This window comes from Eutrigla gurnardus (genome assembly GCF_963514095.1).
Source record: "Eutrigla gurnardus genome assembly, chromosome: 2".
Taxonomy (NCBI): Eukaryota; Metazoa; Chordata; class Actinopteri; order Perciformes; family Triglidae; genus Eutrigla; species Eutrigla gurnardus.
Window position 1 is genome coordinate 18,716,893 of NC_139916.1, and position 68,620 is coordinate 18,785,512.

The 68,620-nt window shown below is 42.0% G+C and overlaps 5 protein-coding genes and 1 pseudogene across 6 annotated transcripts; 4 read left to right on the top strand and 2 right to left on the bottom strand.

Annotated features, from left to right (window-relative positions):
- The first annotated feature begins 213 nt into the window (after nucleotides 1–213).
- On the top strand, nucleotides 214–13,129 carry smarcc2 (SWI/SNF related BAF chromatin remodeling complex subunit C2). The gene is made up of 26 exons (XM_084024265.1): nucleotides 214–352; nucleotides 1,016–1,135; nucleotides 1,215–1,300; nucleotides 1,414–1,495; nucleotides 2,010–2,102; nucleotides 2,184–2,253; nucleotides 2,347–2,416; nucleotides 3,568–3,643; nucleotides 4,462–4,706; nucleotides 4,841–4,965; nucleotides 5,096–5,149; nucleotides 5,437–5,474; nucleotides 5,555–5,685; nucleotides 5,815–5,886; nucleotides 6,232–6,345; nucleotides 6,439–6,592; nucleotides 6,688–6,804; nucleotides 6,894–6,956; nucleotides 7,072–7,330; nucleotides 7,471–7,632; nucleotides 7,736–7,797; nucleotides 7,888–8,008; nucleotides 8,093–8,256; nucleotides 10,121–10,255; nucleotides 10,345–10,747; nucleotides 11,006–13,129. Exons 1-26 carry the CDS (start codon nucleotides 242–244, stop codon nucleotides 11,068–11,070), a joined length of 3,192 nt encoding a protein of 1,063 aa, XP_083880391.1. The 5' UTR covers nucleotides 214–241; the 3' UTR covers nucleotides 11,071–13,129.
- Nucleotides 13,130–14,243: 1,114 nt separating this feature from the next.
- Nucleotides 14,244–18,382, bottom strand: myl6 (myosin, light chain 6, alkali, smooth muscle and non-muscle). The gene is made up of 6 exons (XM_084040301.1): nucleotides 18,267–18,382; nucleotides 17,936–17,963; nucleotides 17,103–17,246; nucleotides 16,804–16,977; nucleotides 16,547–16,624; nucleotides 14,244–14,665 (listed from the first exon to the last, which is right to left on the bottom strand). Exons 1-6 carry the CDS (start codon nucleotides 18,267–18,269, stop codon nucleotides 14,637–14,639), a joined length of 456 nt encoding a protein of 151 aa, XP_083896427.1. The 5' UTR covers nucleotides 18,270–18,382; the 3' UTR covers nucleotides 14,244–14,636.
- A 359-nt stretch (nucleotides 18,383–18,741) lies between these two features.
- On the bottom strand, nucleotides 18,742–20,926 carry tsfm (Ts translation elongation factor, mitochondrial). The gene is made up of 6 exons (XM_084027139.1): nucleotides 20,802–20,926; nucleotides 20,446–20,598; nucleotides 20,221–20,349; nucleotides 20,020–20,142; nucleotides 19,534–19,615; nucleotides 18,742–19,406 (listed from the first exon to the last, which is right to left on the bottom strand). Exons 1-6 carry the CDS (start codon nucleotides 20,847–20,849, stop codon nucleotides 19,012–19,014), a joined length of 930 nt encoding a protein of 309 aa, XP_083883265.1. The 5' UTR covers nucleotides 20,850–20,926; the 3' UTR covers nucleotides 18,742–19,011.
- A 974-nt stretch (nucleotides 20,927–21,900) lies between these two features.
- On the top strand, nucleotides 21,901–25,047 carry endou (endonuclease, polyU-specific; the record flags this gene model as incomplete). Its single annotated transcript, XM_084031036.1, has 9 exons — nucleotides 21,901–21,958; nucleotides 22,075–22,197; nucleotides 22,286–22,408; nucleotides 23,312–23,483; nucleotides 23,588–23,793; nucleotides 24,314–24,427; nucleotides 24,507–24,613; nucleotides 24,704–24,846; nucleotides 24,927–25,047. The coding sequence occupies 9 exons, from the start codon at nucleotides 21,901–21,903 to the stop codon at nucleotides 25,045–25,047; spliced, it is 1,167 nt and encodes a 388-aa protein (XP_083887162.1).
- Nucleotides 25,048–30,005: 4,958 nt separating this feature from the next.
- LOC311022223 (neurogenic differentiation factor 4 pseudogene) lies at nucleotides 30,006–32,791 on the top strand (annotated as a pseudogene). The gene is made up of 2 exons (XR_014599418.1): nucleotides 30,006–30,163; nucleotides 31,136–32,791. The product of XR_014599418.1 is annotated as a neurogenic differentiation factor 4 pseudogene (transcript).
- A 7,518-nt stretch (nucleotides 32,792–40,309) lies between these two features.
- LOC311033105 (zinc finger protein 385A-like) lies at nucleotides 40,310–68,378 on the top strand. The gene is made up of 8 exons (XM_084040294.1): nucleotides 40,310–40,448; nucleotides 54,011–54,156; nucleotides 58,473–58,583; nucleotides 64,555–64,729; nucleotides 65,103–65,420; nucleotides 66,181–66,368; nucleotides 66,467–66,553; nucleotides 66,687–68,378. Exons 1-8 carry the CDS (start codon nucleotides 40,436–40,438, stop codon nucleotides 66,906–66,908), a joined length of 1,260 nt encoding a protein of 419 aa, XP_083896420.1. The 5' UTR covers nucleotides 40,310–40,435; the 3' UTR covers nucleotides 66,909–68,378.
- Nucleotides 68,379–68,620: the final 242 nt, after the last annotated feature.

The following is a 68,620-nucleotide window of genomic DNA, read 5'->3' on the forward strand; positions in this document are numbered from 1 at the left end:
TTTTGTTGTTGTTTTTTTACAGTGACCCTTTATTATTTTCGCGTCAAGTAAATTACTTCTTCCACCACTGGTACATTCCGCTGATTACCACATCTCTCATAAGAAGAAGTATTAAAAATCATCCCCTACCCGTGTGCACCACCTGCTGGGCATAGATTGTTATTACATCCAACAGCACTTGTAGTACCAGACTTTGGCCGTTGGGCGGCAGGCGACGTCGACTAGTTGTCTGCAGTCAAAGATGGCGGTGCGGAAGAAAGACGGCGGCCCGAATGTAAAATATTTCGAAGCGTCTGATACCGTTTCTCAGTTTGATAATGTCCGCGTCTGGCTGGGAAAGAATTACAAAAAGGTACTGACCGCATGTTTTGTGACCATACACACCGAGCTCACATGTTTCACCCTGAAACGCGGGCACTTACCTATTGGGCAGAGGCAGTGACAAAGAGAGGAGGGAGGGTGCTGCTGAACGTCCAGCTGTTTGAGTCACTCGAGCCGGGATACAAAAGGATGCTGAGCCAACATCTGCAACAGATGCGGCCGCAAACCGCGGCACCCCTACACGTTATTGTAGCCGAACCGATGCAAAAGCAGCACTCAATCAGTCCCGCGGAGATGATATTTTTGAAAAAAGGGGTGACTTTAGCCGGCCATCCAGCTAGCTAGCTAGTTAGCAAATGGGCTAACGGCAATGCAGCTCGGATCCAGATGTTGGCTCTGTGGCGCGCCGCGCCGACTGAAGCCATGGCCCGCGTAGAATAACAGTGAGCGGCGTGCTGGTGTTGAGACACATCGATTTAACTAAATAACCACGCCAATTCATTAAGAACGCGATAACAACAGTGATTCAATTAATGATTTTCATCAGTTAAATCCCCATAATAGGTATTTCAAAGCGTAACGGTGATAGCTGTGCTCCCTCCATTTTTTTTCAAAAAATAACTGACCATACACGCTGTAGTTTACTTTTACGTGGCTCTGCTCTGACCGCCTCTCTGTGTTGGTGTTCTTTCAGTACATCCAGGCCGAGCCCCCCACCAACAAGTCCCTGTCCAGCCTCGTGGTCCAGCTGCTCCAGTTCCAGGAGGAGGTGTTCGGTCGACATGTCAGCAACCCTCCACTCACCAAGCTACCAGTATGTTCCTCTCACACACGTCCACGTGACTTTATGAGGCATTTTTTGGAAACTGTTTTTTTGTTTTGTGTCTCTCCAGATGAAGTGTTTCCTGGACTTCAAGTCAGGAGGGGCTCTCTGCCACATCCTGGCTGCTGCCTACAAGTTCAAGAGTGACCAAGGATGGTAAGACTTTGCTTCCAGCGGGCATAAATGTTTACCAGACACACAAACTGTGCTCAGTTGCATTCAGGCTGTGTTGCTGCTTCATGTGTAACTCCAGTCTAATTTGCTGGTAGGCGCAGGTTTGACTTCCAGAATCCGTCAAGGATGGACCGAAACGTGGAGATGTTCATGACTATCGAGAAGTCCTTGGTGCAGGTAAGTTTGCCTGAGACCTTTTTCCTTATGTTTGTATTGTAAGACACATTACATGGACAGCCAAGTTGTAAATCTTTTAATTTTCAAATATTTCAATGTTTATTTTTTTTTAAGGAAAGAAAGATTTCCTTACGCTCCCACAATATGCCACGATTACAATTGTTGTTGGCACATTTCAGTTTTTTGTTTTCTGCTACAGGCACCAGAGGTAAATGTCCTCTGGGAGGTTGCATGTCTCTCATGGTTACATCATATTTGTGAAGTGTCTGAGAATCAGGCTGCCTGACCTTTACAGATAGAAATAATGAAGTGCTCCCAGTCATGTGACTTGACCAGTAAGTTACACTATAAGACAATTCAGCTCCCCTAAACTGGAGAACATGACAACACAGTCATTAGTGTTTTAATTGAGATTATATGGTATTGAATATATAGATTTTTATATACATTTTCCTGCCTATTTGAATTTATTAGTTTCACACATTACTACATCTGCTGTATTTCTTCATTTCAGAACAACTGCCTGAGTAGGCCGGTCATTTACCTGAGCTCCGACATTGAGCCAAAATTGCTTGGGAAACTGAAAGACATCATCAAGAGACATCAGGTGTGTTTTTTGTACGGCCTTTAATCAGATTGTAAAAAGTACTTTTAGGTTGTGAACTTTCTTGTGACTGGTCTGCTGCAGGGCTCGGTAACTGAGGACAAGGCCTCAAGCTCCCATGTTGTCGTTCCTATTCCCACCAGCCTGGAGGATGGTGAGACTTCAGATGTTGTTGTGTTTAAGCCCGATGTGAATCCTGCTGCTCTGACTGGCTTTGTGCTCACATCCTTTTCTCTTTTTGGTCCAGAGGAGTGGGTCCGTCCTGTGATGAAGAGAGACAAGCAAGTGCTGCTGCACTGGGGGTATTTTCCCGACAGGTTGGTGCTGAATTTATGTGTGAACACCGTTCAACATTTTACACTCAACTGAAAACTGTTGCTTCACCTTTAGTACATCAGAATGTATGAACATTGAATGTGGGGTCCCACAAGGTTCGGTTTTGGGGCCTAAACTATTTATTTTATATATTAATGGTATCTGTGAAGTTTCAAAATTATTGAAGTTTGTTTTGTTCGCAGATGATACAAATTGTTTTTGTTCAGGAGGTAATTTTAAAAACTTTATCTGAAAATATTGAAAATTAAATGGTTAAACTTAAATCTTGGTTTGATAAAAAAATAAGTTATTGTTAAACTTGAAAAAAACTAAGTTTATGTTTTTTGCTAATAAAGAAAAGGATAACGTCTCATTATCTTTTGATGGAATTAACATTGAGAAAGTATCTGAGTTTAGGTTTTTGGGAGAATTTCCAGAGAATGTGCAAAAACTGTTTGTGTTTTCCGCAGAGGATGAAAATCACAGGAGATTGGAGTTTAAACATCAAGTTGCTAGGACCACTTTAAAACAAATGTGTGTTTCTGTTAGCGGCGTCAAACTTTGGAATTCTCAACACAAGGATTTAAAGCGTTGTACAGATATTTTTCAGTTTAAAGAAATGTATAAAGAAAAACAAATTACACCATATGCATATGAAATCTAACTAAGTGTTTTGCACTTGAAAATGTCTATTTTGCAGGTTATTTTGTTTTTTGTTGTTGTTGTTGTTGTTGTTAGGATTAAGGGTGGAGGTGAGGGTGTTGGTTGATGGAAATGGCAGATCATCTCAGAATGTTTTGTTCAAGTAAGGGGCAGAAAAAAATAAGAATTATATTCTTCTTTCTGCTCCTTTCCAATCATGAAATGCATTAATTTGACATATGTGATGTGGACTTGTCTGTCAACTTTATATTGTAATGTGTATTTTCATAAAAGGAACAAATCAAAATCAAATCAAATCAATCTTATTGTAGAAATACAGTCGCTACACTGTGGAGGGAATTTTCTAATTTTGTTTCTTGAAGCTTCTTTCTGCTCTTAACTCTACTAAAAGCTTAAGTTACACCTTGGTCTACCTGAGATTTTTTTACAAGCCCAATCTTGTAATCTTTCCCCTACCATGACCTTTGACCCCACTCCTCTTACCATTTAGTTATGATACCTGGATCCCAGCCAGTGAGATTGAGGCTGCTGTGGAGGATCCTCCCAGCCCGGAGAAGCCCAGGAAGGTATTTTCATTCAAGACACATTTTAGTTGTTGTTTTTTGTTTCTTGATAAAATCAAATATACTGTATTTTATGGGTTCATGATCATTGCATCAGTCTTGAGTCTGTACTGATGGAAGTTCTCAGCCTTTCCTTTACTATACAAACCTGTCAGGTGAATGTACTGTGTACATCGTGGAGATAGCTCCCTAGTTTTGCAACTGTACTCTTTTAATTATTTTTCATGTTAAACATCCAGGAAGTGCTGTGGCAAATTGGCACTTGAAGCAACAGAGCTTTACTCCAGCACTTGGCTGAACCATGAATTGAAAAGCAGCGTCAGAAGCTCTAATTGTGTATTCAGAGCATTCCTTGCTCAAGGCATTCGACATTCACTAGGACATGATAGTAAGAGCAGTGATCTGTAGTCAGACAGAAATCAGCACACTGGGTTAGTTTGCTAACAAAAAACGTATCACTCTGTTTACTCACAGTGGAAACGTCTCCTTCAGACCACAACTTCAACGTGACTAAATTCAGATTAACTGCATTTTCATTCAGTGAAACAGCTCCTTTAGTGTGGCCGTACACTGTATTTAAGTGTTAAGTATTCTCTGTAAAATTGTTTTATCTCAAACACAAGTCATTAAAAACATTATTATCCAAATCCAAAAAAGTTCAGCCACAAAACAAAAACTTTTTTTTTTTATTTGAATCCATGTGAACAAGGTTAAATGATGTGTTGGTGATGTGTTTAACCTGGTTAAACTGTGCAATGAGTTGGTGGCATTTCACTCAGGCGGCCGACAAGCTCACTGAATGCAATGTTCTCTGTTCACAGGTCCATGCCAAGTGGATTTTAGACCTGGACCAGTACAACGAGTGGATGAATGAGGAGGACTATGAAGTGGGTGAGAGCTGCCCTAAGAGGAAGAGGATCTCAGCCAAGACCCTGACAGATGAGGTGACCACGCCTGACGAACGGCGGGACAAGAAGCCCGGCAGTGCCAAGAAGAGGAAAAGGTCGCCGTCGCCCTCCCCCACCCCTCCGCCTCAGGAGAGCAAGAAGAAGAATACGAAAAAAGGGTCGGTGACCAGATGTGTTTCAATGCAATGATGTGACATCAGCTGTTCATTAATGATGTGTTTTAGAACCAGTAGCATTGTAAAGTAATATCCTTTGTGTGTGTGTGTGTGTGTGTGTGTGTGTGTACTGACAGACCAACAACACCATACACCAAGTCTAAACGGGGCCAAAGGGAGGAGGAACAGGAGGATCTCATCAAAGACTTGGATGAAGCGTCACCTGTTCCAGCATCTGAAGAGGGAAACCCACCCAAGACGAGTACACATATTTTCAAAATCTCCATGAATATAACCATATATGACCAAGAGTGTGAACCTCTGCTGTCAGGTTCAAGACTTTAAAGTAGTTGTTGCCTTTTATTGGCTGACATTATACGTTCTTTTTGCAGATAGCACCAAGAAGGACTGTGATTCAACTCCAGTCAAGGGAGGAACGGATATGGGTGAGCAGAAAGGTTTATGTTTCTCCTCCCATCGTGGCCACCTGTAACTACTTTTTCAAGAATACACCACCTTTCTGTGCAGTGCTGCTAATGTGTGTAATGGAAACGCAAGAGATGCACTTTTTATGCATGATATCAGGTTATACGTCATGACTTTATTGTGGATCTGGGTTTTTCCCAGATTAGAATAAGCCCTCTATTCATTTTGAGTGAGAGATAAGTCAATGAATGTTATGCCTCTCTACGCTTTATGTATTCATTCACCGTTCTTTTTGTGGTTGGAACAGACGAGCAAGAGGATGAGTCCATGGAAACAACAGGCAAGGTAAAGTATTTGTAAAAGAAAATGTGGGAACGGCGAGGACAGGAAAAGCCATATATAATCAGGAGTTTGTTTTTCAACAGGAGGAGGAGGAAGGTTCTCCGAGCGTGAAGGGTGAACCGGTGAAAGGCTCGGACCTTCACGAGGATAATGTGACCGAGCAAACTCATCACATAATTATACCGAGCTACGCTGCCTGGTTTGACTACAACAGGTAAGCGACATTTTTACATTTTCAGCACTAGAGAGCATATGACATAAGATGTGATTCTAGTGTCAATGTGAGTCATTCATACGTTTGCAGCTGTGATTCCTCTTGATGTCATCATTGTTTCCTCCCCAGTGTTCATGCCATTGAGCGCAGAGCCCTGCCAGAGTTTTTCAATGGCAAGAACAAATCCAAAACCCCAGAGATGTAAGTATTTGATTGATGGTTTTATTACGGGTGTTTATCTGAAATGCTTATCTCAGTGTTTCACAAACGTTTTTTTTTTCAGGGTACCCTATGATAACATATAACACACATCTGCATCACCTTATTTTATGTTGAAATGGTAAACCAGCCAGTTTAATCGCATGTACTTGACTAAATGACTATGGAAGAAATTCTGCATGTTTATTCGGAGACCCGTATAAAATCTCCCAACCTTCACCCTGTCTTTAGGAATGACTGGTGTACCTGAAACACGTACAAAAGAAATCACAGATGGTGCAACAGTAAATGAAATAACTCAGTTTTCTGTGCACCTCCTTCCTTCAGTTACCTGGCCTACAGGAACTTCATGATTGACACCTACCGGCTGAATCCTCAGGAGTACCTGACGTCCACCGCCTGCCGCAGGAATCTGGCAGGAGACGTCTGTGCAATCATGAGGTATTTGGAGGCTGAATGTGAATATTTCTACTCCATCCAGAGTTAGAAGTGGCTGTGTCTACACAGTCACACACTGTACTTCTTCTGCTGCAGAGTCCACGCCTTTCTGGAGCAGTGGGGCCTGATCAACTACCAGGTGGACTCCGAGAGCCGGCCCACACCTATGGGTCCCCCACCCACCTCTCACTTTCACGTCCTGGCAGACACTCCATCCAGTCTGGTGCCCCTGCAGCCCAAGACGTCCCAGGTTCATATCAGCTCTCACACACAAACACCGATAGACACATGCCTCATTATTCTGGGTTATTTACCACGTGTCCCCCTGTCATTGTGTACCTGTAGACCCCTGCTACCCAGCAGATGATGTCCTTCCCAGATAAAGTGAAGGAGAAACCAGCAGATCTGCAAAACTTTGGGCTGCGGACTGACATGTACAGCAAGAAGACTGGCTCTGTAAAGGTACAAGTACAAGACAGAATAATATATTTTTTTCTCTGATTTACAATGACCTATCATATTAACAAAGTGGTGGTGATATTTGTGCACAGAGCAAGAGTACAGCGAGCTCTATGAGGGAGTGGACGGAACAAGAAACACTACTTCTCCTTGAGGTACTAATTATCCTTCAAATCAATTGGTTGATGATGCAGATCATTCCGTTTGTAAAGATGAGAAAATAAAAAAAGGTAGAAACGCTGGGCCTAATGTAGTCCTCACTTCCCTCAGGGGTTAGAGATGTACAAGGACGACTGGAACAAGGTTTCAGAACACGTGGGCAGTCGTACGCAGGATGAGTGCATCCTTCACTTCCTGCGACTGCCCATCGAAGACCCATACTTGGAGGAGAACACCTCGTCCCTGGGACCACTGGCCTTCCAGCCGGTACCGTTCAGCCAGGCAGGAAATCCTGTCATGAGCACAGTGGCCTTCCTCGCCTCTGTCGTCGACCCACGTGTGGCCTCGGCTGCAGCCAAATCTGCTCTGGGTGAGAAGGAGCTTATTTTGAATTGAGTTAATTGAATGTTGAGATTTTTCATGAAATACGTCTTTAATACTCTTTAAGCTATCCCCAAATCTTAATGTAGCTTTACAGCGATAACCGTGGCCTGTCTCTCTCGCTCTCAGAGGAGTTTTCTCGTATGAAGGAGGAGGTCCCTGCAGCACTGGTGGAGGCTCATGTGCGGCGGGTGGAGGAAGCAGCGAGGGTCAGCGGCCGACAGGACCCGCTGTATGGTCTGGAGGGCAGTGGCATCGCCGGCACTGGTCTGGAGGAAGGGGACAGACCTGGTAGGATGCGCACACAGACACATGCAGCTTACAACGTTGCAGGAAAGAAAACAGCTTTGCACTTTGAAACTGAAAAAGAAAAAGTGACTTGTCTTCTCTCTAGATGAAAGCAGCGATGAAAGTAAGAGTGACAGCCAACCAGGTGAAGAGAAGAGGGAGGCCAAGGTATGATGCATCATTAAAGTTTCTGAATTGTGAGTTCTGCTGATGAACTGCCGGGAAGCTCATCGTGTTGTTATTTGCTTCACCATACAGGATAGCAAAGATGGAGCAACTGAGGAAGAAGAGAAGCAGACGGAGAATGGGAAAAAGGAAGAAGAAAGAGGAAGAGAACAAGAAGGAGAGAGAGAGGCGGACAAAACAGAGTCAGAGATGGGTACGAAAATGAGTCTCGTCATATACAGGAAAGATGGGTGGATCTTGTCAAAATTGAAAAAAAAAACATTTTTTTTTCTCATAGGCGACGGGGAGAAGGAGAAGGATGGAAAAGAGGGCACAGAGGAAGCACAAAGAGAAGCAGAGAGTGAAGGAGAGAGGAAGGCTAAGGTGGAGCGTGATGTGGGAGAGGGGAACCTGGCCACTGCTGCTGCGTCTGCTCTCGCTGCTGCTGCTGTCAAAGCCAAGGTAAGCTTGTCACTGCCTCAGCGCCATCAATGGCCGAGAATGTCCGTCCATCCCATTCTTGTGAATGCAATGTCTCAGGAATTCTGTTAAGACATTTTTTATGACATAACTGTTTATGAGGCATTCCTAAAGACAGGGTTGGGAACCACAGGACATTTTAGTGAGGTTTTCTCTGATATTGTTTGATAGATGCAGAACACCTTTGAGCCACACAAGAAGCCTGAATGTTTGTTTTGTGGTGATAATTGTAGACTACTCATAACATTGAATCTAATATGAAAATTCTATTTGTTGGGCTGACGAAGGGGAAAAACTGAGTCCTGTTCACTAAACTTCACTTAACAATAGTACATGTTTTCACAAAATATGAGGTGATGCTGGAATGGTGGTAAAAACAGCCAGGAACATTTATTTCAACACAAATCTGCTCTTTAACTTGATTTATACTCAAGACTTATTGTGAATTGCGTTACAGTGGTTTGCCACTTTTCAAAGAACATTGGGAAACACTGTGCTGTACTATTACAACATAAAGCATTTTACAACATTTTTATCCTATACTATACATATTTTTTGTTTGACTTGTCATATGACTTTTTGTCACACAAATGTAATGACGTATGCTATGACTTTATGCATTTTTTATTGCACGCTCTTCTAATAATTTTTGTGTTTAATGACAAACCATAGCCTTGATGGTGATTGATGATGAATGATATTTTTTATGACCTGCTCTGCTTTTTTAATATCTTTTTTTATTGCATGTTATTTTTTATTATTTATTTTATTATATATATATATATTAGAACGATATTATACAATTATTATTTTTGACATTTTATCAGATACTACTACTATGACTATGGCATCACATACTATACAATTTCTTTTTGCATTTGACATCATATATTATACATTATTTGGCTTTTTTATGATTTTTTGACATAATATACTGACTTTTAATTGTTTTACATTTTGTGTGACTTTATGGCATTTTAATTACTACTTTATTACTATTTTATTACTTTTTTATTACCTTTTTATCACATATAATACTATGACCTTTTTATAAAACATTTTATGATGACCGTACTATGATTTTTTTTTATGACTTTTTATGACTACATTTGCATAACTTTTATCAAAAATAAAATTCCGACTTTTTTAACATACTATACTATGGCGTTCTTATGCCACAATATACTATGACTTTTTTTTATGACAAACGTTATAATTTTTTTATTACCTTCTTCATGGCATGTTATATCGTGATTTGCCTTTTCCTATGACATTTCTATCACATACTATACTAAGAATGTTTTACTCTTTGTGCCAACATACTTTATTGAGACATTTTATGACTTACTACACTATAACCTTTATACTACATATTATACTATGACTTTCTTATGACACACTTAATTAATTAGTTTTTTTATAATGTTGTTTGTGGAATTTTATAGTATTAGTTTTTTTGCATACATTTTAAATTACACACTATACTATGATATTTTTTAATAACATTTTTCATGATATACTTTACAATTAACTTTTTATTACTTTTTTTGTGGCTCCAAGCCGGCAATAGCCACGGCTGGAAGCTTTATGTTTTCGGGTCGCCTGTTTGTCCCATTTTCATGAACGTGATATCTCAGGAACACCTTTAGGATACTTCTTCAGATTTGGTGCAAACATCCACTTGGAGTCAAGGTTGACGGTGGTGGTCAAAGGTCACTGTGACTTCCTGTCCATCCCATTGTTGTGAAGGCGATATCTCAGGAATGCCTGGAGGGAATGTCATTACACATTACAAACATTACACTTTTTTTCTCTAACTTAAGTTTCTCCCGCACTTTATTGGTAGCACCTAGCTGCAGTTGAAGAGAGGAAGATCAAATCTCTTGTGGCTCTGCTGGTGGAGACCCAAATGAAGAAGCTGGAGATTAAGCTGCGACACTTTGAAGAACTGGAAACCATCATGGACAGAGAGAGGGAGGCTGTGAGTATGAGATTCTGGGATATGTAGTATCTCAGAGTAAAAGTAATTATGTTAAAAATCCTTTAACTTTATACTTTTTGTGTATGTAGCTGGAGTACCAGCGTCAGCAGCTGCTGGCTGACCGTCAGTCCTTCCATATGGAGCAGCTGAAATATGCAGAGATGAGGGCTCGCCAGCAGCACTTCCAACAGATTCAGCACCAGCAGCACAGCCAGGCCGGGGGCCCTCATGCCAACCAGGCCGCCCCAGCCCCGGCTCCAGCTCCAGTCCCGACCCCAGCCCCGGCTCCACCACCCCCAACCGCCAGTCAACCGGCTCCCAACACACCAGCGCCGCAGCCGGCCCCCAGCCCCGCGCCTCCAGCTTCAGCTCCTGCCACAGCCCCTGAGTCCCAACCTCCTCCAGTTGCTCACACCTCACCGCCCGCCCCCCCAGGCGCGACCCCGGCTTCCCACTCAAGCTCCAGCTCCAGCACTACTCCTGTACTCCATGGTGAGTTCACTATTTCAGTCAATCACGAGGTCATCTAATTATTTTAGTATATTCGTCTGCTTATTTTTCACCTCTCCGGTCTGAATAGCCGTTATCAAATATTTAAATCAATATAGTTTTAATTAATCCAATGCAAGATAGTCTACAAAATTCCATACACTTTTATAAGCTTCATTTGTATTATTTTTCAAGTTAAATTTAAGAAATGTGTCGAAGTTATTCAAATGTTTCTGCTCATCACCTGTTTTCCCCTCACAGAGCCCAGCACCACTCTTCCCGGGGAAACACTCCACCCTACAGCTCCAGTCCCACCTCCACAGTGAGAGAAAAACCCATTGCCCAAGAATCCGAATGACTCTGACCACTTTGAATCCTGCCGGTGTCATCTGAAATGAAGAAGTCATAAACCGAAGGAAGTGAACACATTTTACATGTTCAGCTCCTGTTTTTTTCCTTTTTTTTCAACGGGACAATTGAAAGAAACAAAAATGATTCCGTCCAAATCAAACCAGCTCTACTCTGACTCCGTTAAAAAAGAAGTCCTTTTTAAATCTGCCTATGAAGAAAATGTACTTTCAAACAGCTGTGTGGTCGATTGAACAGCAACATCTCACTGCATAATGTTCAGCTTAACACCAGAGATCTGGTGAACTAAGAAGGTCTCACCAACATGCTGCCACTCGAGGAGAAGAAGTGAAAAGACTCATCCTGGGTTTTCAGCCTTTTGGAAATTGTTGCATTTATTTTCTGCAACAATTCGTCCCAGCTTCTGAAATCTCGTGCTTCACCATCTCTCCAGAGTTCCCCCCCTCGTACTGTAGGTACTAATTAAAATATATGTAAGACAAAATGCACTTTTAACATGTTTCCCAAGGTCTAATTGAAAGACTTGAAGCATTCATGAAATTGAACTTTAGCACTTATATCATCGTTTTGTTGTCTTAAATACTTTTTCATGCTCAAGGTTTTGGAAACTTGATTGGGAATGTTACTTTTTCCTCTCCGATTTTAATTTTTTTTTACATGGATAGTCAGTCTACAGGGTCTGGCCTGGAGGTCACATATCTAAAACCAACGTTTCTTTCCAGGAAAAATATCTGTAACGAATGAAAGCAAATCAGAAGTCAGTGGGAAAAAGTTGGTTTAGATGCAGATGAGACAATGTACTGTAAACCTTTCTGTTACAAACCCTGTTATGATAATATTTGAAAGTACTGACAGCTTGAGATCATCATCCTGAAAAGGCCTCTCTTTAAATATACTGTATCTTAATAATGTCCCTCTTTTCAACAGCACTTAGAGAAAAACATGTCGGCGAGGAGCTTCGTGTTTTTCACATCCGGATTAACTCAAAGCATCCAGGTTGTAGTTTTGTGAGGAATGTAGTTTTGTTCAAAAGGAAAGTCTGGGAATAATAATTCTGTCAGTGGCCGTAAAAGTGTTTTATTCATAATTTGACTTTGTGTTAATTGCTCAACCAAAATGTTTTTTTTATAATCATGCTTATCTGACATTTATTCAGTGAATTTTATTGTGGTTGCTCGGGAAATTAAGAGGATGATTTTTAGCAGCTTGTTTTTCGCTGGTGCATTTCAAGTGACACATGCAAGAAATGTGAATGCTGTCAAAAAACAAGGGAGCGCGCACCTTAAACAGCTGACAATGGAGAATTGTGTCTTTATTATCTGCAACAATATCCTCACTTTTTATCCTATCAATTTTTATATTTTTTACTTTGTTTTTTTCCATTTCCTTTTTTTGATATGTCAACATTGTAACTGTATGTTATTACCTTTGTAGCCTATATTTACCCTCCATTGTTGTGTATGAATCAGGCAGGTGTTGGATCTGCCCTGAGATGTGACTGTGAGCATGTGTGTATGTGAATGCATGCCATTAAGATCTGTAAACCACATTACCATTCAGTTTTATTTCCAGTGCCATTTGTCGGGTGTCACAAAGTTTGAAGAATTAAAAAAAAAAAAAAAAAAAACAGGCTTTGTTGTGCACACGACACGTCAGTGTCATGAAATATAATCCAGTCAGAAGGTGAAACTTTACAGTTTAATGTCCGTCAAGCCAGTATTGCAGAGCTCACCACGGTTGTGAGCATAATGGACTTCTTTTATCTGTGTTATTACTACATTGTGTGGATTTTGTGATATGAAATAAGTGTATGTTCAGTTTCTGTATGTTTTCACTGTGCTGAAGGTAGCAGCGATTGCATTGATTATTATACAGTAGAAATCAATTTTTCCTCAGTAAATCATCACATTCGTGCTGAAAGTTATTCTGGCAGTTTGTATTAAAAAAAGAAGAAGTAAAAACTAAAGAGGTTCAGGTTTTAATTACAAAATGTTGGGGGGGAAAAATAAAGATGTGAAGAGGAAGTCATCGTTTGGAAAGGTGTGTCTTTTTTTTGTCGGACGATCCCAAAATAAAAAAAAGGTAAGTTGAAATGTCACACTATGAAAATAGCTTTTTGTTGAGCTGTCCTTCCCACAACAACATTGCTTCTGTTCTCTCCACTCGTATAGTGGCTTGCTGCACACCTCCTAGAATTGTTACAGGTTTAAACTGAGCTTTTTTAATTGACGCTGACAAAACAATCTGAACACAAGGGCCATGTGCTAGCTTTTCACTGAATCAGGGTGCTATGGGCGCTCAGATTCATGCAAACTTTGAACATCTATAACTGCATGCTTGTACCTTGTGGAAAGCTCCAGGACAAGCAAGTTAGTGGACCTTGATTTCAGGTTGGCATAGAATAATATGCCATAAGAATAAAAATACCATAAAAAGTATTTCATAAAAATGTCCCAAAAAGTACAGTATATTATGAAAATATCATAAAAAGGCATAGTACATAAGAATATTGTTTAAAGTGACTCAGTATTAAAATGCAATCTATATGTACACATCACACATCAATCAATGTTTGTCAATATTTGTCATTGTCATAGCATAGTATGTCAAAAACAATAATGATATAGTCCTAATATATTATGTAATAAAATGTTATAATAAGTCATAGTACAGTATGCCATAAAAGGTCATAAAAATACATAGTATAGTACATTATACAATTATGTATTAGTATGTATAGTAGTAGTATGGTACAGGTTGTCTTAAAAGATATAGTATGCCATAAAATATGTAAATGATTAAAATGTCACACAAATGTCTGGCAGTATAGTATGCCATGAAAATTTCAGTCATAAAAAGCCAAAGAATACTGTCAAATGTTCCAAAAATGTTATTGTATATGATATTAAAAAATATGAATATGTGATACAATTATCATAAAAGGTCATAGTATAGTCACAAAAATATTGCATGTCATGAAAATGTTATGTAGTACACACACACACACACACACACACACACACACACACACACACACACACACACACTACATAACATTTTCATCTAAAGTAATATTTTGTAAAGTGATCACAAATGTGTATCTTTAACCTGAAATAATTGAAGACTCAGATGCAGAAAGACACAAACTATGATTTTTATTCAATACTGTACTCTAATATGATTTAACATGTCACATTATCATATCCATCCAAAAAATGAAAAAAGCTATTGACACTGACAACAAGACTGACGTGTTGATTGACAAAGATGGAACAGGTGAAATCACCGAGGGAACCTCGCTGCTGATTGTACCCGCAGGGCTGATTCATGTTTGGGAAATGAGATGAAGGGCTTCTTCACATTAGACAGAAAAGGCACTTTCGAAATTAAATAAAAGTGTCAAAAAAAGAGGAAGAAAAGACAGACTTGTTGGAGGTAGGATGACATGGATGGAAGGGCGAGACAAACAATACAAAAACCTTCAGGAATAAAATTAAAGCTGGGAAGTGCGTTTCTGACATCCTCAACCACTCATCACCATCCGGACGAGTTCTGTCACGAGAGAAAGAAGGAGAAACACAACATCAGCATCAAATCTAGAGAAATGACGATTAAAGCAGGAACAAGCTTCACATATATCATCTGTCAGCGGGGATACAAGCTGGTTCCTCGACCATTTATTACAATATCAAAACATGTAAAACACCTGAGAAAAGGGGGGAAAGAACAGGTCAGACATTCGGAACTATAAATATTAAATATTCACTTTTAATACATCCACTCCAGTATTCTTTTTAAGCCAGAGTGGTTGTGGACGACAGGAGCCAAATAAAAACATGCTGCAGGAGAGAAAGGTTAAAGGTCATCAGAAAACATCAGAAAACTCCGCCACTGCACAGAGGCCATAGAATAAAGCCACGATGAAGCTTTTGAAGTATTCTTATTGCAGGGGCGACAATTTTGAAAATAACGTGGGAAGCCGTGTTTAACTACTGTTCTTGTTATGGTATCATCGTTTCTTTCATTTGTCTGAATGTCACTTTTAGCTCGACACCATGAAAGAATGGCTCTAGCCAACGTACACAGTTGTTGTAACAAGGTTCTATAATTGCTTTGCGTGTTGAGACATGGCTGTGAAATGGGAACGCCGGGGTCAGTGAGCATGTGACACAAAGACAACAATGAATGTTGTTCAATGGTAGCGTTGCATTTTTTTCATGAGGCCCAGTCCACAGCGTAGGACTTGATATTCACTGCATTCCAAAATGCATACTTTTTATGTACTACATACTGCAGCTGCCCTTACAAAGTGTGTACTAATGCAGCATGCATTCAACTGGGACACCTTCCTCAACTGCGAGGAACCTGGGTGTAATCCTCGATGACCAACTATCCTGCACCCCCAACATCACTGCTGTGGCCCGATCCTGCAGATTTGCCCTCTACAATATCCGCAGGATTCTGACTTTCCTCACAAAGGATGCAACGCAACTCTTGGTCCAAGCACTGGTCATCTCCCGCCTTGACTACTGCAACTCTCTCCTGGCCGGACTCCCGGCCTCTGCGATTAAACCATTGCAGCGTATCCAGAACGCTGCAGCACGTCTCGTCTTCAATCTACCCAAATTCTCCCATGTGACCCCCCTCCTCCGTGACCTCCACTGGCTCCCTGTTGCAGCACGCATCCAATTCAAGACGATGACACTGGCCTTCAGGGCCATCAATGGAACAGCACCCATCTACCTTCAAACACTGGTCAAACCTCACGCCCCGAAGCAAGCACTTCGCTCCTCTACTTCAGCTGGCTGGCTGGTACCACCATCGCTGAAATCAAACAAATGTCGCTCAGCAAAGTCCCGACTCTTCTCTGTTCTGGTCCTCAGTGGTGCAACGAACTCCCGACTAATGTCAGGACAGCAGAGTCATTTGCCATCTTCTGAAAAAGGCTCAAGACTCACCTGTTCAGACTTCACCTCGACAAAAAAAAACCCCAAAAACAAAACCCTTACCTATAGCACTTTAATCATTGCACTGTTGTTCTTAAGGTATGTTTGCTGAACAGCTACTACTTTACTCAGATGAGGACCTAACACTTGTTCTATTTTTAGCTCTTACATTATCGGCAATGATAAGTTGTGGTTTCTTTGTTTCCTTCTTTTGACAAATGTACTTATTGTAAGTCGCTTCGGACAAAAGTGTCTGCTAAATGACCTAAATGTAAATGTAAATGTAAACATACTGCCTTGTCTTAACATTGCAGCTTGAACTCTGACTTTCTTGTGGGTCAGAATAGCCAGTGCTAGTGCTGGCTTGCACAATGCAAAATGTGACCGAATTCCTGGTGTTTCTGGCATGGTAATTTGTATGGTAGTCTGGGTATTTGGATGCACCACCTGAGTACTGTACATCTTCCCACATACTTTCCACTTTTACCTTCATAGTTAATGCAGCCATTGGCGTCTTCGTGTCCCGCTAAAAGAGTCTCCACCTCCTCCTCTGTCATTTTTTCACCTGGAGCAAAAACAGAAGAATCATTATGTATTTTTAAAACACTATAAAGAAATTAAGGATTCTGACGGATGAGGCAGCACGCTTGTTTCCATTTTCTTGGCAGAGACGTTTGCATGACAGGCCATACATCGGTCAAGTAAGGATTAATGATTATTTGCATTTTGCAAGTGTTGACTTACCTAATGTAGTGAGAACATGACGCAGCTCTGCTCCCATCACTGTACCGTTTCCCTCCTTGTCAAAGACACGCAGACCCTCAACGATGTCTTCAAAGGAGCCCTGGTCCTTGTTCTTAGCAATGGCTTGAAGCATAGGCAGGAACTGTTCAAAATCCAACATCTTGTAGTTCATCTCTGCAGGCCGTTCAGTAAAAAACATGAGGAGTGCACACAAAACCCAATGTTACTGTTAGCCTAGGCAGCGATATTGTATGTTGTATGAGTCTCTTTTAGTCGTGGCTGGTGAAGCAAAGGCTTGCCTTCTAACTTGGGATTTCCCAGGACCTTCAGCACCTCAGCATTGACGGGGTTCTGTCCGAGGGCCCGCATGACATCACCGCACTGGCTGAAGGTGATCTTCCCCTCACCCGTCCGGTCAAACAAAAGGAAGGCCTCCTTGAACTCTGATATAAAGTCAGAGAGGTAGAACTCATTCAGATGGACAGCACATCAATTAACATTACTCATATGCATAACTGCAAAGGTATTTCACCTCTATGTGTGTGTGTGTAATTATATTTCATCGAGTTGTACCACTGCACAATTTGTATTGACAGACACATGCAAGAAGCTCCCTGCATTTTAACATTTGCATGGAAGGAGAGATTCAAACAACATTTCTTTGGTGTTAAACAACACCACAAATAGGGGGTGTCCCTCATTTTTCTGATATTGAGTGGCACAAAATAATAGAGGCCAATAGTTTAAGGACACCAGCAAAGAGTTGTTGACAAGTCAGAAATATGTAAAAAGGTATATTTCGACATCAACATGCAAAAATACAAAGCTGTTAGTTAGGAGGGCTTGTTTTTGTAGGTTAGCACAGGATTGTGTGGCCTTTCTCGTGATGACCTCAATGAGTATGTCAAGTGTAAGTGACACACACATTGAACCTCACACAGTTAGAACATGTTTAGTGTATTATTATTGTTTAACTCAGTCTATCAGAGTTACCTGAAGGGCTCCAGCGGAGACAGAGGTCGAGCTACAGGGTCAGAGTGACGAATTCATAAATCTAACGTCATACAGACGCTTTCTAAACCGTTAAAAACATAAATCCCTTTTGTTAAATCAGACGCCAGCGTTGACTCACCAATGATCTGGTCCTCTGTGAAGTCAGACTGGAGGCAGGGTCGCAGTGACACAGGAGAATAAAGAGACTGGCGTTAGTTAGTGTGATGTGTGAAAGCGTCACGTTAATCCTCCATTCAAACGCAGGGTTGGAAGAGGACCGAGGCTGAAGGCTTAACGTTGATGAATGAGGGCCAGAAGAGATACGCAGCTAGCTTAACGTCAACCGGGTTTACGTTCACGTTAAACGGTTTCAATGATGAAAAATGAATGGAGAACAACGCGTTGTCATGTCCTACGAATCCGTTCTTTAAAAAACGACTTCTATATTACGTGACGATACGTTTACTCACCATGTCGGCTTGTGGTCGTTGGATGACAGACGGGCGCGGGTCTCGTATCTTCCCTAGGCTAATGAGGACACCGGCTACTAGCGCCTCTGCTATCAGTGCATCCCTGATGATGTCACCGCAACGGCTATACCAACAACCAATCACATGCTCCGCTTTCGCAGTTGCATTGCTGGCATTTTTGCATGGGTACAGCACACACATCCAACCTCTATTTGTCAGATTAAATGATAAGTAATCAGATATTTTACTAATTAAACAGCGTCTTCTACATTGGTGACGCTCATTTGTGTGGGTCATTTCAGTTCGTGGGCCCTGGAACCATCACAAGAAATGAAGCTGTCATTTCCCCCTGTATTATGTAGTTTCTTGGAAGAATACACATCAGGTTGGAAAAAAAGATTCCACGTAGACATGAATATTTCCTTCCATTCAACCTCATGTAAACTACATGCTATGATGAAAGAAACAAAGAAAGCATGAAAGAATAGGTTTATTACGACGGCAGGTTTACACATGGAAGTGGATTACCTGATTAACAGAATGTTAATGTGGATCTCAAATTCAACATACTTAGAAGCAGTCACAAATTACTATGAATTAGGATTAGGAGCAAAAGTAAAAAGACATCCATATCCTGCTTTCAAATTCATGAGGACTATATGTGACTGGCTGAATTTTCAAGAATACATGAGTAGTTGCATTTCATCTTAATTTTTAAATTAATAAACATATGATTTCTCTTTCTTCATTTTGCTTCTTCACTGGCCGTCTCGCCACACTGAAATCGGACAAAGTCCAGCACTCGAGCCTGTTGACCCCTGAGGAACTGTGCCACAGTTCTGCTGGGGTCTCCCAAGAAGGTCTGAGGCAGCAGGCGCGTCTCGCTTTCACCACAAGGCAGGTCATCCATGTTGCCCAGAGACACAGGGGCCTCTCCCACGACATGCTGTCCCAGCTTACGTCCTAGAACTTCTCGTTCTCCTTCCTTTCCACCTTGAAAGATGACCAGGGCGCCGTACCGACCCATGGCCACTTCAGTCTGGTTGCTCACACCACCGTGAATATATGAGCCGATGTGCCACTCGGCAGGGACACCCACCGTCACCGCCCGCTTCACTGACATGTTCTCACCAAGGCGACCTGAGAGGAAAGAGGGAAACGCATTTGATCAATGAATGGTGCAGCTCATTTCAGCAAAACATGCTTCATTTCAAATAATTCATTTGGAGGTCTGAATGATGAATGAGAGAAGCATTTTCTCACTGACCTATTGTGAGAGCAACCCGATCAGAAAGTGAAGCTCCTTCATCCACACTGAGTTTGTTTAACTCATCACCTGTCAGAGCACTCTGAAAACAGGATGTACAGGGAGTATGCATATATTAGTATGTACTGTAAACTAATTGAGTGTAACAATAAATATAGTTGTAAGCAGATAAACATAGTATTTGTTCATTATAACTTCTCCTATGAAGACATATTTTATAGCACTTTTATAGATTTTTGGAACCACTGGCTTGGATCTCTATTCACACAACCTGAAGGATATGTGCAGATGAGAGAAAAGCCAGAAGCTGACTGATAAAAACAGTGAAGTTGCAGTTCTGTTTAGACAATAATGACACATTTATGTGTGCACATCACATGCTTTAAAAGCAGGTTGAATAGAAACATGACATGCCTATTATATTATTAACATCAGATGGCCTTTATGTGGCTATTTACAGGATAAAAGAGCTCTGTGTGATTTTACCTTCACAAACCCTGCTTGACTTTGGGTTTTATTCTGGTGGTGAGCCATGGTGGCAAACGCCACATCCTTAACCAGCTGCTGGAACTTCTCATTACGGGCAACAAAGTCTGTCTCGCAGTTAACCTGCATGAAGAACAAATGTGCTGAATGTGTGATCAACTTAACAGTGCTGGTAACGGACTCCTGTATCGCTGGTCTTACCTCCACCATAACTGCAGCTTTATCTCCTATAAAGAGGCCAACCAGACCCTCCTTAGCTTTGCGACCCTCCAGCTTGTTTGCTTTGCTCCAGCCCTCCTTCTGGGCCTGCTCGTGTAGCCAGGTCTCAGCCTGAAGGGATGGCACATTACAACGCAGTTAGTTTCACCATGGAGTTGTGTTGTCGTACCACACTTGCAGTTTGAGTGCAGAGAGACGTCATGTTACCTGTGCTATGTCATTATCAAACTTATCCAGTGCTTTCTTGCAGTTAATGAACGTGTAGCCGGTGGTTTTCCGCAGTTTCATCAGGAGGGCTTTCTCTGCTGCCAGAAGCGGACAGCCTCTGTGTAACGACTGCACATGCTGACGAATACTGACCTGAGGATGACAGACGAGAGAAGGTGTAAGATAACAGAGACAATGACATCTAAACAAACATGACATTTTACTGAATTAGCAAAGAGGAACTGGGGTAACGTTGAGGTAGTGATTCAGAAGAACACCACCAAATAACAGCTCGAGTTTGCGGTAAAAAATATAATTTTAAAATCACAACAAAGTGTGAAACTTAATGTGCTCACCTTTGCAACGTCTCTTGTAATTGTTCTGAATAAAAAGGTTAACGACATCTTCACAACGCAGCAGTGAACTGACTTATAAAAGCCCAAATGTCATTGAAATCGTCCACGCTGTGTACGGAAGCCGCAGAGGGACCAAAAGGACTATACGAGTGTCTGTATTACTGCGCAGCGCCCTCTGCTGTGCGGGAGTGGCCTACAATGAGTTTTCTTTTACTCAAATCACAATAAACGGAGATCTGCTAACAGTGATATGAACTTAATTAAATAATTAAAAACCTAATTGATTTCTTGTTACCGTTAAGTTCTCTCTTACTGTTTAGAAACAGTTGAGCAGTTGTCAAGTTCTTTGCCTGTTTGAAAGTGACCGAAATCCTCAGAATATAAATAGGCCGATGCCTTTTATCTTATAACTTGAAGGACCTACATGCTTCTTTAATGGTTGGTATTTGTAGTGGGAGCAGATGACCTCAACATGACCAGGAATACAGCAGGTGAGCACATTTTGAGCTTTCAGAAATCCTGTGAAATTCAGCATCTGGTCACTGGCAGGAGAAAGAAGAATGCGTAAGAAGAATGTGTAAATATATTGTTTGTTCATACATTTAATTTTGTATTGTACAATATGGCCTTACAGCGCAATAGGTTAAAAGAGGAATTTAGCTACATAATTTCAATGTAACACAATAAATAAATGTGTGAAATATAAGATATAAGGCAGTTATTATCACAGCTCAGACCTTGATATTGATTTATTTTTGATACAACACCACCTGTGTGCTCAGCAGGTGTGCAGTTTCACAGAGGTGAGATAGCAGCGAGACGATTTATTTCCACCTTTTTTTTTTAAATTACTACAATCAATCATTGATCCTTTAAAAATACTCATTAGGATTATGAACAGAAGCCTACAATCAAGAAGTTAAAATGTCACATTTGACTTCACATTTTTTCCACGATACGCGCTCAATCTGAAGTGACTGACATCCAGACTTCTGGGTTGGGTTAACATGAGTGTTGAGTTTGGATTGGTCACGTGAAACTTGCTATAAAAGGGGGACCGAGTCAGTTCACATGGTTTTAAGTTTGCAGCTGAGCCACGATGAAGGTCATTGCTGTCCTTGTGCTTTGGGTGAGCCTGTTTCAACAGGGATATAGCAGTAAGTTTTTTTCTGCTTTATTAACATATTATTCCTGGTTTATATATAAGCATGTTATACATAACCAGTAACAAAAAGGATTGACATTAATACCAATCTGTCCTGTTGATTCTCAGACACCCTGGACTCATGTCAGGGTCGCTGTGGTTACGGCACAGACAGTGGTTTCTCCTGCCAGTGTAACCCATCCTGTGAGCGCTTCAGTGACTGCTGTTCTGATTATGCTCAACTATGTAAAGGTGAGAGACACAAGCTTATTTTATAACTAATAACACATTGTAGACTTCTGAAGAAAGCATTTCACAAATGTGTTTCTGTTCTTTATAGCTGGAGCCCAATCTTGTAAAGGCAGATGTGGTGAGAAATACAACTCTCAGAACGAGTGCCACTGCAACTCCAAGTGTCCCCAGCACCAAAACTGCTGCAGCGACTACGCAGACCTCTGTGACAGTAAGACCAACCACGTGTAGCCGTCTCACACACAGTACAGCTGATAGTCAGCTAGTTTCTACCTGTTTCCTGAGCAGCTGTACTCTACTTAGGACACCTGGTCACTTTCCCATGGTGCACGCTGAATCGAAGCAGATATCTAAGTTGTTACTTTTACTTGAGTGGGATTTTAAATGAATAACTTTTACTTTTACTGAAGTATTTTTTTCATTGCATTTTTTACTAACATTACACTCGAATAAAGGATTTGAATTCTTCACTGCTGTTGGTTTGCATGACCAAACTCTCATGGTCAAATCTTCTTTCAGTATTTGAACAGCAGGGGTCGCTGTTGTGCTATAAAACAATTGAAAGCAAAGTTCAAGTTTGCTCTAGTAATAATTAAAAAAAATGTTACTCAAGCAAAAGTACAGAATTTTAACCATGTCATGTTTAATAATACACATGTGATAATCTGTAATATATTTCTATGATATTTCAAGTAATATGTATATACTGATTATCAGATAATCAATCTGTTTGTAATTTATGTGAACTCTTAAACTCTTATCTGAAAATAAACGTATATCTAAAAAGTATATGTAGTAGAAAAATAAGTGAAGCATTTTCCTCTGAAATATGTGGAGTATAAGTATAAAGTAGCATAAAATGGAAGTAATAAAGCAAAGTACCTCAAATCCACACTTAAGTATTTAAATGTGCTTAGTAACTTTCCACCACACTACTACAGAAAAACATATTCCAGGTTGAAAACACCACCATCCCTCTCTCTCTCTCTCTCTCTCTCTCTCTCTCTCTCTCTCTCTCTCTCTCTCTCTCTCTCTCTCTCTCTCCAGTCCATCTAAAACAACAACAACAACCGTAATATGAAAATGAGGTGTTTGTGTTTTTGATGTTCTGTAGGTGGTGCAGGTGGTGGAGGTGGTGTGATCACCGATGCCGAGATCAAGGCTCTGTCTGAGGCGCTCTTTGCTCTGGATTCAAACAAGGCCTCGGCCTCAGAGTTGATCCTTGACCCTCAGGCTCTGGTGCCCAACTCTCAGACCAGCTCCAGGGACGATCTATCCTCTCGACCGTGAGAAGATTATTTTATTAGCCCGGCACTCTCTTCGCCTTGATCTTGATTTACAGTATCACCCCTTTTTCTGTGTCATTTTCTCTTTGTCTTTGTGGTCCCAGCTTGTTCCGATACCTGAACGAGGAGGCTCTGTTCTCCAGACCCACCTATGCCGCCCTGCTGGCTGTGCTGGACAACTACAGCAGGATGACTGGACAGACAGAGGACTTCAGTGCTCAGCAGCTTGCTGAGCAGGAGGCCTTCCTCAAAGAGACCATGTCCAACACTGAGCTGGGCAGAGAGCTGTTTGCTTTCCTCTACACCAAGGGTAACTAGGTCCACATGTAATAATGGGTTTTGACACTCGGTGTTCTTTGTCTCACTTCTACTTGAAAGACAATCCTCTTAGTTTTGGAACTACAGATCCCATAATGCTTTCACAAATGTAAACAAGATGAGGCTATAATGATGCCATGGAGGCAGTGATAGCTGCGTGCTACAATTTATTTAAAATTCTACATCAGTTTAAATGTTAGTGGCTTTATTGGCTCAACTGCCTCCAATACAATTCTGCCATTGACTTACATATTTTCTAATATACCACCATTAAAACGCCGAATTATCTATTAGCACTTCCTGTTTGCTGCGTACACATGGATGTGCAGACAACTATCACTGGATTATGTTGATACTGAAGAAAACTGAGGATTCATAGGAAAGTTCTACAGTTAATAAGTGTCTTTTTTCCTATGAGTTATAGTGATGTTAGATATGAAATAAGATGTTTTATATCCTTGTCACACTGAATATAAAATATACGTATCCTGGACATTCTTCTGTATTCTAAGGCATCTATGCATCAGAGGCAGATTTCATTCAGGACTTGAAGATGATGTGGTTTGGTCTGTACTCCCGCAACAACAACAAGATGGACTCCAGTGGCTTTGAACACATCTTTGCAGGTTTGGACAGAGCAGATATATTTCAAACACCACAGATGTTTTCCCCTTCGTGATTATAAAGACACACATTCTGTAACAGGAGAAATCAAGGGAGGAAAGGTTTCCGGTTTCCACAACTGGATCCAGTTTTATCTTCTCGAGAAAAGAGGAAAGCTGGACTACTACAGCCACAGCTTCAATGGGCCTGTAAGCATCCACAGACCGCAGTACGTTTATCTAAACTGTGTGTGTAGCACTCATTCATTTCCCCTCTTTCTTCCTTTCACCTGCTCTCAGTGGACCAGCTACCCTGACGTCATGGGGATGCAGTTCATGTGGGAGGGATACTACAAGCAGGTCGGGTCTGCAGTCATTGGCTGCAGCCCTGAATTTGATTTGGCCTTATACAGCCTCTGCTACATCACTCGCCCTGGAAAACAGTGAGCACATCTACATGTCTTGCGATGTTTTCATGCGTGTCATTTTCCGATTCACATTGTTTTTAATTGTCCATCTGCAGGTGTCGTCTGAGCCTGGGAGGGAAAGAGCTCTTCATCCAAACGTACACCTGGGAGAACTCTTTCTACGGTGATGGGAAGAAGTACATTGGCTCTGCCTTTCCTGCAACCCCCAGGAACTGAAGCTGCCATCTAATAAAAAATAAGCAACTCACGGAGGAGTCTGCTTGTGTTTCATGACACTCATAATGAATGAATAATAATACACCCAACAGAAACACTTTTCACAGAGAGATAAATAACATATTTATTTGAACTTTCCTGTTTAAAAGTTTATATTTGCATTCCCAAAATGTTTCTATAAAGCAGGAATAAAATGAAAAGACGTACACCTTCTGTTGCTTCCTTTTATAAGTGGCCCACCCTGACACATGCATATCCACTTGCCTAAATTAAACAGTAACCCAGACAGTGGATTAAACTGCAGTGTAACCTCTCGTGAACAGTCTAACAGACCAAGAGAATGTGGTGATCTCCCATGGGCACGATCAAACTGTGCCTAATGGGGCAAGAAATGGGCGTTTACACACCCTGAACAGGCACAATACTGACACCAACCCTTCGGTAGTAAGAGCATGTGTTCATCTGGCACAATTGCTTATTGTCTTATAAAACAGCAAAACAAAAAAATGCCAGCGGTGGCAGTATAAACTATAGAAACAAAAAGACATTAACAGATCCTGTTCTGCTTGACCTGCTTCAAACAGTAGCCACCAGCTAGACCTGTTCTTATCAGCTGTCCATAAAGCTGTGTATATAACTCCCCAGTGTGGGGTTAAGTGTGTGTGTGTGTGTGTGTGTGTGTGTGTGTGTGTGTGTGTGTGTGTGTGTGTGTGTGTGTGTGTGTGTGTGTGTGTGTGTGTGTGTGTGTGTCTGTCCAGCTGGGATGGGGGTTGATTTTACTCTTTCACTCATCTAGGGTGACTAACAGGATAAATCCTGGTCTGCCGACAGAACAGGGGGGACACACTTGCAGCCCTGTTTGAAGAAAGTATTACAGGAGATGGATCTGCCACTGATCCCATTGTCCACCAGTCTGTGTGCATTCATGCAAGACAGGAGCACAAGACCAGTCAGTTCACAGGAAAGCTATAGTCTTCAGCGTTTCATGGGATTTGGGCCTCACATGCAGGCAGAGTGTTGCAGCAACAATAAACTTAGCCCAGGGAAGAATTCCTCTCGCTGTTTTGTCAGAGCATATTACATTTTCTGAGCTGGTGACTCTAGAAATTAGAAGAGTAAATCTTCTCTCTTTTCACACCGCCTTTTCTTTTTAAAGCCCCGGCAGAATCAAATTAAACCACAGTGGGGCAAATAAAAAGGAAAAAAAGATTCAATTGTTTCTTTTGTAGCTCACACAACTTCATAATCGAATTATAGCTGGCCACCCGCCAGCGTGTCCTCGCATCTCCCCCGAATGGGCTCCTCCTGGCAGATCTCGTGAGCCACCTGACTTTTGTTTTGTAATTATATTATCCCGCACTCCCTTTAGCGTGTTGTGGCTAATGGCTGCGCGGGCTAGCCCAGCTGCACATGCAAAAACAAAGCTGCTTATGGGGCCAGACAATGGACCCATGGAAAAGGGACGCCTGAAGGCGGTCAGCCAATGAGCATGCACGACGGGGGGCCGACAGAGGGTTTAAGGAAGGGTTAAGGGGGTTTAGGGGTTCAGGCAGAGGGGGGGTGTCTATTTTACCCAGTAGTGGGGTCCATCAATGAGATGGTTAGAAGGAGGACACATGGTCAACATCACCCTTGTCTCCCCAGGATCGGTGGGCTGGAGGGAGGTTCAAGTTTCGGTTTAGATGCCGGCCATTTCTAAAGTTGATTGGGGACCATGAAATACGGAGCAACATTCATTCTCTGGAGGGTTTTTGTGTGCTTTACGAACAATTTGATGACCGTATTGTCATTTGAAGTGGATGCAGACATGCAAACAGAGCAATACAATCTTGGTCCATTCAACTGACCCTGCCGTAGCACTGCTGCATTTTAAATATACCCAAGGCCGCCAATATTGCAGGAGGAAAAATATTTTGATTACACACACGCACACACACACACGCATCCACACGCACACACACACACACTCCTCCTCATGCGTTGGCATCCCTCAGAGGACTTCCAGTTTAACAGATGGACAAAGCCCACTTTCCCCCACTGTCATAAAAAGATGCACTGGGGAATCATGGGAAGGTCATGTCTGTGTGTGTACCGGAGTGAAGCTTTATCTGTATTTCATTTTTTAATTATAAAAAACTCAATTCCCAGTCTCACGAACATACCTAGAAAAGGTGAAGTATCTGAGCAATGTGAACATGCTGGGTGAGCTGAGCAGCCAGTGGAGAATAGATGAGCATCTGAGCCACAGACTGTTCAAATAAGAGATATGTTTAAGAGCAGGCCATCTGCAGCAGGACATCATCGTGTGCAGTCAGCTCTGGGGGTCCTAGGGGGCATTATTGCATATATACAGTATTACACTTGACTAAGTGGTTCAAACTGAAAAGCCAAAAAAGCAGTTTTGTCATGACAGATACATTTAGCAAGTTGGAATTCGACTCATAGCAGCAAAAACAAAATAGAATCCTTTTAATTATTTTATTTTAGTATCACAAACGGGGACACAAGGCCTCATCTATCATATTCCCCTGCTAGTCCCACTCTGGGGATCCTAGAGGCCCGGCTCTACTATTCCCATCCCAGGCTGCAGGTGTGGAATAGGAAAGGCAGAGACCCATGGGGAGGAGCGGTATAGGGAAGCCGGTCGGCCTGGGAATGAACGGGGAATGAGGTGTGCAGATAACCTCCCAACCTTCCTCAAGCCTCTCCGTTAAGAGCATGTGGTGCTCTTTTTCTAAATGGTGCAAATCCTCTGCCTCTCCATTCCACGGTCAGTGATGATGAGTGTCCACAGCATATCCTGTTGTTGCTCACGTCTTTGTCACAAAGGTAGTAAATTAGATTAATCATTTTATATAGCAGAAAGGGGTAATGGATCACAGTTAAATTCTCCAGCCACTGATACATGTATTTTGGTTGTGGCTCAACAGATAACTAAGAAAACCTAGTATTATTTTACTAAGAAGAAAAATTAGGCCTGTTAATCCACAATTATTTGTGGTTCAATACACAGCATGTCCCCTTTGAGTCACTTTGTAAGCGTTGGTTTCTCAAATGAGGGCAATGTCATATTGACTGGTGTGTAGTTCCCCTCCTGAATGTTACAGTCAAGAGTCAAATCTCCATAAACTCCTTTTTCCTTCTTTCTTTGTCAGTGCAAAGCATCAAATAGAATGAGTGTTTTTGCATAAGTGTGTAATTTAATGTGTTGCACTTGATGGTTTGATATGATGAACAAGTGCAAATTTAAAGTTTCAATTGATGATCAAGTTATCTGAGAAGGTTTTACAGCCTTGGATAAGTCAACTTTAGGTTTTACCCGGAATATTAAAAATATAAAATAAAATATAAACATATTTTAGAGAAAACATTTACAAATATCTTTAAATATTTTTCATTCAGAACAAACATATAGGTTGTGGAAAAAATGTATTCACTCATCATTATATCCAGCCAAGATAAATTTGCTGTTAAGATGATACAGCTGTTGGCCTTTTGAAAAATACCAGTGGTGGAAAGTAACAAAGTACATTTACCCAAGTACTACACTTGAGTACTTTTTCACTTGTACTTAAAGGGGGTGGACACCATTTTTACACATCTAAGTATTAGTCGTAGGGCGTATCACTGCATATGTGACAACAGTTGTATAAAGCCCTTTGTGGCTGCAGGGAGACGCATCATGTCTGATTAATCGCCTCAAATGATGAAATGTTAAAACATGATGAAATGCTAAAACATGTGCGTGTGAAGTTAGAAAGAATCTTACCGCTCCTCATCTCTGATTGAGGCTACAGTACACACACATTTCTGAAAACTGTCGGTGGTCAAGTTGCATATTAAAAAGCAAGAAAAATGTGTGGACTAAATAAAGGAGGAAAATCTCTGCTTTTTCTGTAGAAACTTTAACTTTAACTCTTCATTGTAGTCTGGGGATATTACTATTTTAACATGAATATTTCAATATTCCACTCCATACTTCTACCCCACTATACTCCCTAACTCCATTATATCTGCCAGCTACAATACAAAAGCTGTATTCTCAAAGGTTATTTGACTATAAGTGGTTCTTTGGCATCACGCTGAAAAAATAGTCCCAGATAGCATCTTTATTTACTTTACACTTAGATGTATGGATTTCCTTAGCAGATTCTGATTTTAAGTAAATACTTAACAAAATAAACTATGATGAAAATAGAGCTGTAAATAATAAATAATGAAATGCTATGTAACAAGACCAATAATAATAGCAAGAATCCCTAATAATATTACAGTATGAATTGGTAGCATAGGCTTATGCTGATGGTGCTATAAAAACGATTTAACATAAAACCTCTCAGCTACTTGTAGACTACATCATGTTTTATTGTAGGCCTTCAACTTTGGGTACGTGAGTGCTAAAGTCCTGAACATTCAGTCTGGGTTCTGGTGATTTAAGCCGCATGGACCTATATAGTGCAGAGAGAAGAGGCCATTCGTGAGTCCCAGAGACACTGAAACTGTAACTGCACACCTCATGTGACCGAATTTACCCCGTCTGGTCAGGGCTGCCTCTGGGGCGAAATGAACTTGTTCAACAGCTTGTCTCCGCAGTGCAGAGGAATGGATGGCTGGAAGATTGGATGAAGCAAGCACCTGCTCACACGCAACTTCAAGCTGTCACATACAGTTAGGCTCAGCCCGCTGAGCGCGTCTCTGCTCCGCTCAATGCGAACGTGCTGCGGATTTGGCGGCCGCCTCTCGCCAAGCAACAAAGGCCCGGGCCTCTCGCGGTTTATCTGTAGAGTTTCAGCAAGCTTACGCACATCTCCCTCCGCGCAAACACGCGCACACACGCGCGCGCGCACACCCACGGGGAGGGTGGGGGGATGAGAGAGAGAGCCTCTCGCTCCAGCCACGGGCCGGCCACGCGCGAGTTCAACAGAATTGGATGTGTGTGGGGGAGGAGCTTTGACGTGGAGGTTAAAACCCAGAGCCCCCGCAGAGTGACCCACACACGGAGGCTCTGTGGGACAGCTCTGCACGGGGACACCGTAGACGGACACTCCACGGCAACTGTGAAAGAAAACCATCATCTCTAAACTTCCTGTGGAGGTCCCGGGACACATCAGCACGGGTATGTTTCGGCTTAATTATGGAAGCATTTTGTAGCACGAGAGAGTTTTTGGGAGTCGTTTAGACTATTTTCAATACAGGTCAGGCAATGAAACAAAAAATGTAATATGCAGAAAAGCCTTATATTCTTTGGTCGACATTTAGCAAATAGCATCTCAATCACGCATTTTGTCGTGACGCATTCATTTTACTGCTTTTTGGGAAATGTCTGATTCCAATGCAATCTGAGTCTGTCTGTCACTGATCTGGGGACGTCGATCTTTCATTTAATCCCATGGTCGTCGCTTCATGCAGGGAGAAAATCCTGCGATGCCCCAGATTTAAGTCCCGTCAGTGACTTTATCTCGCTTGTGGCATTAGCCTACCAGTTCACAAATTGACCGGGATTACCCTGAGAGAGGCGCAGGAAATGAATAAAAAACATATCAATCAGCCAGCACGCAAAGGTTCGGTGTGTAGGTGAAGTTATGTCTTGTGTAAAGCCGGCACCTGTGGCGGAGGAGCGCGACAGGAGGGAACTGTCCGGTGCTGAAACACTTGTACGTCTGTTACAGGGCCGGAGACGGGATTTGAGTTATTTCTTATTGCAATCAAAGTCATCACATTTATTCAGAATCAAATTATGAAATATCTAACCAACACAACACCCAATATGTGTACTTTTTAAATGGTTTGTTTGTATCCAGTTTGTTGCTTAAAACAAATTGCCAGAAAAGCGAAAATAAGGAGGACTTGACCTAAGGTTCAAATTATGTACTGTATAATTGTGTTGTCATTTTGTATGTATAATCTAAATATACCTCACAGCAGTACTTAAGTGCAGTACTTTGTACAGATTTATTTAGCATTACTTGCATTTAATAGTGCCTTTTGACCACTCTCTTCTGTTGTGGTAGTGTACTAATGATTGAAAAGAAAAAGTTTTTTTCCCCCACAGCATGTGTTTGACAAAGATGTTGTCTTGTTTCTACAGTACCATGATGATTAAGCCGTATGTGAGACAAGGTGAGGGAGAGGAGGTTGTCAGCCCTCTGCAGTGGATGGATGGGGACATGAGCTCACCTGATGGGGACGCATCTGTCTCGTCGCACTGCTACGGAGAAGGCGGAGAGGACCAAGAGGACAAGGAGATGGGGAGTGAGGATGCGCAGGAAGACGAGGAGGATGAGGAGGGACAGGAAGATGAAAACGAGTCCAAGCGACGTGGGCCGAAGAAAAAGCGGATGACGAAGGGCCGGCAGGAGCGATTCCGTGCGAGACGGGTGAAGGCGAATGCCAGGGAGCGTTCGCGTATGCACGGCCTAAATGACGCACTGGAGAACCTGCGCACCATCATGCCGTGTCACTCCAAAACACAGAAACTGTCCAAGATCGAGACGCTACGGCTGGCCCGCAACTACATCTGCGCTCTGTCTGAGGCCTTGGAGGGGGGCCTTTCCACAGAGAGCAGGGCCTTCATGGAGACACTGTGTAAGGGCCTCTCGCAGCCCACCAGCAACCTGGTGGCCGGCTGCTTGCAGCTGGGACCGGCGTCTGGTTCTGGGATGAGGCCGGAGGATAGACACAGAGTCCGGGCAGCTCCCGCTCCTCTCAGCGGCATGGTGAGCTACTCCTCTCCAGGCCTGCCGAGTCCGCCGTACGGCACTTTTGACTCTGCTCACCTGCTTCACCTGAGAGTGATGAAAGGAGGAGCGTACGAGAATCACTCACCAAATGAGTATAACGCCGGCGGCGTGGGGACCCCTCCGTATGACGGGCCCCCTACACCACCCCTGAGCATCAGCAGTAACATGGTGCCCAAACAGGAGCCTTCACCCCACTACCCACCCCCACACCACTACTCCCCCACCCCTGTGGACCAGGGCCTGTATCAGACTCAGACTGGCTACGACGTACACTTAGAGGGGCCGTATGACTCCTACCATCCACAGCAAATGCCCCCCCGACAGATAACGTCCATCTACAGAGACTAAGGCGGATCAGGAGAGTGCATCCTGCTTCAGCCATCAATGCATCCGAGTGCTCGTCTTTGCTCTGTGATCCTTCATGAAGACCGACTGACACTGACTGAAGGATTAGTTTCACTCAGTAGACAGTCTGCTTGTAGAGGAACTGTAGAATAAAAATGGTTTGTTTACACGTGTGGTGCACTTAGATTAGCACTGCTTAATGCTCTTAAAATTAGAAAATACTTGACTTACATCAATCCATTTCACAATACAAGACACCGATTACCAAATAATTTAAGGGTCCTAAAAGGAAATGTTGCTCCGGCCGTTTTGACCGGACGTCACATTACTATGATATAAGCACTTCTAATGTAGCTTTGGCAAGATCAGATATTCTACATAAATTGAAAGTAATTTTATTTATTCTCTAATTTAATACAGTGTATATGGACTTTGTTCTGATGTGCAGGTGTGTTTTGTTTTCCTTTTGTACATATTTGTGGTCAAGGCTTCTCTCTGTTCGCTTCTTAGACCGATAGTTTATCTCTCATTCTACCTATTTCTCCCTTTCTTTGTTTAGGACAATATTTCATGTCACTGTGAAGAAGCAAAAATGTCATTCTCAGGTCGATATTATGGAAATTAATATCTAATTTCCAACAAATTTATATCGGATAACATGTCACTTTTCTTTGTCTTTTTCATTTCTGTTGTCTTTTGGAAAATTTGATGTTATTAAAAATATTTTAAAAATCCATCGATCTTGTGTTTACTACATACTGTAGACAGACATGGATAGATAGATAGATGGATAGATAGATAGATAGATAGATAGATAGATAGATAGATAGATAGATAGATAGATAGATAGATAGATAGATAGATAGATAGATAGATAGATAGATAGATAGACCTTTTGTCTTATATGACACCGTCCTGTTTACAACTTTGTTTCTCATTTCTCTCCCCAGATCTTGGTGGTTTAGCTTCTCTAATCCGTCTTTTAATGAAAGGACGGATGTGCGAGGCCGGATTGTAAGATAAACATTTATGATTAACATGGCTGCCCGGCAACGCAGACCTTCTTCTTCCCTGACACTGGGACGGCATAATCCTGTCCTGCCATCTCAGACCACAATTTATCTCTCAAATACGTATTTAACACCTCTGTACATTTATACAGTTGACCCTTCATATACACACACATTCAGGAACATGCACATTTTCCAGTATCTAACTGAAGATTCATAGGGTTGGACATATCGGCCTTTCCTTCTTTAATCTGAAGATTGACCCTAATGGAGAAACATTAAATGACGAGGTGGAAAAGAGAAAATTACAACAAAAACAGTAACCGAGTAGAAAAATATCGGCCTGGAAATGTACTATCAAAGTGAGAACAATGAAAAAAAAAGCCAACAAAGATCTGATCTAAGAGCAGCCACTTCTGTTGATTCATGATCCAGGCTGGTCAGTTTGAGGGCCACCCACTGAGAGGTCAGTTCGAGGGGGTCACAAGGTCACACCCCGGGTCATGGCTCACTGGTGGGAATGGTCTGAGAGAGTCATGGTCTCCAGTTGATTCATCATTTTTGCCGGTCAACACCTTCCTGTTATTTCTGTCCAATGTTCACCACAGCTTTCCATTTAGGAGAGCGAGTGTTTGTATGACGTTAGAAATTATATTATGGATGAAACGCTCATAATCCTGATAAACATGCTGACGGACATCCCACGCATGACCTGCGGTGGGAGAAATATATCACTTTGTATTCACAAGGATTAGTATAAGCCTGTGTGTGTGTGTGTGTGTGTGTGTGTGTGTGTGTGTGTGTGTGTGTGTGTGTGTGTGTGTGTGTGTGTGTGCATTTGCACTACAAGCTGGGGAACCAGAGACTAACTTTGAAAGGGCAGAATGAATAACAAAAACAGGGCATCTCTCTGCTCTTTGAAGGCACACACGATCCTCAGACAGGACGCCTGACACTGGAAATGTGGGATAATTGTTATTTAACCAAATGATAAATGATGAACCGTCGATAAGCCAATGTTTTGGGGGGGCAAATCAAAAGGCCACTTTTAGCCCAAGACAAAGAAAGGGCTGAATTCACCCTTTTTGACCCTTGACCCCTTTGACTGTGACTCTAGATGATCTGAATGAGCCCACGATGGCAGCACAAAATGTCTTATGTGCTACTACACTTTGGTATTTTTTGTATAGTTTCTTCAGGAATTCAGTAGGAAAAATAAAGTGTTAAATTGCTACAAATTCCAAATAATAAATTGCAAGTGTAACCAAGTCATTTAGTCAGCGCACTGGTCAGTTCAGCACATTTTAAATTTGTTTACAGCCATCAATAGATATTTACTCCAGCCGTTACTTTAAGAACATTCTTTATTTTCCCTTTAATCATTAATCCCTTAACTCTGGAAAATGTTATCATTGGAAATGATGGAATTGTTGTTCATATTGCAGCTTCCTGGCTGATTATTATCAGCAAGTCATCTACATAATACACTGTATATAAAGTGTATGTGTTGGATATAGTATATGTATGCTTTTGCATGTGTACTGTCTGTGAAACACACAGCATACAACTATGTCCACGGCTGTGTTATTTGGGATAAAACAGTATTAAGCAGCTGATCGGAGCTCAGTGTCTGAATGGTTGCATTAACTCACTAATCCTAGAGGGAGAGGGGCAGTCGGGCCAGCAGCTCATCATCTCATCTGCTGCGCAACAGCATGCAGCTATTATGCCTTTACTCAACAACAAAGCACCCAACGGTGCTCAAGTCTTACCCAGGCAGCGATAATATCTTAATTCAAATGAAGTTCAGGAAAAAAGTATCCTGTTCCGTTTATGCCCATGAGGAGTGCTTTGGTTATTATCATTTGCATTCGTTAGTAGTGACTCTATATATGAGTAGAATAACACTGCCACCAGGCGGTGAAAGCTTTTTTTCCTAAAATAAAATCATCAGTTGGGTAAGGAGAGCATTTGGCCACTAGGTGTCATTGTTAGACAATCTGCTGTAACCTTGAAGTCTGACTGAGGCCTTCTGCAAATATTGTTGTGGAAAAAGAGAGACGTGATCCTTCACTGCTTGGCTTCCCTACACTTGATAAGTGACTGTAATCCAGGCATCTGTTAAACACGGTCTGCTGGGGGGAAGAACACAACAGCATTTTAGTGTGCATGTTAAACATTTGACAGGAATGTGGCACAAAGTAGGCCTACAGACTGATTAAAACAGAAAACATTTGGGGGGAAAAGAATGACTAAACACTGCGTGCCAGCAGAGTGAGGACGGGGAATAAAATTAACCTATTTACATGTAAACTGGTTGATGGAGTGTGTTTGGATCAGAATAATCAGGCTAATAAAGGTACCTGGGGACACGGCTCTATCACAGATCTGCATTCTCTCCTCTCTATCAGCCAGCGATCATATCAAACTCTGTAATTATTTACTGTGAAAGGACATGAAAAAGGATTAATCAAGGAAGTCTGACTGATTAAATCTTCAAAGGCAGCGCCGAGGAGCAAGGCCTAATAGGGAAGAGGGATGTGGTCGGTGCTTTTATCCTTGAGGTGGAAAAGAATGAAGTAGAAAACCACATAGTGCTCTTCAGGACTGCTGGCACAGTGGGCTGAAAAGGAGCCAAAATCACTGTAGGAAAACAACACAACTGGCACTATTTGAAGTAAAACTCTTGGCATTATACTGATTTTGTTTGAAAATGCCTTTATAGATAATGGGACAAATGATTCTCTGTGGTCCCAGAGTTAACCACAAGATGTTATTAGTAGCGTCATAAAAGAAAGTGTTGAATTAACCACAGAATGAAAAATACGTCCGTAAAGTGGAGCCACAGGCTGCATCAGCCAACTATATCACAGACACCTAAGAATCAATTGACAATTAACAATTTTATGAGAAAAACAATGTATCTCAATATCTATGAGATATGGGAGTCGTGTGAGCAATTAAGCACTTTTAACAGAGTAAGTATTTAGGCCCAAGCATTAGTTACAATAATCCAATTATAACTTATAGTATAACACAAATCTGACAGGCAGAATTCTGTTGATATAAAAGTACTTTTACTTCTGATAATTCAAGTACATTTTGCTGATAATATTTACTAATAAAGACTGAAAAATATGTCGGGCCTTTACTTGTTATTGCATGTTTACATTCATATTCTCATTCACATATTGTCATTCACGTACACTTTTTGTATTTAAGTAAATTATTTGAATACTTCTTATATCAACACAAAATGAGTGATTAATATCAACATTAAAGAAGTGCACCAAAAAAACATTAACTTTCCCCCAAAACATGCACAATAATTACACCTTTCTATAGAAACATAGGTTTTTCTTGATTTATCTGTATTCTTGTGAAGAACAAGTCATGGTGAATATTTAAAATGAAGGTTAGAAGTGTAATATTGAACCGGTTGATGATCTTCTAAAACAAGTACCTGTCCTTCTGAGGGCAGCTACCCTGTCTGCATAATGTATAAGCCGTATCAATTATCTGAGACAAATGCCAACGTGGTCAAAAGATGATGTGGACTGCGGGCCGTAAAACTGTAACGGCATCGTTGTGGCCAGCGGTAGTTTAACTAAATGGCTGAATTTGTTTTTACGTCGTCCAAACATGTGGAGGGGAATGGAGACCACGTAAACATTGACGAGCCATTTATAGATCAGAGAAAGAGGAACGCAACATCCTGCATTTCTCTAGCGGATGTAATGGTGAGCGTTCTTGTAAAACTTTTATTGCAGAGAGAGAGAGAGAGAGAGAGAGAGAGAATGGTTTAGAGAGAGAAGAGCGACCCTGAGGGGGAGGAATCAGGGAGTGTGTGTGTGTGTGTGTGTAACTGTATCCCCCCGGTGAAATGTGCTTACTACTCCAGTTTGCTGTCCTTCCCCACTGTCCCTTAACCTCACCCCTACGTGGCACGTTGCCAGGGGTTATTTGTGTGTGTCCATATTATGCAAATATTAAACTGGGCTATGAGTTTACGTGCCCAGTTTAATATTTGAGGCACCTCTCACTCACAGTCACAGTGGGAGCCTGTCAAGTCTGAGGGGACGGTGCCATCACTTGTTTTTTCCAAATAGCCTCTCTCATTTGCACAAGAGCACCTCATATAGCCTCCTGGATGCCATTTAGCTATATTTAAACCCTTAATTTACCAACCATATTCTGTGGGTTGTGAAATGCATGTGGCAGAATCAAGCTGACTTCTTCACAGGCCTGTTAGCGTATCAGAATTAGGTTGACATTTACTCGACATTGGGCCATGCGTCAGTCTCACCTCAGCCTTCGCCTCCTGCTCCTCCACCCAATACTCTCCCACCTCCCCGAAACGACACTTGCAAGCACATTTTTGATATCCACTCTAAATTTACACTCACTGGCAGTGGCGTGGAATCGACATGCAGGCACACAGAAGCCCGACAGTATCATGTTTGTAAATGATGTGTGACTGTTTATCTCACAGCCAGCCACATTTCAATTCCATCATCCCACCTATTCCAGCGCTTCCCTGTGGGTGTATCATTGGATGACAAATGCAACTAACAGGCGACTGAAGTGCTGAGAGTGTGTTGGATCAGCGTTTTAACAGAAGGCCATCTACTGTAAAACAAACACAAAAAAGTGACCTCCTGTTTGATGCTTGTGACTGTAAAATAAAAAAGGGTTTTAGGAAGTTGGGCTATATGAGTGCATCTTCATCCACACTGCTCCAATTACTGTTACCAGATTAAAGCACTATATTAAAGGGTTTCTTGATTTAAGCTTTGCATAAACATCTGTCTTAGCACCTGGTTAACGTCTTGAAGCCTCGAGGGAACCTGTTACTCGCAGCAATAAAACTGTAAATGTAAAATGAATGGACTGTCTATTACGAGTGGGCAGTATGAATAACATCCTCCATCATAGTTTGTGTTTTTTCAAGCTATTTTATTTTTTATTAACCATAGATCAAACTACTTTGTGTAATGTGAGAGGGGTCACTCATAATGGGATTTCATCACCTGACTCTGCAGTCCCCCTCAACTCTAAAGAGCATTCAAGTGTCTTTCAGCTCATTGTTTTCATTTCAGCCTCAGCAGGCCACTGTTTTCTGTGAAAATGCTACAACAAATCAACCGTACACTACCTGCCCAGGAACCAAACAGCAAGATTATTTCACCCCGGACGTGGTTGAGACCAAATGCAGAGCTACGAGAGAGTGAATATCGGATGCTTTTTGTTGCTCTGATGTACAAAAAGTGTTTCAAACACTTACCACAACAACTTTACAAGGTGATAATACAGTCAGTCAGTGTGCTTACAGCATGTTGTTCTCCCAAGTCAACCAAAAACAATGTTCTGGATAATTGACTGAGAAGGATACAATTAGCAGACGGGAATGTCTGTTTGCAGGTTAACTGAAGCAAATTAAATTTCTCCCAAATCAAAGTATTCATCACACTGATGCAAAATCTAATCAAAATTGGAGTGTCTAGTTGCACCCGGGCGAGAATAGTCACGCAGCAGCTAATACGCAATTAACATCAGGCCAAGTTGAATATGCTCCTTAATTTAGGAATAGTTTGCTAGCCGAAAGGCTTTGTGCCAGAAAGACTTAGTAATAATAGTAAAATACTAGTAGGCTGTGAGAAGCCTTTTTTACACTTAGTGGACTTATTATGTTCTGTTTTTATTATTATTGATATTTTCAAAATAAAAGTACTTGGTTACCATAGCCTACAGCAGGCTGCAAACAGTATCCAATGTGTGCAAATAGCATTGTGGCCTCTTGTTGCCTTTCCAATGCTATATATACCCCGCTGTAAATACTCACATTGACTATTCCACCTGGATGCAAATAGTACTGATGTCTTCTGACATTATAGAAGGGTTATACTTTGATGACTTTGATACGATGAATATGTCGATAATGATATTGAAACAATAAAAACCTAAAATATCAGGTAATGTTATATAATAATAGACCAAAAAATATTTATTTTACGAAATAAAAATGTCAAAAAGAAAGTATCTACATTTGGTCGATAATTAGAGCCGTGTTGTTACTTTCCTGTTCTTTTCACGGATTTGCTGATACAGTAACCCTGTCTCCTACAAAATTGCATTCCCATACAACTAAACACCACTCTCAATTCCATTTACAGGGAAACATGTTTCCCAGACCGAACTTTGGCAGTTTGAAAAACATTTTTTTTAAAAATTGACGAACAAAACCAAAAAACACAAGGTTTAGGCAATAAAACTATCATGGTTTGGCTTAAAAAGACTATTAAATTGAAACAAAACAAGAACGCAACCAAGTACTTGGTTAACAAGGGAGGCATACAGCAGTCTTCTGTGAAAGCCCTGTGTTTTTGACCCATGCACAAAGCCGAACCCTTCATTATTCAGACTTCCACAGACTCAATGTATTCATAAAGCAGTTTTGTTGTGAGGGAATGTCATTTTCAGGAGTCCTGGATGGATTCAGACACCAGCTCGAACTGTGCACCCCGGCCAGGCAGTTCATGCCCGGCTTTAATCGCTTCAACTTTTGATGAGCCTGTCCTTCTGGTTAGTGCTACCTAACGTAACAACTTATCTGCATCCATTTGTTTCATCCGCCAATCATATTTGCATGTCAACACTTGCTTCCTCTCCTTCATGTCTCTCAAGTTTCAACAGCTTGCCACCCTCCTCCTCCTCAACAACACACACACTCCAGTCCTCATTTCTTCAGATCTGCCATCCGTCGCTGGGTCTCCCTCGTCTCTGCCCTGCCCCTCCTTTTCCTTACACTCTGCCTGGATCTCCCTCCTGCCACAGTTGTCCTCACATATTAGGTTCCACCGTCCTAAGAGGCAGAATTAGCCTCTGGAATCCCGTGCACTTGTTTCCTTCGCTCCCGGGAAAGAGGTGACGGCAGGAAGAAGAAAAAAAACACATATAGGAAATGCAGAGATACACGGGGAGGGATTAAAAGGGATCTAAAACGAAAAAAGAGACTGTGAGGAAGATGAAGGAGCCGAACATCAAGCTGCCTGCTGTTTGAGGCAGCTACACTGTTGGTATGTGGCTGCCTGTGCCGAGCATTTCCCTTTCCACTCTCCAGCTGACTGGTGCTGCGCTCATGTCGCTCCGTGTTACTTCACAGTCTCTCTGCACAGTAACGTGAGCGTACTTTTACTCAATCCACGCAGAGAGGACCTGTCTGTATTACTCTATGTCGGCTGACACCTTTGGACTCTACCGGACTTCGTACCTTGGGAAGAACAGAGGTGACCAATGTGGGGCTCAGGTAAGCTCATCACCGACTTCTGAGCGATGCAAACCGACCCCCAACTCCACGCATTCCTCCTTTGATCACCTTAGATTGAACCGGGAGGTGGAAAAGCCAGGATCCCCTCATTATTGCAATATTCTGAGCAGAAACAAAGAGCGAGTGACAGTCCTCCACGGAGCTTTGAAGGTTTCTCTCTTTGATGAAAGTTTGGCCAGTCTCTAACTGACGTCAGCACTCACTGAATGTGTGCTTAGACCCGGCCTGACCCCCGACCTTTCATGTACATCATCGGTACGATGCAGGAGAGGAATGATGGGAGAGGCGATGGGAAGGGAGAGAAAGAGAGTGAACTGGTGCTTGTAGAAAAAAAAAACGAGCACTGTCTGTGCGCCTCCTCACATTCCTGACCAAATTGTTCTTTCATCAGCATCATAGAAAGATTGAGGAGTTTAATAGATGCAGGAGAAATAATGAGCAACGTGTGATGAAGTGCAAGACGTTTTCCGTTTTATAAGCTTGGGATTCAAATGTGCTGAAAAACATTAAAAAAATCACTTAGCTTTTCCTGGGAAAGTTTCATTGCAAATCCCAACAGCAGAACCAATAAAAACAACATAAACTCATAATGTTCTCATCCGTTTGTCAAGGAGTACTTGACATAATTAGATTTTCCAGCACATTATTGAATCAGGCCCGTGCATGCGGGATAGAACACAAGTTATGTGGGTAAACGCTGCTTTCGTCTCTCAATTTTTGGCTGCTTGGCCACTTCAACCTGTAAGTGGCTGATTGAACACTAGTGCTTAAGGTTGTGTCGCCGGTGTTGCACATGAAATGAAGACTTCACTAAATATTGGCAGGACCGCCCAGTACTCACAGCTACTGATCACGGCTAAAATTAGCGTTCAACAAGCCTGTCGACACATTTATGGCCTCCTGGGGCAGAATGAGCGAATGATAGGATGGGTGAGGTCACATGCACATAATCACACGCGCATGCACACACACACACACACACACACACACACACACACACACACACACACACACACACACACACACACACACACACACACACAGGACTGCACTCTACTGTACACAGCTGACTACCCTGATACAAACCTGAATCATTATATCTATACTTTGCAGCATAAAGCATAAAATATAATCCCAATATTTTCTCATTTCAAACAAGAATCCAGTCATTTCAAACAGAGAGGTCAGTGTTGGGTTTTGGGCTACCGTAGAAACATGGCGGTGCAACACGGCGAACTCCTTCAAGAGGACCGGCTTCTCTGTGTAGACACGGAGGGCTCATTCTAAGCTAACAGAAATATCTCTACGTTTGAGGTGATTCCACACTAATGAAAACATTGTTAGGAATATTGTACATTTCTGCTAATAGATCACCCAAAACGCTACACACTGGCACTTTATTTGTATTTCATCAACCTGGCAGTCAGATCTTTCAAACGCAACAGAAGCAAAATGTTAAATAAGTGAACACCCTAAAGCCTTAACTTACATCCCCAAAGAGATACACATGCAGAATGGTGCGTCACCCGAGTCCAGTGGTCGGATTTCAGTTTCCCATGGTGACATCCATTAAAGTCATGCTGTGTCTGCCCCTTCAACCTCAGACAGCCACATTAGCACCTGGCCCATTGGCCACAACAATACACCTACCTGCATTATTCAGCCCGACTCAACTAATGAGGAAACCGTATCCCTTTCTCACACACACACCCCATCTTGGGTTCACACAAGATTAAACACACGCACAGGCTGGCATTCACAGGCTTATCTGTTTCACTGTATATATTTATTTACTATCAATTATTTCTACCTTGTCTAAAGCTGCCGGCCATGCTGCCTGATCTCGTGGGAAATAATTTGCCGAAGTCTTACATATACATTAGCTTTGAATGCATTAAGTACTAACTACAGTTTAGTTTTCTGAGCTAATTTAGGAGTGCCTGCCTGTCAAACAGCTGCCTGCATGCTCCTCCTTCATCCTCAGTCAGTCTGCTTTGACCTCAGTCTCCCCTCCCTCCAACACTTCGAGGCGTCCAAGCCGTCAGTCTCCGTCGCACCTCCGTGTCTGCTTCCAACAAACAGTTAGAAAGGGAGAACAGAGCAGATATCAGCCTCACATAGGTGGAGGATGTTGTGAGGGGAGACACGTTTCAGATGCTGCCAGTGTGAAGCACGAGGCAGATCATGGAGGGAAACAAGAGGAGACGTGAGAGGGAAAAAAACAGTCAATAATAAACAGCAGGGAAAAAGGGTAACGGAGGGAGAGGGAGAGCAGAATCGACAGCAGCATTATCACTCTGCCTCCTCATTCAAACACCCAAAGAAAATGCTCTGCTCTGACTGCTCCCATTGGCTGAGCCTCCAGCCAATAGCAGCTCAGGAATGCAAGGTGCCTTTAGGTTATACCCAACCCCAAAATATGAGAGAGAGAGGGAGAGAGTGAGAGGTACGGTGTGGTGCTGAGGTTCCTCCAGTGAGGTAGAGCTCCATCTCAACTGTATTCTCTGGTGTTCCTGCTGCTGGATAGAATATATAACAGTGAATAAATTACAGGCTTCCTTGCAGTAGGTTGCGTTTGTGCAGCCGGGGCTGCTGCTGTGCTCCTCCTCTGGCAACAGCTGGCTGAGCAAGAGACGCGTGTCGAGATCTGAAGGAGAAGCATCTCATGTGGACGAGGGGAGCGGAGGAGGCACAGCGTAGCGATGCAAAGTGAAGGCTGTGATGTCGGGATGTCTTTTTTCGTCTCACACTGAGTCTCGAGAGCCAGAGAGGTGGACGCTTAAGGTTTGAGTCACGTCCGTAGCCGATTGAGGGAGAGAGGAGTCAAGCGAGGAGATAACGTGGGAAAGAGAAGTTGAAAGTGGACTTCTACAGGATGCTATTGGGTAAGATGATCTCAGAAATCCTTTTTCTCTCCTATTGATCCGAACGTTTAGTTATTTTCTACAGTTGCATTCCTCTTCTGCCAAGGTCATCACTCATCTCTGGCACAAACTTTTGGCCTCATATGCTGCTGTCAACCACTTAGATGTGTTGACTTTGTCATGTAGTCATGATTAGGAAAAGACCGGTGTGATAAAAGGGGGAAATCTGTAGGATGGTGGGAGTTGGGGTCCTTGCTGATCCTGTTCAACGCTATTCTGCAGTCATCAGTTATTCATATACACATACGCACATGACGGTCTAGAAGTTTCCTTATTTGCACATACACACACAATGGCATTAAAAGCAATATAAAACGGACAGAAGAGGTCAAAAGGCCGTGTGCTTATACAGTTGACCTTCCCTACAGGTTTAAAAGTACTGAACCAAACCTGTTCAAAAGTAACAAAATAAAAAAATGCAACAATATTAACTTTGATTTGACTTCAGAGTAATCTGAGATAATAATGTAGGTACTATCTGTATATTAAAATAATATTGTTTAGTAAAAAAGCATTTAGTGTAATAATGTTGATGTTTATCACTGCAGAATATTACAGAATGTGTTGATTGAATGAAATACATAAAGGGACATTATTGTTTTAACGATGATCCTAAGACCACACACGTCCTGTCATGGATTTTTATTTAAAGATTAAAATGCAGATTCTTTAGATTTATTCATTTTTTAATCAACGTGACGCAGCGAAGACTTTCACATTTTTCGGTTGCAACATCTTGTCAGTTTATGAACATTAATGCTTGCTTCTCATTTTAGATTTGATTAACTGCGATGACCTTGTTCTACTAAACATTTTACTACTATATTTTCTTACCCCTGCTCGTCTTCCTGTGATCTGAGTGTGAGTTTGAGCTTGTGGTAATCCCTCCCTGGAGCTGAGGCTTTAACTCTGTATGTATTAGACACAGAACACACTGAGACAAGATCACAGCAACATGGCGCAAAAGGGTTTTATATACTGCGTTTGTTTACTTTACTGAGGTATTGGTGTGAGTCCAGAGACCAAAATAGTGCCCATGAAACACGATGACATCTCCATCTGTCCATCATTAAAGAGATCCCCCCCCGTCCACCGTCGTCTAAATACTGTATTTCATTAATGAAATGCCAAACACGTCGACACAATCAGCAGTGGAGTAAGAAAGAAATGGGTTAAAGGAGCTTCATCTCCCTCGGTGAAGAAGAGTGTGGAACGCAGTTCAGTAACTTAGTGATTTTTATGATAAATATTTCAGACTGAGGTCTGAGGTCTTTATTTATTTAAAAATGGGCCAGGGCTTCTTCTAGACTGATGCAAAGACCTCACTCAGCACTATGAAAAAACATCCTTGGCGCATCACGGTCCACTCAACCAGAGGTAATCCATTCACACAAAATCTCCCCACTCATCAATGTCCTCCGAAAGAATAACAGCTGCATGTTGTCCCCGATAAACAACGTGACCTTTGAATTCAGGAAATGCAGCAAGGGATGAAAGGTATTGACATTTTAAACGGACGCTTGAATTCGTTCGACAATCTGACATGTATTTCATACGTTTGTGAAACCGGAACCAAACCAGCGCACAAAGAAAGGAAGGTCAAATCTATAGATCTAATCTATATCTCTCTCTGAAGGTCTATAATTACAGATGCAGTCTTCCCAGGATAAATAATATGTTTATTTATTCATAAAATAACCTTTTATAGGACATATTTCTCATTTACCGTCACATTTCTTTCAGAATTTACGGTATGCTGGGATCGGAGAACGGTCCGATCCAACAATACTTGGTCGTCAGCAGTAACACAGTTGCTTATTCTGTCCTGTGTAGTTTACCATAGTGAAAGACAACAAATGGAATATCTGGGGCAGCTATTGCCGTCACAAAAACGTTGCTTTCTCTCACTTAGTTTGGCAATTTCTCCAAAGTGCCTTATGACCCATAAGAACAGAAAGTGCTCCCCTCTTAAAACTTGTTGAAGTGAAAGATGGATGATGTGATGCTATCAGGTGATCTGAGTAATCTCAACTACCCACAGTACGCACGTCCAGCATGTTGTAAATACAGCAAGCTATGATTGGTCAGGGCTCGTCCAGGCTACAACTTCTATTAAGTCTACTGTTACTCCCGGCAAAGTCTTGGCATGGCCAAATTAATTCAAATTCATCATTTGTTAAAGACATGAATATTATGCTGATTCCTCCAATAGTTGTCAAGACATTCAAACTTATGATGGATTTAAAGCAAAAAGTCACAAAAATGTGACATACAGTAAATGTCTGTACAAAACTTTGTGGCAATCCATCTGGTAGATTTGAAGATATTTTTGTCATTAAGGTTTATTCACTGGGCGACCTGGATATCTAGATCCTACCATGTTTAAAGGCAATCCAATAGTTGTTGAGATAATTCCCATAAAAAACAAAGGTATCAACCTGCTTATCTCGCTGGTTAAAAAGTAACGGGATCACCAAAGTCCTTCTATAGGGACCATAGATGTGCCTGTTTTGAGCGTAAAATTAATCAAACCAAAGCTGCAGCTTTGGTTTGATTAATTCACATGTGATAGATCAGCAAACAATCACATGTAATGTATGTATGTAATGGTTTTGGAAGGCAAACTCTCCAGTCATGATGATATGGGAGTCAGAGTAGAAAATGTCCATCTGTGTTGCTTCGGAAAGCAATGATAAAGACATTAAGTTTAGAGGACTTTAAGACCATGACTATAAAAGTAGGAGGCCTTGAAACCTGCTGCACAAATCACTTCTGTAATTTACTGGTTTAAAGGACGCCAAAAATGGCAAGACTGCACATAGACCCATGGGTTAAGTCTCTTTGTTGTTAACTGTCCTGAAGGTATGCAGACCACAGCAGCATAGGCCACCAGCCTGAATCACCCTGCATAACCCAAGACCAAGCTATAGCATAAAACCACAATCTGGCCTTCAGACTCCCATCAGTTCCCAAAACGTAGCCTGTAATTTCCGTTTCAGTGGAAAAACAAAGCGATATTTAGAACAGCTGCATACATCCTCCTTTTTCTTCCATTTAGATTTTCTCTCTATTACACATCAGGTGAGCATTGCCTTGTGTGCTCTCTATTGTTTAACATCATAATAAGGACATGCACCTGGCTTCTGTACGTCTGTAGCCATTGTTTTCCTTTTGTGTTCACCCTTTTGCACATGTGTGCCTTTGTGTGTCTGCTTGTGTACTCTACATGCTCAGGTTTCTGTAGGTCTGAATCTGCAGTAGTGTGGTCTGCCAGCTCCCAGCAGGTGTGTAAATGGTGTGACACACAGAATAATGATGTGGGGCAGGACTACAGGTCATGTTGACACGGTGGATCTCTTAATGGTCCTTACTTTTCTCTGCCTGGTTTCATGCACTCTCTGTTTGCTTCAAACTGTGCTCCATCATGACCGCAGTGTAATGAAAGAGAAGGTTGGCAGCCAGGTTCAGGTTGTTCCCCGAAGAGCCAGACATGAGCTTCCTGAGCCTCTTCCGGAAACAAAGCTCTCTATCGAGAGCAGTGTGGATTGAGGCTAGGTGAATGAGCCTCCTACAGCTTTCTAAAAACTGAAACATTTTTTGAAGGGTGTGTTTAGACAGAACACATAGCTAAATTTAGATTGAGTGGCATAATTACATATAAAGGCAATGGAAAGAGGCATGTGGGCATGAATGGTCGCATAGTCTTGCTAAACTGCACAAAAATGCAATGTTGAAAAATGTTCAACCAGTCCTCCGAATTAAATGAAATCATTATTTGTCCATGACTTCCAGAGCGACACATAACAGCCTTTTCTGATCAGATGCCCCTTACGCAAATAAACGCTTGATAAAGGTTCTTAAGGTTAAGATTGTGGTCATGCATTAAAACAGAAACAATGTTTAAAAATTTTGCAAAAAATATGGTGCTGATCCTTTACGGGTCAACTTCATAAATGTACAGAGATGAGTGGAAATAAGATGAGTGAAAATAACAGAGTTCCAGGGGGGTTCTGAGATTAGTTGATAGGCTGAACACTCAATGTAAGACTGAAGGGGTACTGCATTGAATTTAGTCTGTTAATTAATTAATCATAGGTTGTTTTGTACTTCACGTGAATGAAAACCAGTCAGAATGTCATCTCCCATTCTCTCTAAAAGTCAGGTGTGCCTGCATCTGGTACATTGCTATTTGAATGGCAGATTTGGCATGTTGTGAATTTGGAACTTTTTTCAAAGAAGTTTTACATTTGGACTTAAAGTGATGGTTCGGAGTGAAATGCACCCTAGGTAATTTCCACCATGACATCCAGCCAAACACCCCCCTCGGAAGCATTTTTAGCGATGGTCAGCATTGGTCAGGATAGGGCGATCAACAAATGGCTTAGTACTAGCGCTATAGTATTGGTATTGTATATCTCGTAAATTACCCCACTAATAATGCATGGAATGTTACCAAACTTCTGCAGTAGTACACATAGGGTCTGTACTCACAAAACGAGGCATTTGAAAGTTTGTAAGTACACCAGGAGTTTATTTAAAAGAACACTTGCCTGATAGCTTCTATCCTCAGCTGCTATGCTACCGCAGCCTAGACGCCACTTCCGTGTTTACCCCGCCAATGCCGTGACGCGAGTTTCACGCGAGAGTATGAAAAAGTTTCACTGAGTTTTTATAAATGCTTGTATTTTGAGGTCAACACATTTTTATTAATGCTTGTATTATCAGGACAACACTTGTTGACCTGATAATACAAGCATTTATAAACATTTAGCAAAACTTTTTCATACTCTCGCGTGAAACTCGCGTCACGGCATTGGCGGGGTAAACACGGAAGTGGCGTCTAGGCTGCGGTAGCATAGCAGCTGAGGATAGAAGCTATCAGGCAAGTGTTCTTTTAAATAAACTCCTGGTGTACTTACAAACTTTCAAATGCCTCGTTTTGTGAGTACAGACCCTATGTGTACTACTGCAGAAGTTTGGTAACATTCCATGCATTATTAGTGGGATAATTTACGAGATATACAAAATGTACCATAGCGCTAGTACTAAGCCATTCGGCTGATAGCGGCTATCTTGACCAATGCTGACCATCGCTAAAAATGCTTCCGAGGGGGTGTATGGCTGGATGTCATGGTGGAAATTACCTAGGGTGCATTTCACTCCAACCATCACTTTAACGACACTTTGGAGATGTTGAAAACATGATTGGATCACACAAGTTGCAAACAATATGCAGCCAGAACTGGAATCTAATTCTATAGAATAATACAAATATAATATCTGATATATCTGCAAACGTCTCTCGCCTCACAGCAAGAGGGTCCTGGGTTCGATTCCCGGGTCGGCCCGGGTTCCTTCTGTGTGGAGTTTGCATGTTCTCCCCGTGTAAGCGTGGGTTCTCTCCGGGTTCTCCGGCTTCCTCCCACAGTCCAAAGACATGCAAGATGGGGATAGGTTAATTGGTGACTCTAAATTGCCCATAGGTGTGAATGTGAGTGTGAATGGTTGTCTGTCTCTACATGTCGGCCCTGCGATAGACTGGCGTCCTGTCCAGGGTGTACCCTGCCTTCGCCCAATGACAGCTGGGATTGGCTCCAGCCCCCCCGTGACCCTAAATACAGGATAAGCGGTAGAAAATGGATGGATGGATCTGCAAACGTGCAGAATTAGTGGGTTTAAACAAAATAATTAGGGGGGAAAAAGCTGCACACTATTCAGCTGGAATTGTCTTATATTGATGAGTTGCATATTCTGTTTAGTGATTATGAGGGCACTCTGTTAACTACTTGTCATTGTCCGTGGACAGCAGAATAATCAACTCATTGGATATGAGGGGGGGGGGGCTCAGCCTGGCAAGGGCTTGCACTTGGGCACTGAAGAAGCAGTGTGAAATGCATGGAGACATCAGCCTGAAAACGCCTCCATTTAGGGGGAGAAGACTTTGAAGTAGCCTATCTACACTTGCACACACATGCAGAAGGATGAGGAGAGGAGACGCTTCTACCTTTGATGTAATTATATAAAAATGAAGCATACACGACTTGTCTTCCTAACTCCACGTCTCATGATCATCTAAATGCTTAAAACAAGAGATGGCATGTCGACAACCTTAGGGGGAAAAAAATAAATAACTAAAAATTGGTCATGCGCGGATGACGTTTTGCATGTGACAGCCAAAGGTTAACCCTTATGAGTAGCCGCACCGAATGGACTCCTTTCTCCACTTTGACAACGTACCTGTGAAATTTTGAACACATAAACACCATAAAATTTGAACTGTGTGGAGTAAAACTGCTTTCTTCACCGAACAGATGGTATTTCTTCTGTACATTAACCTGCAGGTTAACATGTCTCTTTACCTCCTCTGGTCACCTTGGACTCACCTCAAAACATGCGGCTCCCTCCCCCTCCTCGCTTTCCTTTTCTTTCCACCTCATCTCCCTCGCTCTTCCAGATCTCTTTTCCTCACTCAATCAACTTCAACCACTCACCCAAGCTCCTCTTTGCTCCTCTTCTCCATCTCCTTGCCTCTCAGTGAGTTTTTACCTCTTTGCGAGGTTTCATAATCCAGACACAGAATTTCCAATGAGAACATTTTTGTAGGGAAAAGTCCAAACACAGCAATGTACTACCATCATTACATAATGATTTAAATTTTAATGAGCGCAGTGCAAAATCTGTAGGGGGAAGCCCAAGTCTTCATTAGTTGCAAATACTGCATGAAATCAGAGCGTGGGGCTGCAGGACTGACTGCTCTCCGAAGCACTGCATAAAAACAGAGACACACATTTCCAGTGAAAGAGGACTTCTGAGGGATGGCATTTAAGCCTGGCCGCTGGGGTGCACAGCATCTATCATTAAAACAAAGTGCACACTGAAATCAACTGTGGTCTCCTTCCCCGGCTCTCCCCTTCACCCTGTTCCCCAGATCTCACACAGACAAACAACATTAACCAGCGCTGAGCCCGTACATTACTCCGTTTAAATCATTAATTCTTACTAGAAGCGTTTGTGTGCGTATGTGTGTATTGTCGCCTGTCCCCAGCTCTGGTTGAAATAGCCGCCTTTGACTTGAGGCTAAGCTGCGCTGCATTAAATTGGATTTCATGCTCAGTCCTTCACAGCAGCAGTATGCGACACTAAGACACAGCCATCTTCCCACTGCAATCACGACAAAGTTAGCACTCTGTTTCTTTAAAGGTTAGCCCCTCTAACACACTTACATTTACACCACGTGGGAGAGAGCTGACGTAACGAATCATCTCAAGTGTTTATTTTGCAGAGAAATGGTTATGATGATAACCTGATCCCAAACATGTGGGAGCGCTGCGTTCCCACTCAAAAACAACGTTGAACAGATGACGATCGCAAACATCTTAATGGTGCAATCTGCCACCAACTCTTTTTTTTCTTCTCCATGTTGCCTTGTGCACAGAACCTGGGGGAAAGACAAACAAGAAGGCAGTGGATGCAGTGGGTTAACAGACCCACTGAGTTGTCTCTGCTGCAGTGACAGCGACGGGGGGTTTTGTCAGGCAAGGCTGGCTAATCTGCCACATGAAGCCCATTTCAGAGTCTTCTGTGCACAGCAGTCCATTTAGATGCAGATGGGAGGCGACTGGCATCATGTGCCAAGCTGTTGGTCTCCTTGGAGTGTGGAGCTGTAACTAAAGGTGGCTGCATCTCTTTTTACATTTTTTCATTTCTCTTTTTTTTTTTTTTTTTAAATCGGTTGGACCCTGCAGTGCTTCTGCCTCTCATCAGACTTCATTCTGTTAGACAGCATGTCACAAGAGCGTCCCGTCCCGCGGAGCGCAAAGATGGAGGCAGGCAGGGAATACAGAGAGGCTAGAGCGACGTCACTGACATTGACATTACCTCTGTGATCATTAAACCTAAATTGGCTAAATGAATTGCCAATTTGAGAGGCCTTAGTCACAGCATATTGGTGTGTGCATGCCTGCGTGTGCACACGTCAGGGTTTGTCAAATCTACTGTGGCTCCAGTTGTCTGTGTTTTCTTTTAATCTCTTATCTTCATTTGTGTCCAGGTACCTCTCTCTCACAATCTACACCAAAATTCAATAAGCTATTACACAGACATTGATCCTTTTCTCACCCAAACATTTGCATTAGAAAAAAAGGGAAAAAGTCAGTAAGACGAGGGGTGGGGTGAGACAGCGCTGTCTGTTCATTTTAGTGAAAAGAAGTAGCAATAAATGGCGAGGCCTGGATTTATAGAGTTTGGCAGCACTTTAACACTTTAACGCTCCTCAGAATGTGTCCAATCAATGTGCACCCTCCCTACGTGGTCGGTGTTGAAGAGTCGTGGCGTTCACTTATCTGATGTCATTGTAAATCACACGGGAGGGGAGGGGAGGTCAGGGAGGGCTGCTGCTACACTGGCAGCGCATCGAGCTGCCGCCGTGGGATGGTGCAGAATATGACCCTGAAAACGTCGCGTGCCAACGTTAAATACATCACTCTATTGTGATCGTCTGCACAGCAAATAACGATTTAAGTAGCAGTAGACATGCTTTGACCTTTGAATTGTAACGTGGCGTAAAATGAACTGCGGATTTACCAGAAGCGTGTCAGAAAAACGCTTCACTAACCAAAGAGGAAGCATGATGATAGAGCCAATGCCAATCCACATCATTATTGTCCCACTATATGCTTTGTTAACCATATGTTTAATTGCCTATAACATATTTTCTACTCATATATATATATATATATATATATATATACATAAATCTAACTTAATAATAAATATAAGAATAAAAATACTTTATTTTTAGCTTGCTATTGCTTACACTCAATTCCTTCCTGATATCCGGTGTTGTTGAGTGTTTGCTCATTCCTGCATGTTCCTATATTGGTGTGAACGTAGGTGTGTTATTACCACTGGTTTTGCACTCAGCACAAACCTTGCCGTGGTTGGTTCAGAGAGGTGATAATGGCCGCCATGTGAGCTGTGGGATTCATGGCATGTCTGAAAGACATTTAAAGCGTGACCTCAACTTTTATATCTTATTTCCCTTCTACCTTCTGAACTCCCTACTTCTCATGCAGCATGTGTGAAAGCAGCCACACACACAAATGACAATAGCTACAGCTGAGCTTCAGCTGCCACCGCCTCCCAAAGACTGAAGCAGTCTGAAGAGGAATGCCAGAGAACCCCCACCCCCATCTATTTCTGATCCTGACAGTACATTTTTTACATCTCCACTGCTGTCAGTGAAAGGAGTCTCATCTACTGTTACCAACATAGTCTTTTCTACCTGTCGTTTTGACAAATTACCAATTTTTCATCACAAAGTGTTGGCAATAAAGGAAACCAACCGCATATAATCTCAGGACAAAGATTATACAAATTCTCTGGAACATCCTACTGTTTTTTTATGCTAAATACAAGAAGGACAGGAAGCGGAAGAGTTGAGGAGAGAGCAAAACAGAAAGAGGATGAGGAGAAGGACGAACAAAACAGCTTTGAGAACTGGTTCTGGAGTGAGGAGTACAGATGAGGGATACAGAGGCAGGCAGACAGAATAAGGGACCATGAAATGGGGATAGAAAACTGTGCTTGGCGAGAAAGAGACAGAGGGAGGAATGGAGAAAAGGCGGATATCTGCAGCGCCCCAGCTGCGAGGCTTAAGGAGCTTAGCCCTCCTGCCCATCACACAAGACTCCTCAAGTGCAGGCATTCACCACTGCTGAGCTACTACCGACAGAACAGAGAGCAAGAGGGGGAGGGGGAGGGGGATAATGGGGCTCTATATGAGGAAATGATACAGAAGATGAGGGTCAGATCAGATAGATTAGTTTAAACAGCATTTCAGTTAAAGGTGCTGAATTGAATATTCAGAGATTAACATAGCAAAACAAAATATTTGCCATAAGATATAGTGGAGGAATGTCTACCTGAGCGTACCCAACTGGCTAGCTCATGGCCGCCGCTCTGCACTGCGCTGATATGGCGGTCCCCCCAAGTAAACACTGTTAGCACCGTTAGTTACAAGCCGCTGGTTCAGCTGCCGCTGTGTTAAAAGCCATTGAGAGGCAATAGAAATGCTTGCAATATCTTTACAACACCTTTAAAACTGTTTGACAGAACTACTTATTCAGATATAATATAGATTTAAGGAAACAGTTTTAAAGAAAACAGACATTTGGGGATAGACTCTTGATAATTGTGCGAGATTACAGTTATTATACAGTTATTATAGCAATCAGCTTTAAGGGGAGTTTAGCACAAAGACTGGAAATCGGAAACGGTTAGCCTGACTCTGTCTAAAGGTACTGCAGGAAGTAATTTTGTACAGAATAAATAAACAAAATATACTATGTAAATTAGTGACCTTTAGATGTGCAGGTAGGCTGATTTTTATGATTTTTGGTGTATTTCCCAAAATGTTCAATTCTTCCTCGAAGAAAAGATTTATTTAAATGTGGTAGCTGTTGTCATCTTGTCACTAACAAACCTTCTGCAAAGATTTCAGTTAATGATTTTATGACAGTGTCGTCCATAAGAGGAACGCCTGATCAGATATGTTAATTATATGGCGTTAGGCTTTTTAAAAATGTCTTAAATGTCTTTTTTGTGTATCTACCGCAGGAAGTGTAAACCGACTGGGGCAGGTCCCTGCCTTCCTCAGGAGCCCGTCTGTCATCCCACCCCCACTGGACCTGAAGCCCTTCCTCCAGTTCCCCCTGGAGTCGCCTCACCCGGCCAGCATCGGCCTCTTCCACAACTTTAATACAGTGAGTGCTCACAGGCAAACCTGAACACGAGCGTGAACGTACGTCTGCGCACAAATGGTCTCTGTGACTTGTTATCATCTTGTTCCACCAGAAGACAGAGCTAGTGTTCTGGTGTCTGAGCGTCGTCTCCAGAATGAAGAGAATTGATAAAGTGCTGAGGATTCATACTGTATAATCAGAAAGCGATAAAGTGACAGCTGTTTACTTTTCATTCAGAGTGAGTTTCAGCACAATTGAGAAAATGCCCAGGCGAGTGTTTTACTGCAATAAAATGAGTTACAGCTAATCAATTGTATAATAGGCGCAGGGCTGGATTCTCTACAGTCAGCATTTTCTGTGGCTCCTTCTCATTTCTCGATTGGGTTTCATGTGAAGGTCAGCACAGCGACAAACAGGGATGCATGTGCGCCACACATACACAAACATTATCATTAGGCTTATCTTCGTGCACTCAGGCAGAATGACCCTTCCACAGGTTAATCATTCTTCCTGCTCCAGCGAGGACACTGAGTGTGGCCACGGATGCCAGAGCACCGCAGTCAAAATCACTCTGTCCACACAGTGAAATTTAAACACGTGCAAACTTGAGCTCAAATGTTTATAATTGAAGAAAATGACAATGCTAAAATGACGAGGAGACTGTCTGTCTGTATGCCGCCAGATAGTTTGTTATTGTTTTTAAGTAGCCGTGTACCGGAAGTAGTTCTAACACCGTCTTGTAGAAAGGGCTACAGCGCCATCTAACGAAGCGGAGTCAGCCAGGTCACTGACCATTATCACTGCCCGGACTTATTCAACGGCATGGGAACAGGGATTTTTGAAGAGTACCCCCCTGTCGAGTGGCAACGTATTTCTTGGAAAAACCAATACGATCTTACCATGTGACCGCACTGACTGTTACCCTCTGGTGGTTTTATTTTGAAAAGTAAGTCCACCCCTCGTCACCGTTAACATACAGTGAGAGTCTGAGCCTTATATTTTGAAAAAAGAAGGATCATCCTGAGATTCCTCTTAAGATAGAGTTACTCTGTGTGTGTGTGTGTGTGTGTGTGTGTGTGTGTGTGTGTGTGTGTGTGTGTGTGTGTGTCAAACTGCACTAATTAGATCATCTCAATCAGTTGTGTCTGTCTGAGAATGGGAGCAGGTTAGAAAACTGGTACAGTTGCTGTTCATTGGTGTCAGTAATAATGAGAGTCTATGCAGCAGTTGGTTGGAGATCTTCTTACTTTCAGGCTCCTACGGCCAAATGTGTCCGTTTGTTTGTTTCCATTATTACATTATGGAAGAGTACAAATGTCTCTCCATTTTGACCTGGAATTTTGTATGAAGAATCAAAATTGTAGGAACAAGAGCAAGTTAAAGATATTTTTTTGAAAAGAAGAAGACAAATACACACCCATGTAAAAATGTGAGAATGTTTGATAAGCTTCAAAGAAGTTTAATATCTAAATGTTTGAATGGGATTTAAATGTTGAATATCAACCTGAATGTATGAAAGATATGGAACGATTTGAGTTTGAGCATTCATGCATTCATTCACAAGTATTAAAGGTATAGATATTAAAAATTTATAGCAAACGCATCCTTATCAAAGTGAACGATTTGAAGTTTCTGCGTGGAAAAACGTGAAAGGAGAGAGATGCCAAAAAAGCAGCTGAGAAATAATAAAAATGGAATGTTGACTCTTAGAAGAACATATGTTGTGAATGCTTCCAGAATTCTATTGGTCGAATCTGGCTTCCAGCATTCACACCAATAAAATAGTAACCACCTCTCACTTCAGCATTTGGACTAGAGGAGCCGGGAAAGAGAGAGAACCAGCTCTACCTCTGGGCCACAGCTGCCTCTAAAAAGTGGGAAATTAACGCAAACATGGGATTATCTGGGGGACTACACTATATACATGAAGAGATCAGATATTTAAGAATTAATCTGTACATAAACTCACACTGTACATTTCTGGTGCAAAAAAATGCTCTACTGTTTGAATGAGGAGAGTGAGAGAGGAGCCAAAATGCTGACTAATGGCTTAATGAGGTCATAGGAACATATAGAAAGAGATCGTGACGAGAGGCGGTAAAATTACGGCAGCAAAAAAACACACAGTGATGGAAGTCAAAATTGTGAGCAACAACCACCAATAACAGATGGAGAGGACAATGAGAGAGGATGTGTTTGTTTTTTTAAATCAACCTTGTTGGCACGCACACACATCAGGAGGCGGCCAATCATTCACTCAGATATAAACACACAAGCCGTCTTGCATTCACCTCCACAAATGTACAGATGTGCTCAAACAAAGGCGAGTTACAGGGGGACGTACCACAAATTGATATTAGTGCGTTTGTAAAGTATGTTTACTTTATGTTTACCTAAACCAGTTTTCCAAGTCATAGAAGTGGCTTTAACCTGGCTGGATCGCCATGGCAACTCACGCTGCAGATCTCACCCATTTGTGTCCAGAATTGAAATCAGCAACAAAGCAGATTTCAGGAGGAGGTTACACTGGAAATGTAAACTTGCTGAGCTGTAAAGTTACATTAGCAATGCCACCCAAAGAGGCCATAACTTTACAATAGCACAAATAATATGTATCGCGTTGCGGACCTTCTGCACCGGTCACCTATATCAGAATAGATGCAGAAAATCTGAGAGCAATATTGCAGCTTGATTGTATTTACAAGGTTGTTCCTGCTCTCTAGTGTCATCTGGCCATTGGCCAATGGCGGCTCTAAAAGACGCTTTCTATAAAATTGCAGGAGGCAAACATTAATACTTTACGATGTAATAAATCAGTGTGACTTCTTTGTGTTATAATTTCTTCAAACCGTATCATAACTTTACCACTTTGGGTTCTATTTTTCTGTTTTACACTACTGGGAAATAACAGCTAATGGGACATTGATTGAAGAATTGATTAGTCCATTGGTATTTATTACAGATAATGATCAATTAAATATCATAAATATATATATATATATATATAATTTAATTATATCAAGTATAATTCCAAAATAAAATCATCAGCCTGTAACCTTTACTTCAAATATATCAACCAATCTTTTTCTCAGATAAAGCACTTATAAATGCCACGTCACTCATTAAATGCTACCACATCATTTCTAGACAACTGGAATGGCCCCGTGTGAGCTCTCCGGCCCACTGGCAGCGTCTAACAACCACAAGGCCGGGTGTTTCCCTCTTTAAGCAGCCAAAATTACACTGCGGTTTTACTTGGCCTCTCATCGCTTACTCAGACTGTGAACGTCTGCTGCCAAATGAGAGACTGTTTACACTCTCTAGCTCCAGGCACCAGGGGAAATGGTATAATTGGTCTGAAAATTTAAACCTAGTTTGAATGCATTGTTGGGAATATTTATAGACTATATCCTGCTTTTTTTTTCTTTACTTCTGTCTCTAACTTGTGTATCCAGTTTACCCCTTTATTTTGTGTTTTTCATCTGGAGAACAGAGAGGTTTACCATGAAGCAAGTGTATATTTATTTTTTGTCGTAATACACTAATTATACCTCTGATGAAAAATGTCTATTGACAGTTTGTTTTTTGTGTATTCAATTTTAGGATTTTGTATTCTGTATTCCATCTGGTTAATTTAAGAGAGAGAGAGAGAGAGAGAGAGAGAGAGTCTAGATTTGATTTATATATATATATATATATATATATATATATATATATATATATATATATATATATATATATATATTCCATCCGCTTAAACAATATATTTCTGTAGTTTTATTACTCAGTCTACTGATTAAGATGTAGAATTCAATTTCCCAGCAGCTGGAGTTGATTGCTTTTCTTGCAGCAAAGCCATAATGTCCCCTCTAATCGAAAACACACTTTATCTCTTATCAAGGTACTAGGAAGGGGTAATATTTCTACTGATTTGCGGAATATCCTGGTATGACGGTTGAAAAGCAGAAGTTTTGTAGCACACAAACAAAGTACACATTTTTGCAGACATTGGGTCTGTAATTAGGCCCTTCTAACCCCAGCATGAATTAAATCGTTTGAAAGGCACCCAAGAACTCCAGCACAGCAGCAGCAGCTGTTACTGTGAAAACACACCCCCCTCCTGTCCACATCAATCACTGCTACCTCTTCAGCTCACTCTTTTCCAATCTTTTTTATCTCCCAGCTTTCTCCCCCTCAGCGGCTCCCCCATCACTCACCTGCACCTTTCATTTAATCCCTCTCTCTCTCTCGTCCACAATCACTGGACTGCTGTGAAGAGACACACAGAAACACTACCCTGTTACTGAATCTTTGACCTCTGGGTTGTCTGTCCTCAGATGGACCCCGTCCAGAAGGCTGTGATGACGCACACCTTCGGGCCACCTATGGTGAAGACAAAGCGGCCAATTATCTCCTGCAACGTCTGTCAAATACGCTTCAACTCAGAGGTATGAAATGAAGTATGGAGGGCGCACACAAAAGTGGAAGAAATTGATTAAACAGTGTGTTTTATCTGCTCAAATGGTAACTGCATTGTAAGCATATCCGGCTAACTAGCATACTACTTATAGTTGCAACTTCAGCTAACCACAAAGTCCAGCCGAGCCAATTGAGAGCAACAGCTGACTTCCTGTTGGCTCCTTGAATGACACACGTGAATGTGATGGAATTATTTTTGAAAAAGGCATTCACCGTTTAACAGATGCTTTTTGGGTCAGTGTGCGTCATGAGATTAACGCAGTACCCTGTAAGCAAACTACTATGCCCGGCACCATTCCTGACAGCTTGGCCAGAGACGGCTGTAATTTCAGCTGCCAAAATCAATAGTTGCTGAATGGGATGAGAATGAGAAAATAACCAAGCATTGTCTGTGGTAAATCTGCCACAGTAAAGAAAGCTTGACAACCGTAGAAACAGGATGGGGAGCCGAGCCTAGGGGACAGTCAAGCTGTGCCAGAGCCCACTTGACACATTAAATCATGACCTAAAAAGTGAAGTTGACTGGAGTCAAACTTCGGTGATTGACTGTACAGCTGGAGCAGGTGAGAACTTGGTTCACAGTTTCTCAGCTCCAATTTTAGCCTGGGGGGGTGGGGGGGGGACTCTGTAGTAGCCAACTCACTTTCCAGAACATGCGCAAAAGTCAGCCATATACAATCACATTCACCGCCCCCAACAGACATACCATAAAAATGGCCACAAACTCAAATGTCCTTTTACCAATGAACACTTGCAAAAGTTTGCGATCTCTGTTTATTGCTCCTTGGTGCTATCCTATCTCTCCTCTCTCTTCCCTAGGGGAGGTTTAGCTCAGGTGGTAGAGCGGGTTGGCTGGCAACCGCAAGATTGCCGGCTCAATCCCCGGCTCCTCCTAGCTGAGTGCCGGGTGTCCCTGAGCAAGACACCTCACCCTAAGCGAATGGGTGAATGTCAGTCATTACTGTAAAGCGCTTTGGATAAAAGCACTATATAAATGAGGACCATTTACCATTCCCTCTTGCGTCTGCCCGCCCCTTCTCCTTAAGCCCCGCCCCTCCCCCACCCCTCCCGGGCTCTTCCTTACCCGCAGCCAATTATTATTTTTATTATTAATTATTATTGTGTTAATAAAGAAAATATGTATTTCAATTTTGCCTTGGTATTTTTACTTGGTATTTTATTTTCGAAAAAATCGAGGTTTAAATCGGAAATTGTCAATTAGTTTGAAAAAATATAGATTTTATTTTTAGGCCAAATTGCCCAGCCCTACCTCAAAGCTACCTTAAACATTTAACATGTTAAATTACCGTGCTCCCACTGCTGGGCTAACCTGGTGCAGAATAGCAAATAAACAATAAGAAACAACTTGTAAAACCTTCCTTTTGTTGCACCGACATCTTCCCCTTTGCCGCTAAGGTGAAGGAGTAGGCTCAGCACATCACGGAGTCGTGGAGTCACCAGCCTGGCTAACGTTAGCAATCTCAGGTCGTAAATTTAAAGTTCTGCACTTGATTCATTCATTTTTGTTTAATGGACACACCTTAAGATACATGTGAAAGTGAGGTTTTTCTCTTAATCCCAAAGGGATTGTTTTTTTTTTTTTGTTTACAAGAGGTCTACAAGAAGATAACATGGAGCAAAGCCAGATGGCAAAAGTTCATTAAGTGTTCTTTATATTAATCGCTTGAGGGATTTTTTGTTTAATAAGAGCAAGGTTTGCACTCAAATCCCAACGGGGAAATTATTTGCAAAATGTTCAATAAAAAACAGCATATTTGAAATAATTTCTTTGCCTTTTGTCATTTCACAAAATAATCGTAATCGAAAATCGGATTTTGAGAAAAGAAAATCGGGATTTTATTTTTGGACAAAATCGAACAGCCCTATTGTCTATGAAAAATACGTGGGCTAATTTGTTAGCTGCCTCAATGTTGGCGCAAGACATATTAGTTATTGTTTAACTTTTCGGATTCGGACTGCAGTGCAGTCACTGCGGTGCCGGAGCCAGACCCAGAGCCAGAGGAAGAGACGGTTAGCGCAGCGCGTCAAAGACGGAGCACACATTTATTTCTACTCCATGAACTCGGAGGAGGTGCTTTTTCATGTTCGTCGTGCACCCTCCTATGCACAAAATAATCTTGTCGCAAGAGATTATGCATGCATTTTGCTGAGATTTCGTTGTTTTTAGAAAAGTGAAGCCACACTTTGGACCGCAGACGCACGCTATCCATACTCGACTCGCTCGGTTATGCAAACACTTCCGGTTGACGCTTCTTCGTTGGTGTTCAGCGGCTTCTTCTTCTCTGTTCGGCGATTGGCAGTAATACAAACCGCGGAAACAAACTAGTGCGGGCATTTAGGAACCGAAATAATGTATCGAAATTCAAACATCTTCATAACGGTTCTGGAACCGGACGTTAGGAACTATTTGGAACCGGATCTCGGTGCCCAACCCTATTCACTGCATTTCACTCTTGACAGACGGCAACGTGCCAACGTGAGGCAGAGGGACGGAAATAAAATAGACCAGAAGTGATGAAACCCTAGAGGAATGATTTGAGTGTCCCCATTAAAGAGGCAGTAGTGTTAACTGAAGTTGAAAAGCAAATAGCTCATAATGTGGACATCCAAAACCCAGCTACTGGATGTCATGGCTGAAGTGCCAAGTACTAGGCCTTTTACAGTGTGTTTGTGTTTGTAAACATACACGGTGTGTGGTGGAAACACTTCCTGGTGGGCCACAACATCTCTGATCATGCATCTCTATCCCACAAGCAAACAGCTCACGATAATCTGCACAGTCAATTCTATTGGAAGTGAGAAACGAGAGCTGACTTTTGACATGTGCAACAAAACATCTGAACTTGATTAATGTGTATTCATCAATATTGAAAGGGATTTTATGGATTGGTATTCATGACCTATGCTGTAACCTCTCACATAAACATGAGTAGAAAGCAAAAACAAAAAGCCACACATACATGTTTGGATAAAAATATAAATGCATTCCAGTGATGAAGTGCTAAATACTAGTACTCTAAATGCAATGTTGTTAAAAGGACACAGGCAGGGAGGGAGTCATCTGAAACTTGTGTAACTCTGTGATGGGCTGCTTAATTATATCTTGCCCCGCTCGGACCTGCTTGTTCTCACGTGGTCTACATGAGCACGGGATACAGCACATGAGTGGGGGGCGGCATACAGCATGCGCATATCTACACACCGCTCGGGTAAACATGAACGCGCCTCTGTGAAATTCATGGGTGTGTTGGTGTCACGTCTGCAAGATGCGGTGGGACGTCTCACACCGAGCCACCTGTTTGTATCGTCTGCTGATTTAATTGTGAGCCTGTGTGTGCATCTGCTCTGCTGCAGCTCTCCAGCACTTCACACAGTAACCTGAGAGACCAGGAGCTCAAAGCACGGTGGACATTCTTTAATAATGAAGGAATACTCTGCTTACAGTACACAACGTGGCTTACTTGCACTGTCTGGGCTGTTTAATGGCGGGCAAACTCTCATTATTTTTGATGAAGTGTTCTTCGGGGCATAAGCCACCAAAGGACATTAATAATACCAACATGTTTCTTTTTTCCCGTTCATCTCGGGAGGAGGCGGGGGTTAAACGGGAGTTGGGGGAGTAGCAGATTGATTGAAAGTAGCCATTCAGACTGCAGCTTCTTGCTGCTGCTATGCTGGAGCCACATGTGTTGCAAGTCTAACAATGCAATTCATTTCAGGCCACAGAGGACAGATTTGCCTGCCAGTGTTTAGCTCAGCTCTGCTGCAAGGCTGACGTCACACCATGCTGCATTAGCCATCGTCACCACTGCAGTACCATACTGGACACCTCTCTCTCTCTTCTTGTTCTTGTTCTTCTCAGGCCCACAACAAACCCCCCCCCTCCCCCCGGTCTATTCAGCAAGTGAGTTTGCTCACCATTTTCCTCATCGGTTTTCATGTTTCTGCTTTCCCCTCTGTAGGGTATACTGTATCATCTGTCCCCTCTCCTTCCCTCCACCTCTCCAGCTCCTGCCCACCCCCTCTCCCTGTCGCTGCTGCCAGTACCCTGTACAGTAGCTTTTCTAGACCCGCTCTCGCGGCTTTCTGTGCCTTTGTCGCTTTATAGATAAAACATCAAAGCGCATCCTGCTTAGAGAGAAAAGGGATTTCAGGGACATTCACTTGCTCGCGTTTGCCTCTTCTTAAATCCCATCTCTGCTTCTTCGTTCATCTATACACCCGTTTCCATGGGCTCATTCGTAGCTCCTCTCAGTCTCACCTACTCCACCAAACATCATTTATATTTGATCATTCTTCAGGTTTCCTTCAAAGATCGGATGCGTTAATCTCTTGCATCCTATTGTTTCTGCAGCAACCCACCCCCCACCTCGGCCATGGATTTCATTGATTTCTTAAGATCTGACACTGAAGGTCACAGGGAGAGTGGAAGAATCAAAACTTGAGCAGAAAGAGAACAGCTGGGAGTTGCAGGGTGAAGCCTGGCAGCATGGGAGTGTGAACGGCAAAGAGAAGAGGCATTAAGTGCGTCTGCCTTTCAAACTCTCTTCTGTCATCTGATTGTGGTGTTGTAAGGCTTCCTCTCCTTGTGTAATTGCAGGGCTTTGGGTAGCAGCAATGAGGAGTTGGGTTACACAGGCAGAGCTATATCTGCCTTTCTGTCATCACCAATCAGGATGAGTGCTATATGGGTAACTAACATTGGCAGTTAATACCTCAGGCTTACAGAGGCATCGCGGACACGTCCCAGTGGTCTCTTTGCCTTGGTGAAGCTTCTCACCCCACCGAGTCCCAAACTACCATGCAGCGTTAGCAGGTTCCTCATCCTTGTTATTGATGTAATGAAGCCTATCTAAGGCCAGCAGGGCTCTGCTTCTGCACTCACACACACACACACACACACAATCTCGTATACTGTATAAGTGAAGAGCTAACAGAAACTACATTTGTAGCCTCACTCTTTCCTTTGATATCATCTGATGCTGACATGCACATATCTGATCTTTGATGTATTTCCTTATTGGACTTTTCTGCATCTTACGGTTTAAGCCAATGTTAAGTGGGAATGATGTCATTACAGATTGCAAAATATATTGTGGTTATTACTAAAAAAAAGTGCCAACCATGAACAGTATTGAAAATAGGGTTTGATTTCATGAAAATCATAATATGAAAAATGAGGATTACAACTTAAAACACATGCCTTGTCTCCCAATAACTGACAAACTATACACACACTCCACAACTCTACTGAGGATTTACTGAAAGGTCAACTCAAATTTCACATTTTCTGACCTGAAAATGATCCTCTTAAGTGCAATCAGACAAACACTTGTCTTCTTAATGAGCTACATTTTTTCTCTCAGTAGCGGAGAGTCAACTGACACTGGTTGCCCACAGCCCTCCAGTCCATTTTAAATAATCTCACCACTCAATAGTAATCATCTGCTCAGCAGGCTAGTTCAGTGATTACACCAGTAGTGAAGGAAGACGAGAATATTCTTGAGGCTAATCTTCCCTGACAGCCTCATCAGCACATCAGACCGCCAACCACTCGCTAAACAGACATTCACTGTAATGCACCAAAAACACAGGGTGCCAGAATGGGTTTCAGAATGTGTGAGTCATTTTTGTGTTTTCCTTGGGAACAAAAAAAATATAAGGGTTTGCTTGATGAAATATTTATCAATACAAGAAAGTCCACCGAGCATTCTTGGTTAGAAACGCTCAGTTTCTGCTACGTTATGACACACATCTACACAAACATGGTATTCAACTGATGGTCACTTGAAAGCTCAAATGGAGATTTTGGGAGTTACTGTACTTTGTTTGGTACACGTCTTGTTTTTGAAATGTATTGAAAGAAAAAAAAATCAAATCCATGATTTCAAGTATACCTCTGTAAAATCCTTCTGCTAGAGCCAGGCAGAGGCCCACTACAAGGGGAACCGCCATGCTCGGAGGGTGAAGGGGATCGAGACGTCCAAGACAGCTCGTCTCCAAGACTGTGATAAGCACCACCCTCCCCCACCTGCTTCACCCTCCCTAACAGGACCCTCGCCCTCTAGTCCCGAGCCTGATCCTAATAAGCAGGGTGAGGATCAACCAACCAGAGAATTTTGGTGCTTTGGAAATGTCATGTTAATAGGATTTTATCTGAACCCAACCTGCAAATCTGATTAACAGAAAATAATACATCATTTATTTTAACAACATACATTTCTCTGAATTATATAGATACAAAGATTCAAGATTTCATCAAAAAGTTAAATATTGAGTTGAACTATAATATAAAAAACACAGTAGTGTGTATTTATATGTTATGTATATAAAAAAATTGCAGGGGTGAGTTTCAAGTACAGTCGTTACGTTCATACTTTTATGTCATGATACACAGGGCTGAAGAGTTAATTATATGGTTGACTTTCCACAATTCACTCACCAGACAACTTTGTGCCTGTTTACAGATGACATCCAATCCTGTCCCAACTCTGACAAGTCACCTTTAGCCCCTATCCACCATCCAACACCCACACTGAGCTCAGATGCAGAGTGTCCCCTCTTGCCTTCTGTCAGCACACCTTTGGCAGCCTCTCCCTCCCTCACCGTGACCCCCAGTACCCCCCCTGCAGATCCAGCAGCGGCTGGTCTTCCCGACGCCCCGTCCCCAGCACCCAGCCCTTCTTCAGGAGAGTCAGAGGAAGAGAAAGCCAAGAAGCTTCTCTACTGTTCCCTGTGCAAAGTAGCCGTTAATTCCCTCTCACAACTGGAGGCACACAACAAAGGTAGGCTAACTTCAGTAGGCGTTGTTGCACATATTCATAAGCCTCTTTGAGTTCATGAAAAAGCGCTATAAAAATAAAATGTATTATTATTATAAGTCCAGTGAATATACACAGTATTGGGAGAAATTAACCTCTACAAACAACAGCATTTTGTATAATGCAGTCTTAAAAGCAACTTCAGAAACCCTGAAGTGTGGCTCTTTAAAAGCAAAATTATGCACTTGTTCTGCATTTAATGCTTGAAAAACTAAAGCCGGTGCATTAGCGCCACTTAGTGGAGAATGTCAGGTTAAACACTGCATGGTGTAATGTGATAAATCCTCACCTCCTACCACCTGCACTAAATATTGTCACACTAAATACATGCAATTACAGGAATCCCCCCCCCCCCCCCCCCCCCCATCTCAATATATACATGACATAGCCTATCATCAACAGCTTTTTAATTTGTTCTCTGTCATTTTTGAACAGTACAGTACAGTAGTTGAGTAAATAATCTCATCACAAGGTCCAGCTTGTGTTCTGGAGTTTTTTGTATGATCTTCTAGGTTTTCCAGTTATGGAATTGTCATGTTCAAATTTAAAAAGTTGAAAAGAAATGGTCTCCTAGTCCACGTTTGCTTAAAAGATTATGTTCAAAGTTAATTATTGATCTTGGAAACAGCAGTTGAAAACATAATCTCATCACAAGGTCAATTTAGTCTGCTTACACGCACTGCACTGCCATTATAGATAGCATCTTTCTTTTTATTCTTTCCAGGTACCAAACACAAAACCATTCTGGAGGCTCGGAGTGGACTGGGACCCATCAAAGCATACCCACGTCTGGGTCCTAAACCCAGCCTAGAGCAGGGAGGGGAGCTGTCTTTTGACCCCAACACTCAGGAACAGACCTTCCACTGTGAGATATGCAATGTCAGAGTCAACTCAGAGCTGCAGCTTAAACAGGTAAACAAAAACAAAACACAAAGACGCAAAGACCCTGAGTGACCTTTTCAACCAATCTCAATATCGAATATCTTTGCTGTTCTCATTTGATGTTTCAGCACATATCTAGCCGGAGGCATCGGGATGGAGTTGCAGGGAAACCGAATCCTCTTCTCAGTCGTCACAAGAAGCGCACAGACTTTATGGTAGAAACTCTTTCTCACAGTCTACATACTCCATGTTTTCCAATGATCCCCCTTAGAATACATCATCTAGATCTTAGGCAAACCCTTGCATTATAAATACATTTACTTCTATCTGTCCTTGACCTTCTCACAGGAACTTCCAAAAACCCTTGGGGCCGGACTTTTACCAAATCCTCTGGCTGTTGCCGCAGCGATGGCAGCCGCCTCCAATCAGCTGGCACTACGTCCTCCTTGCCCAACTTCCCACCATCATCCCCATCATCACCTCCTCCAGGGAACACCCCTCAGCCTGCTGAGGCCCGCCCCAGGTCCCATCCGCACCACGCATGGGCCAATCCTCTTCACTCCTTACTGAAGGTGAAAGAACGAGGAAGAAATCAGGAAGAAGCACACTGTCAAGTGGAGGCCTGCATCCATGAGCCATCAAGAGCCAAATCAGCCGGTTTGGCTCCTGCTGCTGTTTCATAGTTGCCGAATAAAAAAAAGTGAATCTACATATGACTCTTCATACTGCACACTGGTTGCAGACCACTACTGTTGCGTTAACAGGGAGAACCAGAGATATCTGACAAATCTCAGACTTTTCAAAGAGACTGTATGTTTCCATCCTTCCCAGTTTCCCTTCATCACTCAGCTATCTGCCAATAATCAATTACGCACTGCAGGCAGTCTAAAGAGGACCTTCAAAATTAATTATCTTCATCTAACATATGAACCATTTTATCTGACTTAAAAACCCTACCTCTCTATGTTCACCTCTGCACGGATTCATTACATATAAAGCATCAATCAAAAACTTGCCCACTGGGTTAGATTTAGTTGCCTCTGATGTTAGCTGGTGTTGTGACGTAGGCTAGCCATCACAGTATAGTGAATTTCACCACTGAAAAGTTCTGTTTTTGTGGCCTATAAAAAGAAAAGGGTACCAAAAGTCATCTGTACCATTTCTGCAGTCACTGGTAAACATCTCTGTAGCATATGAGCTACATTTTCACAGCAGACCTAAACAGTTGAAATTTACCTCTGTGGGACAGAAACATTAAGTCAAAGAGGAACAGCAAAAGGGAAGAATTTACATTATTCAGTTAAATAGTTCCCCTGATGATTCCCTAGACTCTCTCTGAATGGCCACTGACAACGCTGTGCACAAAGTCCCACAAAGCACATAAGTACACATCTGTGGTGAAAAGTCTTCTTGTAAACGGCTTGAATACATTTTTTTTATCTGCTCCTCACTGTGCAAAACAGAAAGGTGTGAGTGTCTTAATTAAATAGTTTCAACACTGTGAGCACAGCGGGACAACAGTTGATTTATGATTTTAGTAGCAGGTCTTTGCGTTATGTGCACATTTAATTATACAGACAATATTTTCACCACAATCCCATACAAGGGGTGTGGAGAACAGTGGGATGAAAGACACCAGCAATATGTTAAAGAAGGAAAAGGACCACATGCACAGATTATTAGTTGTATGCAAAAAACCAACACAAAATGGTAGAAATATAGGCACGTAGTGAGATAAAAATGTCTGTCTGCTCTGCCTTGTGTACTCCGACCTGACATGACCCAGAACTATCCCTGTGAAACTGTCATGGTGGCCTGTGAAAGATCAGAGGGACACTTTAGGAAACGGAAACTGTAGCAATACTTTAAGCACTCCTGCTAACTTTTGTTAACTGCAATAAAAAGAAAATGTCTACAAATGTACGAATTGTTATTTAGGAAAAAGTGTATTGAAACATTACTGTAAAAGTAGATTATTTAAAAACTGAGAATAGGTTTATGTTGGGGCTTCCTAATTGTTAATGTAAAACAAAAAATACACACACATATGTATATATGTATATATATATATATATATATATATATATATATATATATATATATATATATATGCATATACAGTATATATATAAATCATTAAACTGAGTTTATGGTTGTAAACAATGTTGATTGGTGTTTTTCCCCCAAATGTAATGAAATATGACAATAACAATAAATCACAAATGCATTTGTTCGTACAAGTAGTTTAGAAATGTGATAATGTAAGTAATGTTTATTTCTCC

Coding starts and splice junctions, on each gene's coding strand:
- smarcc2 (XM_084024265.1), top strand. CDS start 242: ATGGCGGTGCGGAAGAAAGACGGCGGCCCGAATGTAAAATATTTCGAA. Junction 7,798..7,887: donor AAGAGAAGAGGGAGGCCAAG/GTATGATGCATC, acceptor TTCACCATACAG/GATAGCAAAGATGGAGCAAC. Junction 8,009..8,092: donor CAAAACAGAGTCAGAGATGG/GTACGAAAATGA, acceptor TTTTTCTCATAG/GCGACGGGGAGAAGGAGAAG.
- myl6 (XM_084040301.1), bottom strand. Junction 17,247..17,935: donor CACAGAGGACCAGATCATTG/GTGAGTCAACGC, acceptor ACTTTATATCAG/AGTTCAAGGAGGCCTTCCTT. Junction 16,978..17,102: donor GGGAAATCCCAAGTTAGAAG/GCAAGCCTTTGC, acceptor AACGGCCTGCAG/AGATGAACTACAAGATGTTG.
- tsfm (XM_084027139.1), bottom strand. CDS start 20,849: ATGTCGTTAACCTTTTTATTCAGAACAATTACAAGAGACGTTGCAAAG. Junction 20,599..20,801: donor TTACAAGAGACGTTGCAAAG/GTGAGCACATTA, acceptor TGTCATCCTCAG/GTCAGTATTCGTCAGCATGT. Junction 20,350..20,445: donor TTGATAATGACATAGCACAG/GTAACATGACGT, acceptor CCATCCCTTCAG/GCTGAGACCTGGCTACACGA.
- LOC311033105 (XM_084040294.1), top strand. Junction 54,157..58,472: donor TCTTCCACAACTTTAATACA/GTGAGTGCTCAC, acceptor GTCTGTCCTCAG/ATGGACCCCGTCCAGAAGGC. Junction 65,421..66,180: donor ACTGGAGGCACACAACAAAG/GTAGGCTAACTT, acceptor TATTCTTTCCAG/GTACCAAACACAAAACCATT.